We start from the raw sequence: 72,089 nt of genomic DNA on the forward strand, positions 1-72,089 counted from the left end.
TCATTTTTGAACATGGGCTATAGCCCCTACAGTACGGCATACTATAGCACACCGTTTTTCTACATTTTTGAGGATTTGAAAAAAATTCTAAAATTCAAAAAACATGGGTTATAGCCCATCGTTTTTTGAATTTTTGAAAAAAAAATGACCTCGTTTTTCATCATTTCTGAACATGGGCTATAGCCCCTACAGTACGGCATACTATAGCACACCGTTTTTCATCATTTTTGAGGATTTGAAAAAAAATCAAAAATTCAAAAAACATGGGTTATAGCCCATCGTTTTTTTAAATTTTGAAAAAACCTTTAACCTCGTTTTTCATCATTTTTTAACATGGGCTATAGCCCCTACAGTACGGCATACTATAGCACACCGTTTTTCTACATTTTTGAGGATTAAAAAAAAAAAAAAAAAAAAAAAAAACATGGGTTATAACCCATCGTTTGTTGAATTTTTTAAAATCCTTGTTTTTCATAATTTTTGATCATGGGCTATAGCCCCTACCGTACGGCATACTATAGCACGCCGTTTTTCATCCTTTTTGAGGATTTAAAAAAAAATCAAAATTTCAAAAAACATGGGTTATAGCCCATCGTTATTTGGATTTTTGAAAAAAAAATTAACCTCGTTTTTCATCATTTTTGAACATGGGCTATAGCCCCTACAGTATGGCATACTATAGCACACCGTTTTTCTACATTTTTGAGGATTTGAAAAAAAAAATTGAAAAAAAAGAAAACATGGGTTATAGCCCATCGTTTTTAGAATTTTCGATTTTTTTTTATCCTCGTTTTTTATCATTTTTGACCATGGGCTATAGCCCCTACCGTACGGCATACTATAGCACGCCGTTTTTCATAATTTTTGAGGATTTGAAAACATTAAAAAAAAAAAACATGGGTTATAGCCCATCGTTTTTTGAATTATTGAAAAAAAAGAAATTAACCTTGTTTTTCATCATTTTTGAACATGGGCTTTAGCCCCTACCGTACGGCATACTATAGCACACCGTTTTTCTACATTTGTGAGGATTTTAAAACATAAAAAAAAAAAACATGGGTTATAGCCCATCGTTTTTTGAATTTTTGAAAAAAGAATTACCTCGTTTTTCATCATTTTTGAACATGGGCTATAGCCCCTACAGTACGGCATACTATAGCACACCGTTTTTCTACATTTTTGAGGATTTGAAAAAAAAAATAGAAAAAAAAGAAAACATGGGTTATAGCCCATCGTTTTTAGAATTTTCGAAAAAAAATTATCCTCGTTTTTTATCATTTTTGACCATGGGCTATAGCCCCTACCGTACGGCATACTATAACACGCCGTTTTTCATAATTTTTGAGGATTTGAAAACATAAAAAAAAAAAAACATGGGTTATAGCCCATCGTTTTTTGAATTATTGAAAAAAAAGAAATTAACCTTGTTTTTCATCATTTTTGAACATGGGCTTTAGCCCCTACCGTACGGCATACTATAGCACACCGTTTTTCTACATTTGTGAGGATTTGAAAACATAAAAAAAAAAAAACATGGGTTATAGCCCATTGTTTTTTGAATTTTTGAAAAAAAAGAAATTAACCTTGTTTTTCATTATTTTTGACCATGGGCTTTAGCCCCTACAGTACGGCATACTATAGCACACTGTTTTTCATCCTTTTTGAGGATTTAAAAAAAAATCAAAAATTCAAAAAACATGGGTTATAGCCCATCGTTTTTTGGATTTTTGAAAAAAAAGAAATTAACCTTGTTTTTCATTATTTTTGACCATGGGCTTTAGCCCCTACAGTACGGCATACTATAGCACACTGTTTTTCATCCTTTTTGAGGATTTAAAAAAAAATCAAAAATTCAAAAAACATGGGTTATAGCCCATCGTTTTTTGGATTTTTGAAAAAAAAAGTTAACCTCGTTTTTCATCATTTTTGAACATGGGCTATAGCCCCTACAGTATGGCATACTATAGCACACCGTTTTTCTACATTTTTGAGGATTTTAAAAAAAAAATAGAAAAAAAAGAAAACATGGGTTATAGCCCATCGTTTTTAGAATTTTCGATTTTTTTTTATCCTCGTTTTTTATCATTTTTGACCATGGGCTATAGCCCCTACCGTACGGCATACTATAGCACGCCGTTTTTCATAATTTTTGAGGATTTGAAAACATTAAAAAAAAAAAACATGGGTTATAGCCCATCGTTTTTTGAATTATTGAAAAAAAAGAAATTAACCTTGTTTTTCATCATTTTTGAACATGGGCTTTAGCCCCTACCGTACGGCATACTATAGCACACCGTTTTTCTACATTTGTGAGGATTTTAAAACATAAAAAAAAAAAACATGGGTTATAGCCAATCGTTTTTTGAATTTTTGAAAAAAGAATTACCTCGTTTTTCATCATTTTTGAACATGGGCTATAGCCCCTACAGTACGGCATACTATAGCACACCGTTTTTCTACATTTTTGAGGATTTGAAAAAAAAAATAGAAAAAAAAGAAAACATGGGTTATAGCCCATCGTTTTTAGAATTTTCGAATTTTTTTTATCCTCGTTTTTTATCATTTTTGACCATGGGCTATAGCCCCTACCGTACGGCATACTATAACACGCCGTTTTTCATAATTTTTGAGGATTTGAAAACATAAAAAAAAAAAAACATGGGTTATAGCCCATCGTTTTTTGAATTATTGAAAAAAAAGAAATTAACCTTGTTTTTCATCATTTTTGAACATGGGCTTTAGCCCCTACCGTACGGCATACTATAGCACGCCGTTTTTCATAATTTTTGAGGATTTGAAAACATTAAAAAAAAAAAACATGGGTTATAGCCCATCGTTTTTTGAATTATTGAAAAAAAAGAAATTAACCTTGTTTTTCATCATTTTTGAACATGGGCTTTAGCCCCTACCGTACGGCATACTATAGCACACCGTTTTTCTACATTTGTGAGGATTTTAAAACATAAAAAAAAAAAACATGGGTTATAGCCAATCGTTTTTTGAATTTTTGAAAAAAGAATTACCTCGTTTTTCATCATTTTTGAACATGGGCTATAGCCCCTACAGTACGGCATACTATAGCACACCGTTTTTCTACATTTTTGAGGATTTGAAAAAAAAAATAGAAAAAAAAGAAAACATGGGTTATAGCCCATCGTTTTTAGAATTTTCGAATTTTTTTTATCCTCGTTTTTTATCATTTTTGACCATGGGCTATAGCCCCTACCGTACGGCATACTATAACACGCCGTTTTTCATAATTTTTGAGGATTTGAAAACATAAAAAAAAAAAAACATGGGTTATAGCCCATCGTTTTTTGAATTATTGAAAAAAAAGAAATTAACCTTGTTTTTCATCATTTTTGAACATGGGCTTTAGCCCCTACCGTACGGCATACTATAGCACACCGTTTTTCTACATTTGTGAGGATTTGAAAACATAAAAAAAAAAAAACATGGGTTATAGCCCATTGTTTTTTGAATTTTTGAAAAAAAAGAAATTAACCTTGTTTTTCATTATTTTTGACCATGGTCTTTAGCCCCTACAGTGCGGCATACTATAGCACACTGTTTTTCATCCTTTTTGAGGATTTAAAAAAAAATCAAAAATTCAAAAAACATGGGTTATAGCCCATCGTTTTTTGGATTTTTGAAAAAAAAAGTTAACCTCGTTTTTCATCATTTTTGAACATGGGCTATAGCCCCTACAGTACGGCATACTATAGCACACCGTTTTTCTACATTTTTGAGGATTTGAAAAAAAAATAGAAAAAAAAGAAAACATGGGTTATAGCCCATCGTTTTTAGAATTTTCGATTTTTTTTTTATCCTCGTTTTTTATCATTTTTGACCATGGGCTATAGCCCCTACCGTACGGCATACTATAGCACGCCGTTTTTCATCATTTTTCAGGATTAAAAAAAAAATCTAAAATTCAAAAAACATGGGTTATAGCCCATCGTTCTTTTAATTTTTGAAGAAAAAAAAATAACCTCGTTTTTCCATCATTTTTTACCATGGGCTATAGCCCCTAACGTACGGCATAGTAGCACGCCGTTTTTCATCATTTTTGAGGATTTGAAAAAAATTTAAACATTAAAAAAACATGGGTTATAGCCCATCGTTTTTTGAATTTTTGAATTTTTTTTATCCTCGTTTTTTATCATTTTTGACCATGGGCTATAGCCCCTACCGTACGGCATACTATAACACGCCGTTTTTCATAATTTTTGAGGATTTGAAAACATAAAAAAAAAAAAACATGGGTTATAGCCCATCGTTTTTTGAATTATTGAAAAAAAAGAAATTAACCTTGTTTTTCATCATTTTTGAACATGGGCTTTAGCCCCTACCGTACGGCATACTATAGCACACCGTTTTTCTACATTTGTGAGGATTTGAAAACATAAAAAAAAAAAAACATGGGTTATAGCCCATTGTTTTTTGAATTTTTGAAAAAAAAGAAATTAACCTTGTTTTTCATTATTTTTGACCATGGGCTTTAGCCCCTACAGTGCGGCATACTATAGCACACTGTTTTTCATCCTTTTTGAGGATTTAAAAAAAAATCAAAAATTCAAAAAACATGGGTTATAGCCCATCGTTTTTTGGATTTTTGAAAAAAAAAGTTAACCTCGTTTTTCATCATTTTTGAACATGGGCTATAGCCCCTACAGTACGGCATACTATAGCACACCGTTTTTCTACATTTTTGAGGATTTGAAAAAAAAATAGAAAAAAAAGAAAACATGGGTTATAGCCCATCGTTTTTAGAATTTTCGATTTTTTTTTTATCCTCGTTTTTTATCATTTTTGACCATGGGCTATAGCCCCTACCGTACGGCATACTATAGCACGCCGTTTTTCATCATTTTTCAGGATTTAAAAAAAAATCTAAAATTCAAAAAACATGGGTTATAGCCCATCGTTCTTTTAATTTTTGAAGAAAAAAAAATAACCTCGTTTTTCCATCATTTTTGACCATGGGCTATAGCCCCTAACGTACGGCATAGTAGCACGCCGTTTTTCATCATTTTTGAGGATTTGAAAAAAATTTAAACATTAAAAAAACATGGGTTATAGCCCATCGTTTTTTGAATTTTTGAAAAAAAAAATAACCTCGTTTTTCATCATTTTTGAACATGGGCTATAGCCCCTACAGTACGGCATAGTAGCACGCCGTTTTTCATCATTTTTGAGGATTCGAAAAGAAATCTAAAATTCAAAAAACATGGGTTATAGCCCATCGTTTTTTGAATTTTTGAAAAAAACTTTTAACCTCGTTTTTCATCATTTTTTAACATGGGCTATAGCCCCTACAGTATGGCATACTATAGCACACCGTTTTTCTTCATTTTTGAGGATTTGAAAAAAAAAAAAAAAACATGGGCCCATCGTTTTTTGAACTTTTGATTTTTTTTTTTATCCTAGTTTTTCATCATTTTTGACCATGGGCTATAGCCCCTACCGTACGGCATACTATAGCACGCCGTTTTTCATCATTTTTGAGGATTTGAAAAAAAGTTCAAAAATTCTAAAAACATGGGTTATAGCCCATCGTTTTTTGAATTTTAGATTTTTTTTTTAACCTCGTTTCTCATCATTTTTGAACATGGGCTATAGCCCCTACAGTACGGTATACTATAGCACACCGTTTTTCTACATTTTTGAGGATTTAAAAAAACAAACAAAAAACACATGGGTTATAGCCCATCGTTTTTTGAATTTTTGAAAAAAACTTTTAACCTCGTTTTTCATCATTTTTGAACATGGGCTATAACCCCTACAGTACGGTATACTATAGCACACCGTTTTTCTACATTTTTGAGGATTTAAAAAAACAAACAAAAAAAACATGGGTTATAGCCCATCGTTTTTTGAATTTTTGAAAAAAGAAATATCCTCGTTTTTCATCATTTTTGACCATGGGCTATAGCCCCTACCGTACGGCATACTATAGCACGCCTTTTTTCATCATTTTTGAGGATTTGAAAAAAATTAAAGAATAAAAAAAACATGGGTTATATATAGCCCATCGTTTTTTGAATTTTAGAAAAAAAAAATAACCTCGTTTCTCATCATTTTTGAACATGGGCTATAGCCCCTACCGTACGGCATACTATAGCACACCGTTTTTCTACATTTTTGAGGATTTGAAAGAAAAAAAAAACATGGGTTATAGCCCATCGTTTTTTGAACTTTTGATTATTATTTTTATCCTAGTTTTTCATCATTTTTGACCATGGGCTATAGCCCCTACCGTACGGCATACTATAGCACGCCGTTTTTCATCATTTTTGAGGATTTGAAAAAAAGTTCAAAAATTCTAAAAACATGGGTTATAGCCCATCGTTTTTTGAATTTTTGAAAAAAACTTTTAACCTCGTTTTTCATCATTTTTGAACATGGGCTATAACCCCTACAGTACGGTATACTATAGCACACCGTTTTACTACATTTTTGAGGATTTGAAATAATTAAAAAAAAAGAAAAACATGGGTTATAGCCCATCGTTTTTTTAATAAAAAAATAATTATCCTAGTTTTTCATCATTTTTGATCATGGGCTATAGCCCCTACGTACGGCATACTATAGCACGCCGTTTCTCATAATTTTTGAGGATTTGAAAAAAAAAATCTAAAATTCAAAAAACATGGGTTATAGCCCATCGTTTTTTGAATTTTTGAAAAAAAAAATTAACCTCGTTTTCATCATTTTTGAACATGGGCTATAGCCCCTACCGTACGGCATACTATAGCACACTGTTTTTCTACATATTTGAGGATTTGAAAAAAAAAACAAAAAAAACATGGGTTATAGCCCATCGTTTTTTGAATTTTTGAAATTTTTTTTATCCTAGTTTTTCATCATTTTTGACCATGGGCTATAGCCCCTACCGTACGGCATACTATAGCACGCCGTTTTTCATCATTTTTGAGGATTTGAAAAAAAAAATCTAAAATTAAAAAAACATGGGTTATAGCCCATCGTTTTTTGAATTTTTGAAAAAAAAAAATTAACCTCGTTTTCATCATTTTTGAACATGGGCTATAGCCCCTACCGTACGGCATACTATAGCACACTGTTTTTCTACATATTTGAGGATTTAAAAAAAAAAAAAAAAAAAACATGGGTTATAGCCCATCGTTTTTTGAATTTTTGAATTTTTTTTTATCCTAGTTTTTCATCATTTTTGACCATGGGCTATAGCCCCTACCGTACGGCATACTATAGCACGCCGTTTTTCATCATTTTTGAGGATTTGAAAAAAATTAAAAAAACTCGGGTTATAGCCCATCGTTTTTTGAATTTTTGAAAAAAACTTTTAACCTCGTTTTTCATCATTTTTTAACATGGGCTATAACCCCTACAGTACGGTATACTATAGCACACCGTTTTCCTACATTTTTGAGGATTTGAAATAATTAAAAAAAAAGAAAAACATGGGTTATAGCCCATCGTTTTTTTAATTAAAAAATTTATTATCCTAGTTTTTCATCATTTTTGACCATGGGCTATAGCCCCTACGTACGGCATACTATAGCACGCCGTTTCTCATAATTTTTGAGGATTTGAAAAAAAAAAAAAAAAATCAAAAAACATGGGTTATAGCCCAACGTTTTTTGAATTTTTGAAAAAAATAAATTAACCTCGTTTCATCATTTTTGAACATGGGCTATAGCCCCTACCGTACGGCATACTATAGCGCGCATTTTTTCATAATTTTTGAGGATTTGAAAAAAAAATCAAAAATTAAAAATCGATGGGTTATAGCCCATCATTTTTTTTATTTTTGATAAAAAAAATTAACCTCGTTTATCATCATCTTTGACCATGGGCTATAGCTCATATCGTACGGCATACTATAGCACGCCGTTTCTCATCATTTTTGAGGATTTGAAAAAGAAAATCAAAAATTAAAAAAACATGGGTTATAGCCCATCGTTTTTTGAATTTTTCAAAAAAAGAAATTAACCTCGTTTTGATAATTTTTGAACATGGGCTATAGCCCCTACCGTACGGCATACTATAGCACACCGTTTTTCTACATTTTTGAGGATTTTAAAAAAATAAAAAAATGAAAAAAAACGATGGGTTATAGCCCATCGTTTTTTGAATTTTTGATCTTTTTTTTTAACCTCGTTTGTCATCATCTTTGACCATGGGCTATAGCCCATATCGTACGGCATACTATAGCACGCCTTTTTTCATAATTTTTGAGGATTTTTTAAAAAAATCAAAAATTCAAAAAACGATGGGTTATAGCCCATCATTTTTTGAAAATTTGATATTTTTTTTTAACCTCGTTTGTCATCATCTTTGACCATGGGCTATAGTCCATATCGTACGGCATACTATAGCACGCCGTTTTTCATAATTTTTGAGGATTTGAAAAAAAATCTAAAATAAAAAAAACATGGGTTATAGCCCATCGTTTTTTTAATTTTTGAAAAAAAAATTAACCTCATTTTTCATCATCTTTGACCATGGGCTATAGTCCATATCGTACGGCATACTATAGCACGCCGTTTTTCTACATTTTTGAGGATTTGAACAAATTAAAATAAAATAAAACATGGGTTATAGCCCATCGTTTTTTGGATTTTTGGAAAAAGAAAATCCTCATTTTTCATCATTTTTGACCATGGGCTATAAGAGCGATAGAGAGCGATAGAGAGAGAGCGATAGAGAGAGAGAGCGATAGAGAGCGATAGAGAGAGAGCGATAGAGAGAGAGCGATAGAGAGCGATAGAGAGAGAGAGCGATAGAGAGAGACAGCGATAGAGAGAGAGAGCGATAGAGAGAGAGAGCGATAGAGAGAGAGAGCGATAGAGAGCGATAGAGAGAGAGCGATAGAGAGAGAGAGCGATAGAGAGCGATAGAGAGAGAGCGATAGAGAGCGATAGAGAGAGAGCGATAGAGAGAGAGCGATAGAGAGAGAGCGATAGAGAGAGAGCGATAGAGAGAGAGAGCGATAGAGAGAGAGAGCGATAGAGAGAGAGAGCGATAGAGAGCGATAGAGAGAGAGCGATAGAGAGAGAGAGCGATAGAGAGCGATAGAGAGAGAGAGCGATAGAGAGAGAGAGCGATAGAGAGCGATAGAGAGAGAGAGCGATAGAGAGAGAGAGCGATAGAGAGAGAGAGCAATAGAGAGAGAGCGATAGAGAGAGAGAGCGATAGAGAGAGAGAGCGATAGAGAGCGATAGAGAGAGAGAGCGATAGAGAGAGAGAGCGATAGAGAGCGATAGAGAGAGAGCGATAGAGAGCGATAGAGAGAGAGAGCGATAGAGAGAGAGAGCGATAGAGAGAGAGAGCGATAGAGAGAGAGAGCGATAGAGAGAGAGAGCGATAGAGAGCGATAGAGAGAGAGAGCGATAGAGAGAGAGAGCGATAGAGAGAGAGCGATAGAGAGAGAGAGCGATAGAGAGAGAGAGCGATAGAGAGAGAGAGCGATAGAGAGCGATAGAGAGAGAGAGCGATAGAGAGAGAGAGCGATAGAGAGAGAGCGATAGAGAGCGATAGAGAGAGAGAGCGATAGAGAGCGATAGAGAGAGAGCGATAGAGAGCGATAGAGAGAGAGCGATAGAGAGAGAGCGATAGAGAGCGATAGAGAGAGAGCGATAGAGAGCGATAGAGAGAGAGAGCGATAGAGAGAGAGAGCGATAGAGAGCGATAGAGAGAGAGCGATAGAGAGAGAGAGCGATAGAGAGAGAGAGCGATAGAGAGAGAGCGATAGAGAGAGAGAGCGATAGAGAGAGAGAGCGATAGAGAGCGATAGAGAGAGAGCGATAGAGAGAGAGAGCGATAGAGAGAGAGAGCGATAGAGAGCGATAGAGAGAGAGAGCGATATAGAGAGAGAGCGATAGAGAGAGAGCGATAGAGAGAGAGAGCGATAGAGAGAGAGAGCGATAGAGAGAGAGAGCGATAGAGAGAGAGAGCGATAGAGAGCGATAGAGAGAGAGCGATAGAGAGCGATAGAGAGCGATAGAGAGAGAGAGCGATAGAGAGAGAGAGCGATAGAGAGAGAGAGCGATAGAGAGCGATAGAGAGAGAGCGATAGAGAGCGATAGAGAGAGAGCGATAGAGAGAGAGAGCGATAGAGAGCGATAGAGAGAGAGCGATAGAGAGCGATAGAGAGCGATAGAGAGAGAGAGCGATAGAGAGCGATAGAGAGAGAGCGATAGAGAGCGATAGAGAGAGAGAGCGATAGAGAGCGATAGAGAGCGAGCGATAGAGAGCGATAGAGAGCGATAGAGAGAGAGAGCGATAGAGAGCGATAGAGAGAGAGCGATAGAGAGCGATAGAGAGAGAGAGCGATAGAGAGAGAGAGCGATAGAGAGAGAGAGCGATAGAGAGAGAGCGATAGAGAGAGAGAGCGATAGAGAGAGAGAGCGATAGAGAGAGAGAGCGATAGAGAGAGCGATAGAGAGAGAGAGCGATAGAGAGAGCGATAGAGAGCGATAGAGAGAGAGCTCTCTCTCTCTATCGCTCTCTCTCTCTATCGCTCTCTCTCTATCGCTCTCTCTCTCTATCGCTCTCTCTCTCTCTCTCTATCGCTCTCTCTCTCTATCGCTCTCTATCGCTCTCTCTCTCTATCGCTCTCTCTCTCTATCGCTCTCTATCGCTCTCTCTCTCTATCGCTCTCTCTCTCTATCGCTCTCTCTCTCTATCGCTCTCTCTCTCTATCGCTCTCTCTCTCTATCGCTCTCTCTCTATCGCTCTCTATCGCTCTCTCTCTATCGCTCTCTATCGCTCTCTCTCTATCGCTCTCTATCGCTCTCTCTCTCTATCGCTCTCTCTCTCTATCGCTCTCTCTCTATCGCGCTCTCTCTCTATCGCTCTCTCTCTATCGCTCTCTATCGCTCTCTCTCTCTATCGCTCTCTCTCTCTATCGATCTCTCTCTCTATCGCTCTCTCTCTCTATCGCTCTCTATCGCTCTCTCTCTATCGCTCTCTATCGCTCTCTATCGCTCTCTCTCTCTATCGCTCTCTCTCTATCGCTCTCTATCGCTCTCCCTCTCTATCGCTCTCTCTCTCTATCGCTCTCTATCGCTCTCTCTCTATCGCTCTCTCTCTATCGCTCTCTCTCTCTATCGCTCTCTCTCTCTATCGCTCTCTCTCTATCGCTCTCTCTCTATCGCTCTCTCTCTCTATCGCTCTCTATTGCTCTCTCTCTATCGCTCTCTCTCTCTTTATCGCTCTCTCTCTCTATCGCTCTCTCTCTCTATCGCTCTCTCTCTATCGCTCTCTCTCTCTATCGCTCTCTCTCTCTATCGCTCTCTCTCTCTATCGCTCTCTCTCTATCGCTCTCTCTCTATCGCTCTCTCTCTCTATCGCTCTCTCTCTCTCTATCGCTCTCTCTCTCTATCGCTCTCTCTCTCTATCGCTCTCTCTATCGCTCTCTCTCTCTATCGCTCTCTCTCTCTATCGCTCTCTCTCTCTATCGCTCTCTCTCTATCGCTCTCTCTCTCTATCGCTCTCTCTCTCTATCGCTCTCTCTCTCTATCGCTCTCTATCGCTCTCTCTCTCTATCGCTCTCTATCGCTCTCTCTCTCTATCGCTCTCTCTCTCTATCGCTCTCTATCGCTCTCTCTCTCTATCGCTCTCTCTCTATCGCTCTCTCTCTATCGCTCTCTCTCTCTATCGCTCTCTCTCTATCGCTCTCTCTCTCTATCGCTCTCTCTCTATCGCTCTCTCTCTCTATCGCTCTCTCTCTCTATCGCTCTCTCTCTATCGCTCTCTCTCTCTATCGCTCTCTATCGCTCTCTCTATCGCTCTCTCTCTCTATCGCTCTCTCTCTCTAGCCCATATCGTATGGCATACTATAGCACGCCGTTTCTCATCATTTTTGAGGATTTGAAAAAAAAAATCAAAAATTAAAAAAACATGGGTTATAGCCCATCGTTTTTTGAATTTTTGAAAAAAAGAAATTAACCTCGTTTTGATCATTTTTGAACATGGGCTATAGCCCCTACCGTACGGCATACTATAGCACACCGTTTTTCTACATTTTTGAGGATTTGAAAAAAATGAAAAAATGAAAAAAAAAACGATGGGTTATAGCCCATCATTTTTTGAATTTTTGATCTTTTTTTTTAACCTCGTTTTTCATCATTTTGACCATGGTCTATAGCCCATAGCGTACGGCATACTATAGCACGCAGTTTTTCATAATTTGAGGATTTGATTATTATGAAACTATAGCATGACTTTGATTTAATTTCTGTGATTTGAAGTATTTTTTTTAACTTCCGAAACCATGAACACGAAAGTCGTTAATCTATGAAAAGGCAACACAATGAGCAGAATATCAAAATAAACCATGTAAATACAACAAATTCAGCAGGGCACTGCAGGGAGTTGAACCCCATTCTGGTAAACCAGGAAGTACCACAACCAGTGCCTCAGTTTGTTTTGTTCAACAGCAATTACATTCATTACATTTCTTTCAACAGTAAATACGCCATCATATCGCACACACCATTATGTGTAACTTCTATAAGATACTTTAGCTGTTGAAAAATAGCAGATCTACAAGCTCATAGCGCGGCACTGAGTGAAACTTGCGACCAAGAAACAAGGTAGACTGATTGATCGTTTCAGAGTTACCGAGCGTGAACTCAGATCTGAGGGAAGAAGCCAGACATCGCACCTTTGGCATGCCAAAAAAATCGAAAATTCAAAAAACGATGGGCTATAACCCATCGTTTTTTTCATTTTTTCATTTTTTTCAAATCCTCAAAAATTATGAAAAACGGCGTGCTATAGTATGCCGTACGATATGGGCTATAGCCCATGGTCCAAAATGATGAAAAACGAGGATAAAACAAAATCGAAAATTCAAAAAACGATGGGATATAACCCATCGTTTTTTTTAATCTTAATTTTTTTTTCAAATCTTCAAAAATTATGAAAAACGGCGTGCTATAGTATGCCGTACGATATGGGCTATAGCCCATGGTCAAAAATGATGAAAAACGAGGATTTTTTTTTTGTCAAAAATTTAAAAAACGATGGGCTATAACCCATCGTTTTTTTTTTACATTTTTTTATTATTTTCAAATCCTCAAAAATGATGAAAAATGGCTTTCTATAGTATGCCGTCCAAAATGATGAAAAACGAGGATTTTCTTTTCATCAAAAATTCAAAAAACGATGGGCTATAACCCAATCGTTTTTTCATTTTTTTCAAATCCTCAAAAATGATGAAAAACGGCGTGCTATAGTATGCTGTACGATATGGGCTATAGCCCATGGTCCAAAATGATGACGTTCTCTCTACCGCAACATACTTAAAAGTATAGCGGTGTATGAGAATGGGTGTTGCGGAGGATGAGAAACATTAGCACAACAGAGAAGCCTACATACTTACACCTAGCAACCCCATTCTAGCCTACTTAGGTTCATCTTACGGTGGACATGTTTGCCTGAAAAGGAATATTTGAAATGTTTCATAGTTTTAGAAATATAGTGCTTTCAAATCTTGACACGTCAAAAAAATCACTTTCACCTAGAAACTCCATTCACACTTTTTATTATTCAGCTTACTGTGGAGACACATGCTGGAACTTTTTACTTTGAAATGTTTTGTAGTTTATGAGTTATTTAACTTAAACGCCCAATGCATTCTCTATGGCAATAGCACAAACTTTGGCATGCTACTAGTCCTACATACTTAAACCTACCAACCCCATTCTAGCTTACTTAGGTTCATCTTACGGTGGACATGTTTGCCTGAAAAGGAATCTTTGAAAGGTGTCATAGTTTTAGAAATATAGTGCTTTCAAATTTGAGACTTTTATAATGGGGCTCAATGGCAGATTTTGGCACAAAAAAATCACTTTCACCTAGAAAAATAGTGCTTTCAAATTTGAGAGATTTAGAGGTTAAACAGGGAAACTTTGACAGAAAAAGACTCGCTCACCGTATAGAAAATAGAAGTAAAACTTAGACTGAGAATTAAGAAAATATTTGTTCTTTTTTTTTTTTTTTTTTTTTTTTTTCTACGGTGAGCGAGTCTTTTTCTGTCAAAGTTTCCCGTATGTTTTTGAGACCACCGCTATATTTGGAAAGTTTGGGAAAAAAGGTGCTTCAGGTTTAACAGGGATCATAAATAACACAGCAACTTGCAATGGGCCTGGTCTACAAGAGTCGCTATACACCATACCCATGTAGGCTACCCTTAGAGTATATATGTACCTGTCAAAATACTTCCTGAATGTCAACAAAGTCCACAATCACAACACCAGAACAACAGTTAAATGAATTTCGCTCCTATGCCACTAAAATGTGGAACGCCCCTACCAACAGCCTATAGCAGGGGTATTCAACTGGCGGACCGCGGTCCGCGACCGGACCGCGGACCACCTCTTTGCGGACCACCCAAAAAAAAAAAGAAAAAAAAGTTTTTTTTTTTTTTTTTTTTAGTTAATAATATAAATAACATCAGATGGTACATTTCTCATGTGAAATTGCTGCAAAGGCCCCCAAAATGTCCCCCAAGGGCCCCCAAAATTCTGGCGCGCGCTACGCGCGCGCGCAGTGTGATTTGGATTTGGAGTTCCACTCCGGGCCTGCACTCTGCACCCTATTATTGGTTGGTTGGAAGGGGATCTGATTTGTATAAGCTTGACCATACTAAACGGGCATAGAGCCCCGCTCTCCGATGGACGCCGCGCATGGGACCGGACCTCGGTCTTATTCAAAAAAATATTTGTGGACCTTCATCATTTCTAGTTGAGGACCCCTGGCCTATAGACTCCTTCAAAACCGCTCTCAAAGAGCACTTACAGGCGGCTGCAATTCCAAACTGGCCCCTGTTAAAAAGTAACCCCCCTTATTTCTATACTGTACACGTTTTCATTGTGTTTATCTGTATATCTTTAAATGTTCTGATGAATTGAAAATGGAGGACCCGTATGTAAACAAGTTTTTTTGATATGTTTATTGACAATGTTTACATGTACAGAAAAATGCACATAGTTATACCGGTACATCACTATCAAAAGGATAAATGCAAGAAAGCCGATGGCTTATTTCCATTTCCAACAATGACGCACGCACGCACGCACGCACGCACGCACGCACGCACGCACACACGCCCGCACGCACACACACACACACACACACACACACACACAAACACACACACACACACACACACACACACACACACACACACACACACACACACACACACACACACACACACAGTGCCTAGTGTGCCTAGTTTGGTGCGGATCTGAGACAGAGCATCGGTGCACTTAATTGTGGCAGCCAGGGTCCTGTTGTGGCTATTCTAATGGCAGACCCCTGAAAAGTGGTTGTGCCAATTTTGATGTGGATCGGGGCAACAGTGCGCTTTTGGCACCGCGGAATGCCCTGGCCTCATTCGTGTTGTGTCCATATAATCCTCCTCAAGATTTATTATAAAACCAAAGTGAGTTAGGCCTTTTAGTTCCTCAATGCTTTTTTGTGAAAGCAGTCTTCCTGCATGGGGTCCATACGTTTGTAAATTGTACAACTAACCAGTGGACGGGTCCCGGCTTGCACGGCAGGTTAAAACTAACTTGTGGCACGTTAAAACTAACCCGTGGCTTCCTGTGAAGTTATAGGTTTTGGGTTTTGAGTAGGGTGTCGGTCTCATGACGGTAGGACTGTTAGTCGGACCAAACACATGCACCCTTCCTAAATAAAACAAAAACTAAAAGGAAGGCACATGTGCACAACTGGGCTTTGCTGATTGTATTGTTTGGCACAAAGCTCTGTTTGCCTGTACAGTACGACCTTTGTGTATCAGGGAGGAACTTAGGAAGATATGCCTTGCTGCTATACACAATGTACTCAGTGTCATCATCACATGCACCTGATTACTTTTTTGTATTTCTTGGAGAGATGGATGACATGGAGCACTATCCTGGTGTCTTCTTAACCTGTTAAGACCTGAGACCGATTCTACAAATGCCTTCTAAATCGGTAGTTTGCACATAAAAATAAATAAAAAAATAGCTGATGTACAAGCTCACAGCGTGTCACTTCATGCCACACTGTGAGATTTTAGATCTGCTATTTTTGAAACTCCAACACTAAAATAAAAAATGACAAATGCTTTCCTGCTTTCCAATTCTTAATCAACAAGGCTCTCCACACTGTCCTTTTCGATGGTTATGATTTCTTACGCGTCTTCAAAACTGCTGGCCAATCTTGAGATGATCATCCCTTTATATAATAAAATAAAACTCCTTTCAAGTGCGGAAATGGCTCCACGGACCACAGGTTATGTAGGGGACATTAGCTTGTTGAGTTTGCACCTGCAGGAAATGTGCTATACAAATCAAATTGACTTGATGTGAGCTGTCATTTTGCTTTCGACCACTCCTTTACCAAACATCCAAATTACGTTTGTCACAGTCTTTTGTTTTTCCATGAGATGACACGGCTTCCTAGAAGTCATGAGTTTAAGCTATCGTCTGCTCCATATCCAAACTTGGCTCCAATTCACCAATCCAAATCATTCCTCACTTCCCTGATCTGACACTGATATATCAGGAGATTCATGTCAGTTTCACCATTCCTTGGAACCTCCCTCATTCCTTCAGAATGGAACAGCTAGGCGTCCTGTATATAACTGGGGAGTGAGTTGAGGTACATCAACAATGACAAGAAGACTATCTAAACCGAGAGGATAGAAAGTAAGTATGTTCAGCCGTCTTACATTTACAGTTTGTAATGAATATGTTTTAGCTGTTTCTCTCAGTGAGTGAAAACTGAATTATTTTGGCAATAACTACAGGCACAGGCAATACCAAGCCAAGTAATCAGTTTGCTGGCTGGAGTAGACTCTAAGGAGCCTTATTGACAAAGAGATTAAACAAAACGTATTATTAAGAGTATTTCATAGCATACACTTGTTATTGGTTTGACAATAATGTATTGAAATATTTCTTATTTGAATTTAGGATTGTGTAGTGCAGCTATTGTCAAAGTGGGGTAGTACCCCTGGGATTCCAGGAGGTATGCAAAATAAATCTGTGATTTACGTACCCAAACAGTCCTTTTGAAAAGCTGAATGCAAAACAAATCATGCACAAAATTATATTATCACAATGTCTAATATTTAAGGGATAATATTGTAAAATTATTATTAGGGTACAAAATCACTGACAGAATTGCACAGGGCCTTTACTGGAACATAATCCTACCTACACAAGCCATTCAGTTTGTTAAAACAAAGAAAAATCTAAAGTTACAAAATGGACAATGTATCACAGCAAGCGCTTTGCAAACTGTGCACACTGCACTTGAACAATGTAATCAGTTTCAAACACATCAAAAACGTTCGCGTCTCAGACATTATTTTCTTTCGTAAAGGGGTTGTAGTGTTTTTTTGGATGGTTAGGTATTGAAATGTTACTAGTGAAAAATGTATATTTTATACAGTGTTCAGGTGTCATCAAAATATTTCTCATTCTTATAATTTGACTTCAGTTCATCCACACAGCTGATACAATGGATAGATATAACAATGGGATACAACATGAGGACAAAGACCAATCTCTGCAGCGGTATGTTTTTAGGATTACATTTATTTTAATATCACAAAGTAATCCAGAGAAGATATGAAGAATTCAAAAATATAAAATACAGTATCATGATTGTTCCAGGGAGTAAATGAGTACATCTGATTTTCAAAAAGGTCGAAATATATTTAATTGGTAACTGAATTTCCGGATGTCTGTGATCCTTTCAGACAAGCTGAGCCCAGTGACGTGACACAGATTGAACTGAAATATGTCAAGAAGGGTGAGCAAATAAAAGAGATTAAATGAATATGGAATAATATGATTATGGTGCAAGTTATGGATATAGAGATATATTTTGTTTAATGTGTTTCATATTTTTGTTTAATCTACCAGAGAGGAATTTGTAGCAGTTCTGGTGGCCGGCTCCTTACTGAGTTTTTCCATGAATGTGTCACCCATCTTTCTATTTCTATAGATGCTGTCACATGTCAGAGCTAATAGAGCTCATCAGAACTCGTTCCACAGCTTGATAACAATGAGGGAAAAGAGTCTAGGACATTTGCATTAGCGAGAGTGTTGCAGGGAAGGGAGGGACCATTTGATTCTGAGAAAGATGGTGAACTGCTGCCACGGCATACTGCACCTGAAGTGATGTAATCTAATTGTCTTAGAACATATTTTATTCTAAGAATATATTGTAGTGGCCCGGACAGTTAGCTCAACCGTCTGGGCAGTGTGGGCACCTAGGCTGCCCAGACGGTGTGCCGCGGGTTCCATTCCCGAGCCCGACGGCCTTTGCAGCGTGTCACTCCCCATCTCTCCCCCTTTCCTGTCTGTCTACTGTCACTATCAATTAAAGGCATAAAAAAGCCCCAAAACAAATCTTTAAAATACAGTATCATGATTGTTCCAGGGAGTAAATGAGTACATGTGATTTTCAAAAAGGTCAAAATATATTTAATTGGTAACTGAATTTCCGGATGTCTGTGATCCTTTCAGACAAGCTGAGCCCAGTGACGTGACACAGATTGAACTGAAATATGTCAAGAAGGGTGTAAAAAAAAATGAAACTGCCAATACAAGTATTCTATCTATCTTAAAAAAAAAAAAAACTCATATTTTATTTTATCCACACAGCTGATAGAACGGATAGACATGACAACAGGATACAACATGAGGATAAAAAGTCCAAGCAATCTCCGCAAACAAAACAGTCAGTTGTATTTGAGATATATTGTTTAGGATTAAAATGTGCGCAAGTGTAAATTTGACCTAATAGTACAGGTACAGTTTCCACAGTGATTAATTGTCATATTGTAATTTGATGTTACAGAGTGAAACTTCAGGAGACTTTGTGCCAGTATGCCTCCGACACCCTCAGTCACATTGTCACAGTGAGAGCATTCTGTCTGTCACTATTAGAATGGAAGAGTGACAGGGCAGCAGAGAAGGACACGATTAATGACATCAAAGAGAGGGCAGATAGAATTCATCTGACCATTGGCCACGTCATCAAGTCCAACGAGAGAGGCAAGGCCTTGGGAGAATACTTGAAGTACAAGACGACCCTGAAGAAGACCTCGGATAGAAAGCGTGAAGAGCTAGAGAAGGAGCTTGATGTGGTTCTTAAGGACACTGTAGAAGGCTTAGGGAAGCTCAACAAGTTTGTGGATGCTGTGGAAACCCTGGCGGTGACCTCTCTGCATGTGTTTGTGGAGAAGAACCAGGTTTTACAGTTGCCAGAGGGGACAAGCATTAAGAGTGTTCAGGCTGTCATCACTGCTGCAATCCAGATCTGCCCACTCCTCCTGCAGTTTAAGAGAGAAGCTGGTAGCTTCTTCTCTCCCAGCATTCAGAATGTGGAAGTGCATTCGGTGTACCTGGACAAATACACATGTATTACCCAGGACATCTGTGATATAATGGAGAGAAGGTATGATACTGCATTTGCTTTTCAAATTATACGTTTTCTTCTTCATTGCATTGTCAAAATGTATGAATTGTGCACAAGCCAGTACGAAATATACAAAAACTGAGCAGGTCTTTCATTCATAGCTCCATCAGAGAATTCCATAAGATGAGGAACACAAAAGTCAAGGTCCAACTACCTGCAGATTTGTCTGAAGGTGACATACTGGATATGCTCCATCGTATCACATGGCTCGCTGATATCAGGTAAATATTATTCACCCATTCTGCCTCAGTCCTAAATGGGGTTTAAATATGGTCCATCAAAATGCATTGTGAGCTTGTAGATATTTTCAGCTGACATTACTGATGATGAAAAACTCCCTATGACAAATATCCATCTTGGAAAGCTAGGGCAGAGATTAACGACATGAACACTTGCATCCATATTCTGGGAGTGTCATAATAGGCAAACCTTTGCTAAATTACACCCCGCTCATTGAAGTATAATATGGCGTTTAAGTGGTTAAACAGCAAACAGGCGCCACCGTTCACATCTCTGCCTCTCTGGAAATTTGGAAGTGTTTTTAGGAGAGCACCTTGTGACTCCAGCTGGGGACAAATGCTACGGTGAACACACCGCCAATAGTTTCAACTTTCAAGTTCAATCTCATGATTGTCTTTTAAATCTTTTTTCCCCATTCTCCTACAGGATGGACCAGCACTTTAGAGTTGCGTTCTTGTTCCAGGATGATTCCTCCTCTGGCTTTATCAGTGAGTTCAGTGAGCGTCAAACAGGAATGTTGCAGTTTCTAACTGAACTGGAGGAAAGTGCTGTCAAGCTAGATAGGATGAAGAAGGGTGCTCAGATCTCCAGTGTAACAGGTAGCTCAGTGGGGTTACTTGGAGGCGTGCTCTCCCTTGTTGGTCTGGCCTTGTTGCCTGTATCGTTTGGAGTGTCCATGGCTCTAGCGTTGTCTGGGGTGGGGCTAGGATTTAGCAGTGGAGTCGCCAGTGCAGTCACCGGCGGCACAGAGGTCGCAGTAACTATTGCACGAAAAAAGAAAGCCAATAAGATATTTCACAAATTCATGGAAGATGTAGAGAGCCTCCAGCAGTATCTCGAAATGGTGTCCAATAAAGCAACCACGACACTGGGAGAGGATCAGGTGAATGGGGTCTTGTTAGGGAAGATCATTACAGCTACAACAACTGCTACTGCTATTGGAAAAACCATTGATTTTGTAGTTGGTGGCGCCTCTGCTCTGACACCAAGGGTGGCCTCAGAATTTTCAGGAGGGGCATTTCCAGTATTTCTTGACCTCACTTCAAGTACAACTCGAAATGGTTTCATCGGCGTCAATGTCTTTTTCATTTTCCTTGACATCATGTTGCTCTACAAAGACGGCATGAATCTGGCTAAAGGCAGCAAGAGTGAAATCACACAGTTCATCCGAGCCAGAGCTTCACTGTGGCGTTCAGAGCTGGACTCATGGAAGAAGATCCATGACTCTCTGTGTGCTGGCAGGCTGACATCAGCAAAGAATAAAATTATCCTTGAACTGCCGTTTTATTCATAAAGATCCTTAGATAACTGATATAAACAATAGCAAACAGTCAGTTTTTTGGCAAAAAGTACAGCGACAATGATCTGAGTCTGAGCACTTCTTCTTATTCTAAAATCCGATTTAGACTCCTTGCGTAGAATATTTGCACAAATACTGAAAATGATCTGTAACCAAACAACAAAGTACACTGGTGATCAAACTATCATAATAGTATGTTGTCAACTTGTCATGTACTGCCATTTGAAGAAATATATATGAATTAAATTTACATTTTGTGAACATGAATCTCTGTGTATCTTAGGCCATGGGACACAATGTTATTCCTTGTCATACTGTAAATCATAACCTGACTCCACCAGATGGTGACAGTAGCCTACTGTGAAGTTCACCTAACTTTGCTACTACAAGGAAAACATGCACATGCACTCTTATATTCTATCCTTTTGTCTGCTGTGTTTGCTGTTATATTATATATTTGCTGCTGCATTGTCTGAAGGAAGCCAAACAAAAATAAGTTTTACTCTTATGTACCTGTACTGTACACAAGATGTAACAATAAAGCACAACCTTGAACCTTGAACAAAAGCGTGGGAATGCACACGTACCAGAATGTCGATGTAATCTTTCCCTGTAACAATTAACTTGTAGGCAAATAAATAAATTATTTACCACACACCCACCATAAAATGTCATTGCTCAGATTCCACAAAGTATTAACATTATTTCCGAGAATTCTCCTCAAAGGTGAGTACATAATACATAAATTATGAGAAGGCATCTGAGGCAGATGGCTATTGGCTACGTGTTCAAAATAATCCAATCCTGATTGGATGAAATTGGTATCCTGACCTGACAAACACTGTAGTCTGTTAGCAATCATTACTATCACAAAATTCTATCACAAGCTTTGTGCTATATTTAAGATAGTAGAGTAGTTGCTCATTGGATATTTAGTCCCCATATATGGGGATATCCGACTAGGACGTTGGGCTATATGACATATGATATGACATGTCTAGTATGACAATCCCTATAGCCTATTTGGCCCGAGCCGACCTAGTGCTGATATCAGATAGATGTGGTAGAACCATATAATAGATCTAACTGGCAATGGACATTGAAAGGGTTCAAAGGTATGGTTCAAAGCAAATAAATTGTTCAACAGGAGAAGAAAGTTAAATGAAACCTTAGGAAGGACTGATAAGAGATATAGGATAGCACATTACAGGCTTACAGTCAGTATGACTGCTGACACCTGTGAAGGAAGGGGTATTAAAGGACTGACGGTATCCTAATGGTGCTCAAAGAAAGCTTCCAGCATTAACCTGGGTTCTGATCTCTGAGTCTGCAATAGATTTATCATTTAAACTCAAATATTGTTGTTCAAATGTATCCACTCCACTGATGAAATGGGTACATGTGATAAAGGCGAACAACATGGAGACAAGAAAAGCAAGCAATCTCTGCAACGGTAAGTCTTCAGGGCAAGCTAACATTCAGTGTAACATTGAGGTAAAGGTTATCGATACCCAGGCTTTCATTTCGTCAGCGCGAGGCTACTATACTGTATAGTATGACAGGATCCAGTGCAGTGAGTATATAGGCCCAGCAAACTATTCTGTCCCTGTCTTGAAAAGATTTTGATTTGAGGTGGCCTTACACTAGCCGATAATCGGGCATATTTGACGCAATAAGAATAATATAGCTGCAAGCAGCGATAAGACGGGGCCAAGCCATTAAAGCAATAAAGGAAAAAGCTATAGGCAAAATGCACAATAAGCCATAGAAACACTGATGACTGAACCTGCGAGAAAGAAGACCACACAATTAATTATAAAAACTGTTTTTATAAAACAAATGAGCACCTTAAATAGCTAGTTGGAGACCGGAGATGACGTCACAATTTTGTTACACTGATTGGCTGAAGAGGTTGTCTCTTAACACTATACTCCTGCCCCTTTCGGGCTTGACCCCTAATTATTAGAGCACAATATGTATGTTATGTTGCAACATAAGGGCACCATCTTACAGTAAATACAAGATAACGGGGACACCATGGGATCACCCAAATCAGCAGGGTTCCTGAAGCTGCCTATTTTAGATTGCAAGTGCAAGAGCCTGGGTGGTGTCCCCGTTAGCTGTCAGATGACACAGCCTTCTGTTCTGTGGCACCCCACCGCTAGTAAACTGTAACTTCTTCATGTAGGATTTGTTTGTCAACAAAATGATGTGCCATAGCATAGTGTTTAGACATGGTAAAATGACATTTTCCCAATTCCTATGTCCTGTCAAAATGATTTAATAAAGAAAAATGTCATATTGTCATTGGATGTTACAGAGAGGAACTGCAGGAGTCTTTGTGCCAGTACACATCCGACACCCTCGATCACATTGCCACAGTGAGAGAATTCTGTCTGTCACTTTCAAAATGGAAGTGCAAGAGGACAAAAGAGAAAACCATGATGAAGGACATCAAAGAGAGGGCAGATGGAATTGATCTAAGCTTTGACCATGTCACCAAATCCCAGGAGAGAGGCAAGGCGTTGGGAGAATACTTGAAGAGCAAGATGACCCTGATGACCTCAGATAGAAGACGTGAGGAGCTGGAGAAGGAGCTTGATTTGGTTCTTAAGGACACTGTAGAAGGCTTGGAGACGCTGAACAGGTTTGCGGATGCTGTGGAAACCCTGGCGGTGACCTCTCTGCATGTGTTTGTGGAGAAGAACCAGGTTTTACAGTTGCCAGAGGGGACAAGCTTTAAGAGTGTTCAGGCTGTCATCACTGCTGCAATCCAGGTCTGCCCACTCCTCCTGCAGTTTAAAAGAGAAGCTGGTATCTTCTTCTCTCCCAGCCTCCATAATGTGGAAGTGCATTCGGTGTACCTGGAGAAATACATATGTATTACCCAGGACATCTGTGATATAATGGACAAAAGGTAAATTCATCATAATAAAACATATTCATCATTCATTGCAAAACTGTTTGTGCACAAGGAGGACAAATGTTCAGAAATGAATGATCTTCTCATTCATAGCGCTGTCAGAGAATTTGGAAAGATGAACAGTACAAATACTGTGATCCAACTGCCTGCAGATTTGTCTGATGTTGACATACTGGATATGCTTAATCATATCAAACTTCTCACTGACATAAGGTAACTATTTTTGTTCGTGGTTCTTCCATCCTCCATTGGCATAAGCTACTTGATTGGAAGACAGAATCTATAAACTGAGCTTGGAGCTGATCGAGCCTCCATCCTCTGATGTGAAATGTTGGACATGTCCAACACCAATAGTCTTATAGGATGAAAAATGCACATACAATTTCAAGTTGATGAGTTTCTACTTTTAACTGCTTTCTTTTTTTTTTCTTTCAGGATGGACCAGCACTTTAGAGTTGGATTCTTGTTCCAGGATGAGCCCCCCTCTGGCTTCATCGGAAAGTTCAGCCACTGTGAACCCAGAATGTTGCAGTTTCTAACTGAACTGGAGGAATGTGCCGTCTGCATAGATAGGATGAAGACGGGTGCTCAGATCTCCAGTGTAGCAGGCAGCTCAGTGGGGGTAATTGGAGGTGTGCTCTCCATTGTTGGTCTGGCCCTGATCCCTGTAACAGCTGGAGTGTCCCTAGCTCTAATCCTGACTGGGTTAGGGCTATATCTTACCAGTGGAATCAGCAGTGCAGTCACCACAGGCACAGAGATCACCGTAAATAATACACAACAGAAGAGAGTCAATGAGGTATTCCACAATTTCATGGAAAATGTGAAGAGCATCCAGGAATATCTAGAAGAGGTGTCCAAAGCAAACACCACACTGGCAGAGGACAATGTGGCCCTTTGTGTAGGCCAAGGGACACTTGTTAGAAAGGTTGTTGTTGTTGGAAAAGGCATTGATTCTATAGTTGATTGTGCCAAAAGTGGTGTCAAGATGTTGTTCCGGGAAGGTCTCATTGTTGCAAATGCACTTTTCATCGGGTTGGACATCATGTACATCTGCCTAGACAGCATGAATCTGGCTAAAGGTAGCCAGAGCGAAATCTCACAGTTCATCCGAGCCAGAGCTTCACTGTGGCGTTCAGAGCTGTACTCATGGAAGAAGATCCATGACTCTCTGAGTGAAGGCATGCTGACATCAACAGAGAAGAACGGTAACCTTGAGCTGCCATTTTATATTAAAAAAGGGGAGATAAAACTATTTCTGGAACAGATACCCTCTGATCCAGTGGGGAAGAAAGAGCATTGCATTATACAGTAGAAAGCAGTCAGTAATTGAACAAGATTATAAAATTGCCAAAATACCATGTTATTTTGTCATCTGAGCATAAAGTATTTGATATTGTTTCAAAATATTAGCCTATTTGTAAATATTTAAGTATGTACCAATTTAAAATTTAAATTGTATTTTGTCATTCAGAGAACATGACTTGAAAAATGTTTGTGTTTGCAATATTGAAACAGCAAAGCACACACCTTCATAAATAATTGCTAAAGAATTAAGAATTGATACATATTTTTGAAGAATATTGTGCTGACTGAAATAATGAAAAATAAAATGAATATTTTGTATGGGTGTTGATGAATAAAAACCAAGCATTCTGGATGAGCAGATGTTTCCAATACTGTTACATGGCTATGCTATTGTCACAAATAGAGGAAAGTTATTCCAAGTAACAACAAAGCTTGAGAATACACCTGATCTAATCTACATTATCAACCATTCATCTCCCAAGAGAGTAGGCCTATATATCTGAAAGGCAACTGTAAGATAGCTCGTGTTAAAGACATAGCCTACTATATTTTTGAAAGGTGACATGCATGAGTACAGATTACATAGCTGTCAGAACTTAAGATAGCCTGGTTAACCACTCCCCCTTTTGGCATTTCATTCCATTCTATGGAATGTTTTCAAGGGGGAGTGGTTAACCAGGCTAGTCAGAAGACATACAGGACATATTGAAAAGGACAAGCAAAGCAGACAGCATACAGTATAGCCTAGCATGTTTTCTTTTTACAACTTTACATTTTATGCAATAGGACAGTAGCCTATAATCTAACCTAATCAATTGATATGGTAGTAGTGCAGTATAGCCTACAGTAGAGGTACGTATAGTACATGTGCCCTTTTTTATTTTACAGTATTACTTTGTTGGATATATAGCCTAGTATGGCTTATTTAAATCCCATATTATTGGATTCCTTTTTAGACGTCGTGATGTAATAATGCAGAAATGCACGTGACAGCAATTTTCTGTCACCTCAGGAGGTTTCCGAGGACTATAATAAAGCATTTATTACTACAAAGGTCCAAAGTCCAAACTACATGTGGACTAGCCTCGGTACCCATAAGCTTTTATTTTAATTCATGTGGACTGTCGTCACGACGTCACTGTATGTCACATATTTAGCTCTATAATCTTTGTTTTATTCAAACATTCCACATGGAGCAGATCACAGATTATCTCTGTAGGTATAAAAACTACAATTTTGCAGTTGGTTCCACAACTGCTGAATACATCGATTCTCTTCAGTCGTTTGGAATTCGTGATGACGACGTCCTTCTTGTCACTTACCCAAAATCTGGTGAGTGAGACAATTTATTTGGACTGTAGCTGTAACGTAGTACATTTACGTAAGTATTGTACTTAAGTACAAATTTAAGGTATTTGTACTTTTTTACTTCTACTCCATCACATCTCAGAGGCAAATATTGTACTTTTACTCCACTACATTTGAAAACTTCAGTTACTGTTACTTTGATCATTACAAAACATACTTCAGCCTACATACTTCATACTAGTAGTAGGCACATAGACATACTACCCTATATACATTTTGGCCATTTGAAAATAGCAATTATTAGTAGATTTAAATGGGACATTCTGCACAATTAATACTCTTTTGGTACTTTAAGTACATTTGGAAGCAAATACTTTTGTACTTTTACTTAATGATGAATTCCGGCCTTTTGCTTGTAACGGAGTATTTCTATAGTGCCATTTTGATACTTCTACTTAAGAAAAACATTTGAATAGGCTACTTTTTCCACAACTGGTGAGTGCTAAAATACCAAAAATAACCCATCATAGGCTTTTAATAACGTCTCAAAAGCTTTTTGAACATTTTGACTCGCAGGCACTATATGGACTCAGCAAATCATCACTTCCATATACGAGTCAGACGGAGGCGTTTCTGTTTCCTATGCCAACAACTTGGAGCGAATGCCATGGCTGGAATACACGGAAGGTCGTTCAGATTACTCCTCAATAGCCTCTCCTCGGCTATTCGCCTCTCACCTCACCCCGGCTCTCATGCCTCCAGGATTGAAGGAGAAGGGTAAAGTAAGAGGACTGTTGGATTCAATAACTCATAACTCATTAGTGTCGCAGTGAGTGTATATATAATTAATTTTCATTGTCATGGCAGGTTATCTATGTAATGCGGAACCCAAAGGACAACATTGTGTCATATTACCACTTCAGCTGTGTCTGGGCTGACCTGCAAACTCCCAAAAGCTTCGAGGACTTTTTGGAGCAATATGTGTCAGGGAATGGTAGGCCTTTTAATTGTCACAAATCTACTTTGAAGTATGTCGTCTTCTACTCCAGTGGTTTTCAACCAGTGGTTCGGGGACCACCAGAGGGCCTTGAGGGGGTCCCAGGTGGTCCCCAGCTAAATGATGGGGTTGGTAAATAAACAAATGAACCCTTATATAGATCTTTAACTCTTGATAGCGTAAAATGCAACCAAATTATTTGGTTTCATTTTACACTCTCAACAAATGTTGAATAAATAATGGGCCTTCATATGAAAAGGGTTGAAAACCACTGTTCTACTCCAATTAGCCTTGGAAACCCAGACGTTTTAATTTAACTCCATTTAACTGCTTTCAGTGATTTATAATTTCACTAAAATCTATGTCATTATCCAGTTGGCGCAAGCTGCTGGTTTGATCACATCAGAGAGTGGCATGCTAAGAGAGACCAGTACAACATACTGTTCCTGACATATGAGGATATGATTCTGGTAAGATTTGACATTGCACAAGCCGCACAACCCATTGTCTCCATTGGGGATACTCAACATACCTACAAATTACAATACAGTGCTATCTTGGTCAATAGCACGTTGTCTTTACTATGTAGTTCAAACTTTCAATTTATTTTACCCACTGCCCCCCATTTTTCTTGTAGGATCTGAAGACGGCAGTAACAAAGATCTGCCATTTCTTAGGAAAAGATCTCAGTGAAGACACCATCGATCAAATTGTGGAAAAATCTACCTTCAAGAACATGAAGAAAGACCCTAAAGCCAACTATGAGTTTGTGGCAACAGAGCGGCTAAAGGGAGACTTTATGCGCAAAGGTAAATATTTAAGTCATACAATTTTCCACTGAAGGCTATGCCCTTCCACAGACTTACTGTGGAATAGTGATAATAGCAAAACATTTTAAGACACAAGATCAGAACCCATGATTGTGGACATCAGACCTCTTGATTACAGGACTGTCCCAATACGTAAATTTTAGATCTTCATCAGTCATCATCAGTTGTGATACTATTGTAATTGCAGGTAAGGTTGGTGACTGGAAGAACACCTTTACCATGGCCCAGAGTGAGAGGTTTGATCAGATCCTACAGGAGCGGATGGGCGACATGGACCTGAAATTCATCTGGGACACTGAATCACAGCAACTATAAAAGGAGGAAACTAGTACTCTGACATCAATTCTGAAATATATTTACAGTCTGCTCCACATGCCTCATTACAGTTGCTAAGTATGGTTATGTGTTCGCCAACTACTCATGTATACTAGATAAAATGGTTTAATAATTTACTTGCTGACACGATTATTTAATTCCCCACAGGGAACAATAAACTAATGTCATCTAACATGGCTCAGAGTGGAAAAGTTGTATTGAACAATAGTGAATGCACATAAAACAAGATGGCCAATCATATTTTTTATTGAATATCAGAATTAATTATGGTAATGTATTGTCAAGTGTAGGTAGGCCACTTTGGTCACTAAGCAGTCTCCACACCTCAATTCTCTTCGTCTGTGTGAAGGGAGAGGAGGGGAGTGGGGAGAGAGACAACAAAGTAGAAATGTAAAGAACAGTACTGTAGAGTCATTTTTGGCCAATAACAGACATTCAGGAATGCACCCCAGTAAGAAAAAAACATTACAATGGTGTTAATGTCTTGTTAAAGGGGAATGAAAAAGGGGTTTGTATCCCACTTCAGCAGCGTTAAGAACGCTGAATTAAAGACTACAGCAGGGTAAAAACATGGTAGGCTGCATAATCACTTTAGTACACACAGTGACGTAAGCAACACAGCTGCAGCTAATCAAATTAATTATGGTTGCGTTAGATTTGTTTTTGTCAGTACTATCCATGCTTTCACATTGTCATGCCCTCGGTTTCTGGACACAATCTATAAGACTTGTTCATTTATTTCTTTGGTGCAGCTGTGCTGCTTACTAGGCTACCATCTTTATGATCTGCTGTAGTTTTCAATCTGAACCGGAAAACAAACATAACTAGAAAAAGTGCCCTTCTGGGCACAGGTCTCCACCAGGATAGGAATGTAGGTTTTTCCTTGGCCTCTAGGGAGTTGGCATACAAAGTTATCTACAGATCCGTGCAGTTAGAGGTAAAAACACTTTTCGGCCAGTTATAGCGCCACCTTGAGGCTGAGTTGAAATTGTTCATGTGGCATTTCGTCCTCGGCCTAGTGGGAATGTGGGTGCACAATTTCACGGAAATCACGCGATGTGTTCATGATTTGCAGCATTTCGTTTGAAACTGAGCACTCCTGTGAACTTTGGAAGCCAATCTTAACCAATCAGGATGGAGTCTGAGAAATCTGAAAGACCAGTTTCGTTGAATGGCTCTAGAGAGACTGTGTACCAATTTGCGTGATGTTTGGACAAAATCTGTAGGTGTACTGTGCAAAAACTTGTTTTGCACAAAGCGGCCTCCTGGTGGCGCTATAACAGGCCGTTCTGGAAAGTTTGGGGCAGAGGTTCATCGTTGGCATCCAGGGAGTGTGTGTGCAAAATTTGGCATCGACCGGGTTAACGGTGGCCGAGATTAGCTGCTCACGGACACACACACACACACGGACGGACACACGGACGGACGGACGGAGTGCAAAACATACTCTCCCCCCATGCCTTCGGCCTGGTGGAGACAATAATCAGCCTGGGGTGAGGGTGATGCGGTGTGAGCTTGTTGCTGAGCTGCTAGTTTAAATTATTTTTCATATTAACAAATGGAGGTCGCTGGCAAAAGATCTTGTCAGATGGGGCCAAATATCTATCAATGGACCAACAAGTCCTTGATACATAAGTAAATGTTTGAGAACCACTGAATACGTCACTACGACATTGCTCGACTTCCTATTCTCACCTTCCTCCTCGTCATCGTCTTCATCATCCTCCTCTTCCTCATCTTCATCAGAGCTGAAGGTCCCATCAGGCAGGCTGTACACGCGGATCACTTGCTGTTGGAAATGGAACAAATGCAACCGCCATCAAGCCACCTTTCTTGACCAGCATTACAATTTACACAAAATGAAGTCACTGAAATCGCTGACACAAATTGTGACCAAGAAGCCAGTCGTTGCTGTTGTGCAGAAATCTTGTATCTCCGAAAATTAATGCCTTACTTCAGAATGTCACAACTCACAATCTACAAGCTCACAATACGTGCCTGCAACATGTTGTGAGCTTGTAGAGCTCGTAGCTCGAGCTCGAAGGCTATTTTCTGACCATTTTTAAGTGTGTGGATTTCAGCATTAACAGTGACTCGATAACTATACTGGATCCTTTGGAACGCAACGATTTTGGACATTCAATGGTTCTGACCCAACAGCAGCGCTGGATACATGATGCATTTATACACCGCTTTAAATAGATTGTGCATTACATTCACTCATTCGCACACTGATGGTGGAGGAAACCATGCAAGGCATCAACCTGCAGGAGCATTTAGGGGTTCAGAGTCTTGCTCAAGGACACTTCGACACCAACTCTGGGGAGCCCGGGATCGAACTAGGAACCTAGAACTAGAACGGCTGTTCTACCGGGCACTCTACCCCTGATCCACTGCCCCCCCCCGGATGGTACGTGTAGCTCACCTTGTTGGGGTCCTTGAGGATGAGGTACTTGCCCTCGTCCAGCTTGCGGCAGATGTCGATGACACAGCGGAGGATGCCCCAGGCGTTCTCCATGCTCAGGTTGATCTGGCTGGCAAACTCGTTGGGCTTGAACTGCTGGGTGCCCAGGATGACATGGCGGGCAGAGTCCTTCACGTGGTAACGAGACACGTATCTAGAGAGGGAGGGACGATGAGAATGCAATCGAGGTGATCTAAACCCACTGTTTCCCCCAAACACTGGGTCGGGGCACTTTTGTGGGTCGCAGACACATTTTTATGGTTCCCTTTATTTTTTGTTTCCGACATTTTGTTGAATTATTTTAAAACATTTTCAAAAAACATCCCCCAAAAAAAGATTTCAGGAAGAAATAAAAGAAAAATCTAAGAAATTTCATAAATTAGAAAACAGTAGTAGTCGATCTACACTACAGGCTCACAGCGTGGCACGATGCAACGTGTTGAGAGCTTGTAGATCTGCTATTTTCACTAATTTTTGTCACAGGCAAACGATTAATTTCTCTTTTGGGTCACAAGCTACAAAGTTTGGGAACCACTGATCTAAACAAACAAACAGGCAATGTATTACAAAAGCCACTTGGTATGCCAAAAGACACTTCTTACTGACCTCAGCCATGCAGCAAAATGACACTAGAAGCAGACCGATAGATCGCCATTATTTGCCTTTTTTGTAATGTGCAATTATGCAGCTCGTGTACAGAATTTTAACCACTTTCAATCTAATCTGGGAACCCATCAGCAAAAAAAGCATTGAATTTGCCTCTGGGGGTGGCGCAGAACAGAATGTGAATAGCAGCATGATGCCTGTTTTCTCCGCCTTAGGCCCTCCCTCTTCCTTAGGGGCACCTATGTTTTCATTCCCAATAACAGCAATGTATCCGCGTTCTGAATACCCCTGCAGACAGATTCAGTAGCGTAGATCGGAATCTTTTCTTGAGAGAGTACTTTCAATCTAACGTCCCTATTTTGGGCATGTGATTATAGGAAAGCATTTTAAAAAATTGGTCAAAACATCAGTACAGCCCAGGCCGTAGCGTAACGGTCTGGGCACCGGACTGGTAATCCAGTCGCAGTGTGCCGCGGGTTCGACTCCCGGACTCGACACGGCCTTTACTGCATGTCATCCCCCCATCTCTCTCCCGTTTCCTGTCAGCCTACTGTCTGTCCCTTCAAAAATCAATAAAAAAAAAGGCGTAAGCCGCAAAAAAAAAAAAAAAAAAAAAAAGAAAAAAAACATCAGTACAGCAGTCTAGAACTCCCCGAATGTTTGGGCTCTAAAAGACACCTTCCAAAGAGGTGGAGATGTGTGTTCCTCCTCACCCAAGCTTCAGGTACTCCGATCCAGCCAGCATGGCACAGCATGTCCAACGGGCCAGTTTGTAGCTGTTGTTCTTCAGCTCTGTGGCCAGGACAGCTCCTCTCTGGGAGTCCAACTTCTGTCGCCAGTCTATTCCATTACAGTGCTGAAATGGAAGATTAGCATATTAACAGCAGCAGTCCTCATTCTCAAACATTTTCATGTTTTATTTAACTGTGTGCACCACCTCACTTCTTTTACCCTGGAGTCCCACTCGTTCAGGGTCTTGACGTTAATGAAAGAAACCTCCCCATTGGCTCCGGTCATCACACCATCATGCTCACAGCGAACAATCAAGTCGATGTCCTCTCCCAGCTTCCAGCGACGGTACCTTAAACGCATGAAGTAGATTTATTATGAGACTAGCGTTTCCCAAAGTGGCCCCCGGTGTCCTTGAGGGGCAATTATTGTTTACGAAGCAGAAACAGAAATGCGATTTTTATTTATATGTTCAATGCCAACATTTCAATGCCAACATTAAACAATTAAATCGTTAATCACAATCATTTGTTTGACAATTAATAAGTAAAATGTCTTGGCCCGGGCCATCGGAGTGGTGGTCCGGGCAGCATGACAGCATGTTGCGGGTTCGAATCCCGACGACCTTTGCTGCGTGTCACTCTCCACGACTCCACCTCTCTCCCCATTTCCTGTCAGTCTACTGTCCTAATCTCTAAATCTGTAATTTTTTTAATAAAAAGTACGTCTTCATCGTGACAGCCCATGTATGGACTGTCAGACTCGGAGACTCCCGCGCTCTGGCTGATACCAACAATAAGCTTCTCCACCTACTAACTTACTTAATACTGTATATTATTATGAAAGATCAGATGGACCCTCAGATCACAAAAACAAAGAGCACATGACAAATGGGTGAGAAGGTTTAGGTTATTAGATACTCTCTCTTGCTTTAAAATAGTTATATAACTGAATAGAAGGAAACTTTTAGCAGCAAGGCCCAGGCACAATCTTTCTATATACTGTATACACTGACACACATGCATGCAGTGACAGTATTGTTCAGGTAGGAGGTGCTGACGTAAAAATGGGTGACTGGAGTATTAGTTTCTCTCTCTTTACAATGAAATGGTTATATAACTAACTTTTATTTATTTATTTATTAACTTAATCAGTTATTTTCTAAAGTTGTCAGTCATTTTCTATATTCTCTCCCCTTAATTATATAAAAATCCCAGAAATTATTATAACTGAATAAAAGCAAGGTCACTCTTTGTGTGCCTTGCTGCTCATCGAGTTCAGCATCTGGAATTATAATTGGCGTCATAGTTTCAATACACAAGCTAATGCAAAGAGGAACTACAGAGATGTAATTTCATTTAACACTTAGTCACACTATAGTTTGGTAAGCTGTCCATGTCTTTTATACTGTATAAAGAAAAAAAGCTAATAAAAAAGTAGGACTTGGGTGATGTGTTGTATTTATTCATAGGTACTTTGAGGTGTATTAAGGATGTTGTATTTGCTGGTCCAAAATGTAACATTGACGATGTGGTATTGTGTAATTTTATTTCTGCCGCTTGGCCAGTTCCCACTTGTAAAAGAGACGCAGTCTCAATGTGTTTTTACTGGTTAAATAAAGGTTAAAAAAAGAAGAAAAGAAACCTGTAAAACTAAGGATGTTTTAACAGTGTTGCACTTGTTGACGTGTCAGAAGCATTTACCATAATTCTACCAATATTATATAGACCTATTTGGGGAAAGAGAACAAAAACGTACTAGGTATACATTAAATGGACATACTCCATCCATCAGTAATAAGAGCTAAATAGGCTGTGCTGGACGATCATTTGAAAATTCCTAGTCAAATCTGTTCATTCAGCTGGAACTATAACACATTATTTGAGTTCCTTTTACAGTACTCAGTACTGTTGCTCTTTGCAATATATATACGTCTAGTAAGTTGAAATTGTATGAATGCATTTATTATTGATTATATTTTTTCTGTATGTCCCTGCCATACATATACATGCCCTGAACCCTGCCTAGTGAACCGAGCGCTGTGAATAGGCCATCGCAATTGTTGTGGGCCAGCAATGTTTAGGGAATATGAAAAATCGGACAGATCCCCCTTGATCGCACGACTATAGAGATAATGTGTACCGATGTGCGTGCCGTTTGGACAAACTGCCATGAATTTAGATGCCACCAGACGAATCAGTAGGCAGAGATCTCTGATCATAGCTACACAAATTACTGAATCTAACCAGCAGGGGTCAGTACACACCTGTAAGCAACAGAGGCCACCTCGCTCTTATCCATGTCTTCCTCCACAAATGGATTGGGGTTGGGAAACTTGTGACGCTCTCCTCCCTGTAGAAAGACAATAGTTTCATTTCAAGGTCATACCATCACTGTTGTTGGGCAGAAACCTTGCATGTCCAAAACCATTACTTTTCAGGAAATGGTCCCAGTTATTTAATTACAAGCTTTACTTTTGATTACATATTTATTGTTAAAACCACAGACTTTCAACTTGACAGCCCCATTTTGGTTAATTCATTATAGTAGGCAATATTTGTCAAAGATCTACAAGATCATGTACTTGCGGATCTGATATTTCCACTACATTTGCATGATACTGTCACACAAATAAGTATAAGAAAGGGCATTAATTTGGATGAACATAAAAAAAGGACATTTTTAAATATAAGGTTTCTACGCAAGAGCGACGACATCCTTTGGAATGGACGGTCTTTTGTCAGCACAGTGTGGACTTGGCTGGGTGAGGCGTACCATGCGCAGACACTGCTGGCTGAAGTTGTGGTTGATGTAGGTGGCCTCCATGGCCAGGTTACGGGGGGAGTTGAAGGAGTTGCCCTCATCCTGCGGTGGCTCGTTGGCAGTCTCGCTCACGGTCAACAGATCTGAGGCAGAGCGGTTGAAGTTAGGGCCACAGCTAATAAGGCACACATCCAAGGTTCTAAGGTTCCAAGGTTACACGGCAAAAAGGCTTACCAAAGTCAGAGTTGTCTCTTTTGTCAAAGAAGAGCTTGTTGCCCACTCTCTGCACAATGATATCCCAACTGTTCACAGAGCGTGTGCAGCACATCAGCGTGGCCAAGATGGCATCGGTGGCAAACACATTCCCCTGAGTTTTAGCCAGCTGGAGAAAAAAAAAGAAAAACACAGAATTTCAGAGAATAGCCAATACATTTTATGTTATAAAGTTACAAAATAAAAATGTATGTTGTTAATTTATCCTTTTGTAACTCTGAGGGAATACAAATTGATTTGGTTGGACAATTTGTACACTATCAGAAAAATATTGTGTAACTATGGTGATGTCCTTGAGTGGTGATCGTCAGCATCTGAGCGGATATAGAGCCTTATAAGAGCAACTGGTTTGACTGTGATTTACACACATACTGTATAGCACTGACGAAGGTCCCAAGACCGAAACGTTTGCACATTTTGACGTAAATTTGAGCAGAGCACTTGATGAGCATTTAAAAATAAAATAAATTATATTTTCTTAAGTCTGTCTAAGAGCCTTAGTTTATGCGGTGAGCAAGTATTTTTCTGCCAGTTTTCCTACACTATCAGAGTTAAATGAACAGCCAGGATTTTATAATTTAGACATACAGACAAAACTATAATAAAACTTTACCTTTCTAATTTATTTTAATCAACCCGTCATGTCAGGTACAGTTCTTCTAGCAGCGATAATTTGTCATAGAATGTCTCCGTTACTGATTGCAGACAGAACACTTTCTGCGCTAGTTAATAAACCTCATTATTATCCCTCCTTCCTTCACTTGCACGTGTCATATTTGTCTCCTGTTTCCATAGCCTGAGTTAGCTTGAAGTACACACATTGGACATGACGCTGTCACAGTTATTTACCCCAATCCAACCCTTAATCCGGAGTGCCAAACATGGAGGCATTGGGTACCATTTTTATTGTCGTTGGTAAGACCCGGCTGCGGATTGAGTGTCTGAAGACAGACACTCCAACCACAAGGTCACTGCACTGGTCATTAATAATAATTAAAGGTATATTCAGTGATTTCACTCAAAAAACCTTAGGTTTCGTTTTTGGCTGTGGGACCCAGCCTTTCGTCCAATCAGGATAGAGAGTAAAAAACGAAACCTAAGGTTTTTTGACCCCCAGGGGTTAACTGGGGACAGGGAGGAACTCCTTATATGGCCAGCACACTCTATAGTAGGGAGGATTATCACAACAAAACAAAAAAATAAGTAATATTTGAATTAAGTGAAATCACTGAATATACCTTTAATGAATGGTGATTAATCATAATTATTCACAGCTTATAAAACGGTTAGTCCCAATACTTGATTCTGATTGGCTGGTAACCGTCACGTGACCGTTGTAAATTTCACAGATAATCCACAACTTAAAACACTTCATAACATTCCCAGCTGATCCTGCAGCCTTGTAGCTGTAATGGGGAAGGGGAGCACTTGATTGCCTTACAAGCCCATGCCGTGCGGCGTCTAAGCACCGCCCGGCTCATATGACTGTGAGGCTCCAGGCGGCCCCGTAAAGACATCAAGTGCTATTCTCCCGGCACAGCCTACTTGCTGAGAAAAACAAGGAAGTGATGTGGCTCGCTCTGGTGGGCGCAAAGCGTAGCTACTTTTGTGAATTTAATAGTTTTATTAGGTTAATATTGCTATATGTTTGTAACCGTTTTAGAAAAGCAATAAGCCTCTCACCCATTGTAAAATCCATGGTAACCTGAGACCTCTTGTGGCTTATTGCTTTATTAACTGTGATTAATCTGATGAAAATGTGCTATAGTTTCTAACATGACTTGTGGGTATATTTGTGCTTGTACCTTGCGTATGACAGGATCATCTGTGGTGGTGACCGTGTGGAAGATCCTCTTGATGCTCTTGAGTGCCCTCTCATTGCGAGTGGTGACGCGGTCGAAAGCCTTGTCATAATACTCCAATGCGCCACAGCATTCGCTGAAGATGACATAATACAAGACATAAGTCATCATTAATTTGTATTCTAGCCTCTCAACTCTTCCACAATCTTTGAATGCTACTTGTTTCTTAACCAATTGAAACCTTTATACTCAGTACATACTGGACTGGAGTTGGCCCTATTCTTTTGCACTCCTTTAAATAACAAGTGTGGAAGCTCTAGCATTCAGTTGCCTGATGCCATTGCTGCTTAGTTTGCTGACAACCTAATAACTACAGCATGACCATGGCCTGTCTGTTGGGCTATAGGATCATGACTATGGCCACCTTTACACGGCAACGGTCTGTTGAGAAAACAGCAAATTCCCGTTGCGTTTTGACTTTTTATTCTGCATTTGACGGAGGCGCAACACTGATCAGAATATCCAGTAGTGTGCAGGCCAGGTGGCGGTGACACACTCAACTGCCAGATAGACCAGGCACACATGCATAGAACCACTTTCTTTCTACTTCATATCACATGTGTTTTTTTTTAGCTCGCTAAATGTGTATTCCTATGATGACCGGGACATGGGAGTGCTTGCTCATCCTAGGAACTCAAATATCGCCTAGAGGGCTCCAGTGCACCATGTAATAAACATAAGCGACGTGAGCCATGTCGTCACACGTTTTGCGGATTCACAGGAATTAAAGCAAAAAAAAAGATGGAAGATGGAAAATGATTTTCAGACCATGACCCAATATCTGATGCATGAAACATTGAGAGGGAAAACCCCCATAATGTCATTTTTTCCAATTGTTTTTCCATACATTAATGACATTTTTGGGGGGTGGTATTGTAAAATCGTGTTTCCATTAAGTTCTAACCAAATTATGATTACACAATACGATCGGCCATTGATTCACGTGCATCCTCGCTTGTTGTTGATGCACCCGGTAGCACTGTAGTCAGAACATCTGACGTCCAAGGCTGTTCTTTCAATACCAATGCCTCCATGATTATCGCTCGACTGCCTTGAAAATGTCTGGCGTGAATTGCATTAACTCCCATGTGGTAGAGGCCGGTCCAAACGAGCGATAATCATGGAGGCATTGGTAGTGAAATAAGGTTCTTCTGAGGCGACTACCTTTGACAGCACACTGTTCACAATCAAGAAAAGATTAAATGAAACACCACCCAAAGTGTTTGCATTAGCACGCCTGTATGAGTAACTTTTGTGAGAGTAACAAATATATCCTCTCAAATCTCTGATTGGCAAACATAGCAAGTAGGCATTCGATTCACTCAACTCACGATACGATTCATATCACGATACGATTTTTCACGATATTTTAAACAAAATATATTTTCCAGAAATTACCGTTTTTTTATTTTATATAATTGATCTCCCAATGTTTTTATTTAACTACTTGCAAAAGAAGTAGCACTACTTTTGACAGTGCAGAAACACAATTGCCTTCCTTGATGAGCATCAACGACCATCATCACCTGGGTACAGTCACACACAGCTCCCCTCTACAGTGCTCTACTACTGAAAGTGACTAATTTCTCTCCAAAAGCACTTGAATATGATGGAATATGACCAAAGCTCACATTTCACATCACACACCATAATTCACTAGCCCACCTAAAAAAAATCATATATCGATATATATCGATATATCGTTACATGCCTAATAGCAAGTGTTCCGCTGTCTAATTGAATGCAAGAGAACCGAACGTAAGCACAGTTCGATTTAGAACTCCAGTTACTTCCATTATTTCTGTGATTTCTTTTGGACAGTGCCATGATCCATATGGAGAAACTTCCATAACTTCACAGTGGTAAATTAAATCTGCGGTACTTTGTCAGAATGGCAGGGGGAAATCGAGCACAACATGCCTACGGTTGTTGTGCACTGGTAGTTGCATGCAGTAAATGGCAGATATACAAGCTCATAATGCGTAGCTTTCATGACACGCTGTGAGCTTGCAAATCTGCTATTTACTGCGCACGACACCGGCAAGCAACAAAGTAGACCTATAGCTGAGGCCAACACTTCGGTTTCTGGTTACAGCTGATCGATGTAAACATTATTTGACTGGGGATGGATGCTTGGTAGTTTGGAGAGATCACTGGACTAGCAAATGCTGCGTTATGACGACTTCATGGCTTTCACACTGTGGCCATGGCTACATACCGCCCCCACCCCTCATTTATTTATTTGATCTGCGCAGACTGCATTGATCTCATAAATCCTCACGATGGAAAACTGTCCCGGGGACCCAGTTAGGCCAGACGTCGACATTTTAAAAATGTCTTCTAAATCATGACAGTTGTCTTCTAAATCATGACAGTTTTCTGAAATACCCATGTTTCTATATCAGTGGTGCTCAATATTTCATATCAAGGACCCCCAGAATTATATGTATATTTGGCCGCCGACCCCATCTGAAAATATGTTGTTCAAGATTTGAGTTAAAATTGTTCGCTCTGAAAGAATATATTCAAAGATTTGCGCCACATTTTCACAATTTTTCAAAATCGGACTGTCAGGCGAGATAGGTTCATTGAAAATGAAAATAACTGAGGTGGCTGTTTTGATGCGCGGCGTTTGCAGACGGTGTGTGATGGGCTTTACAGAGATCAAATACACACATTAATGTTGAACAGTACATCCCCCTTAAGAAATACAATATTTACAGAATGTTTTGGTCATTCTGCATTCCCAAACTTTTTAGCTCAAGACCCAAAAAAGAAGAGACGCAAACTAGTGAAAATAGCAGATCTACAAGTTCCCAATGCGTCGCTTCACGCCGTGTTGTGAGCTTGTAGCTCGGCTATTTTCACTACTTAAACATTTGCTTTCTAATATATGGAATATTTATTTGATAAAAAACAAGACGCGTAAACGCGGGAAGTGAACAAAGCTGTTGTGGCACACACACACACTTTCAGTTGTATTGGTTTGCTCCCAATCTTTTGCCCTCTGGTGGTGGGCGGGTGGTGTTACAGCGTGACACAGAGTTTTGGCCATCTTCTATAGTTAGTGCTCACTTAGTTCGCAATAAACCCATCAAATCCCGTGTTTTATGAACCACTGCTCTGTAGCACCATTAGCAGCTGAACAACAGTCAAAGAGTTAGCTGGTTGGAGGCTTATTAAGTGCAGGTCTGGCTCAGAAGTTGTGTGTGTGTGTGTGTGTGTGTGTGTGTGTGTGTGTGTGTGTGTGTGTGTGGTCCTGAGCATGACAACTGCTCTGTTGTAACTACCATCATTAATGTAGTGGGTGCAGATTTAAGATGCATTTACAACCTCTGTGGACTGTGTGCTACAACACCATCGCAAGCTTGCATACAACAAGGCACCGCTCACCGATGGAGTATACCAACTGCTACTTGGTGGACCTTCCCATGAGCAGCTACTGGGAAGAGAGGCGTTGGACCTGGCCTTCTAGCAGTGGGTGGATTTTGGGCCCATGGGATTAGCCACACTACCGGGAACGATATGACACCGGGTGTCAATGCAGGAGTAAACCCTGAATAATTTTTCAATAAAGTATATATAAAAAGCAATGCAGGAGTGGACTGGGAAATTGTTTCCTCTGGTGGTCCAGCCTGAGACATACCCGCAAACTTAGGATGCATGCCTACACTACTTGTGCCCATGGAATGGAATGGAATGACGTTCTTGTTTGTTGCTGCACCTGAACTATTCATGTCCTTTGGGTAGCCCTACAAGCAGAACCCAATGCTACTGAAGTTTCTGACATTTTTTAGACCCAGAGCATTGGGTCCTATTCCACCTCCACCCTGCCACCGGGTACGCACACATATATAAACGTAAACAACTTCGGATAAGTCCTTCTGCTCTCTTTCAGGACTTTTTTTCGTGTGAGGGCTTCTGAATGTGTGAACTTTAAGTACCTATAAATACCGCTGCGAATATCTCCTGTGGCGCGGAAGCCGTTAAGTATTTTGTTTGACCGATTTGGTCGCTTTGATTCTTCTCTTCCTTCCTTGTTTATTGACACCTCATTGTACCGCCTATCTGGCTAGCTAGTGGCGCTATAGCTATGACAGAGCAGATCAGAGGCAGGGACGTAGCCGGCACAAGCCAACCGCACACCGGGAGGCGGTACAATAAACGGTAAACAAACAAGAAGAAATAAAGCGACCAAATCGGTCAAAATACTTAACGGCTTCCGCGCCACAGGAGATATTCGCAGCGGAATGTATAGGTACTTATAGTTCACGAATTCAGAAGCCCTCAAAGGAAAACAGGCCGTCAAACGGCGCAGATACGATGTTGCGGAGCATATTTATGTCCGCGTTAAAAAATTCCCATACGAAAATATAATTATGAACAGGGAGGGACCCTACATAAAACTCATCCAAATTTCAGAAAAGCTTTATGGAGGGTTCCGAGAGGGGCTAGTCCTTTGGGGTATGTATGCAATTTCCTCTGTGTGGACATAAATTGTTAAAATGTGTGTGTGTGTGTGTGTGTGTGTGTGTGTGTGTGTGTGTGTGTGTGTGTGTGTGTGTGTGTGTGTGTCAAACTTACATGTCAGTAGGATCAGCTACCTCCATGTATCTCATTTTCATCAGCCTGGGGAAGTCCATCTCTTCCTTCACCTCCCAGTCGCTCCTCACCTCCACAGATGAGTCCCTGGGCTTCAGCTGGGTCTCAACGAACGCGAGATATAGAGACAAAAGGAGGTAAAGAGAGGAAAAAGGAGGGGACAGAAACGCTTCTGTATTAATAAAACAATCATGATAATAAAACTTCAATTATAAAGTGTATTCCATATAAAATCTTATCGATGAGAAAAACAAGTTTAAAGTGGGTGAGGGTATAGCACAATAGGCATAGTATCCATGTTTACGTAATAACTACAATATTGTCTGTAAATATTTTCATGCTATACCTGAGATTTCTGGTCCCACTTCTGACGGACTCCGAATTGCTTCTGGAACTTCTTCTGCAGACGCATGCGATCCCTGGATACAGAAATGTCGTATTAAAAGTCTAATGGAAATGTGGTCACAGCTCGTACTAGTACATACTGACCCAGCTGAAGATGGACTGGACTGGAGTATAAGGTCACATTCTCACCTAATACTTCGGTAGACTCAGATCCGTATGGGCGGGGATTCGGAATTCTTGCATATTTAATTGGCTGCGGTTTGCCTTCACACTGTCATTCGCAGCAATTGGAAACGCAGCAGGGGGGACCTTTATCAATGTGTTCCATTCATAAACTAGCCTACGCAGTGAAATCTATGGTGATAAAATTACACTCATAACGTGCATGTGTCGTGCCGTCTGGGACCCCCCCCCCCCCCTCTCTCTCTCTCTCTCTCTACGCACGCAGCCGCCACACACTGTTCTTTTGGGCATGGAGGCACAGCGCTGCATGAGCGCACTGATATAACTCCCCAGTCCCCACACAGTGACAGCACTCCATAGCACTCCATGTTTACAGCACGCACAGACAGACAGACAGAATATTCTGTAGGCTATAATAGTCTACACTGCAGTGTTTGTATGTGTTTTCTTAAGCAATTGATTAATGTACACGTCCTCATTTCGATCAGGGCTTCAGTCTCCTTATTCGACCACGTCTATCCACAGTAATGGGACATCTTTGCGCTGCGTAAAATATGCCTTCTCCGTCTCCAACTGTGTTCAGCTCCTCACCCGCCACATTATGTTTGCTTCATTTCCTTTATTTACTGCGGATTGCATTCACACCTGCACCGAATCGTAGTCAAGTGCGATTCGAAGCGAAGCGAAACTAGGGATGCACCGATCCGGCATTTTGGCATTCGATACGGATTTCGATACATGGGGGTCCAGTATCTGCCGATACAGAGTACCGATCCGATACCCCCCACAAAGAAACGTAATAACCTATTAAGCTGTATGCCTCACTGTGTGGAGTCTGGAATCATTATTTTGTGTAAGGCAACATCAAGGCTTGACTTAAACATTACTTTCCCAACTTTGTAAAACAAAATGTAACAAACACAGATATAAATGCACTGAATTATTTATTAAATAACTGTGCAACAATTAGACCAGGTTAATGTGTGCGCAGGCTAGCCTGGCTGCATTCCACATGTTATACTGTCAATACTACACTGCTGTGTCACAGAGGAGGTAGAGTTGTTTTCATACTGTAATTACACATAATTATCGGATCGGATCGGATAATGGATCGGCCACCGATCCGATACCCGATCTAGAATTTTAGCCTGGATCGGCGCCGATCTCCGATACGAGTATCGGATCGGTGCATCCCTAAGCGAAACCCACGTTTTTGGGCGGAGTAAAATGCGGTTATTTGCTGCGCATTAGGATTCAAATGAGCCTTCACACCTGCCAAACGAAGCGCACTTTCTGACAATGCGCAGCAGGATTCGTTTTAATCGCAGCAAAGCTCTCTGGTATGAATGCGACCTAAATGGTAAAAACTAAAGGGGACATTTCCTGGAGGCAGTACTTGACAGTTTTGACAGCAACTTACCGCTCCTTCTGCTTGGCACTCTTAGGCAAGGTTTGCATGTTGAACTGGGTCAGGTTCCTACGGTCCTTGTCCCGTCGTAGATTTCTCTGATAATTAGACTTAATTTAATTAGACTGCCAGTTAGGCTACATGACATGGTGGGACACAATTTAAGACAAATTCATATATATTTTTTAATTCATTGGAGACATGTTTTAATCTGTTTTGAGTACCTGAGCAAAGCGCATGCGGTTCCTCTGGTAGGCAGTCTTCTGCGTCTTGGCAGTGTCCACCAACTGGAAGCTGGTCTCATCCTCCTCATGGAAGTAGGCATACTGACTACCACCCCCAAATTGAGAGGAATATTTATCTGAGAGGGAGAGGTCGGAAGATTATTACATGGTAGGTCTGGCATGCATGCATATGGACAATATCACCTATCATCAGTATTGATTGATTACTTTGTTAGTAAAAAAATTAAACGGCATGTGGTACAGTCAAGACTATTAAGGCTAAAAGGATAACAAAACGTCCTGGGGACTTGTTTCCATTGGTCCTATCTTTATGGTGCCCTTACAGGCACAAGGATTATGTTTTATCCATTGGTTTAGGAGTTTAGGAGACAAGTTAGTCTTAATGCCTGCTGTTTGAAATCGATTAAGTAAATTATTGAGACTGCAGGTCGCAATAATCACCCACGCCTCCATATATGGTCATATGGGTATGCCCATATATGGAGAACCCTGATGTCATCAATACTGGCTACAAACTCTAGACGGGCCTGCCCTAAAGTTATTAGTGCAGCAGCACCCGGCGAAAACTAGTGTTCTCAACAGGCCGAAAATTCAGGCGAGATCGCCTCTCGCCCTCAGCGCGTCTTACTGGTACAGTATGTGTATAAGGGTTCAAGACTGTAAGCAAATAACGATACTACCAAATTAAAACCTCACATATGCAACCAATTAACACATGTGACCAATTATTGGTCGCATATGTGTGTTACGTTTGAGTGTAGGGTAAAATCTGACTTTGGTGGCAACTGGCAATACATGTCTGCAGCTAAATGTGAGTAAAGTTAATTATGTGTGGCAACAACTAAACTAAAGTAGAAAATGAGTTTGAATGTGTGTATAATCCACAATACACATACCGACGCTGTATATTATATTATTTTAATAAAACATTCTGATGCTATTTTTTCTAAATGGTTTTACTTACTTGTGTATCTCTTATCTTGATAGGTCGCCCCAGTCCAATCAGCCACCTGCAATTAAACCATGTTTGTTAAGTACATCCTATAAAGATACTAATTGGGAAAAAGCTTATACCACTCAACATTTCAGGTGGGGAAAACTGGAGTAGAGCCACACCGATACATCGGTGGTATAGATTTGATCTATTCAAAATCATTAGTTTAACTTTTTTGTAAAATATTCTCAAATAGAAACTTTTAACCCCTTCTGGACGGGGACCCGTTTTGGTGTTTTAACTAAGCATTATGTTATACTTTAGCTATTGAAAAATAGCAGATCTACAAGCTCATAGCGCGCCACCGAGTGGCACGCTACGAGCTTGTAGGTCTGCTGTGGCACAAATCTTTGAATATAATATTCTTTCAGAAGACTTTTTATTTATCTGGACGTCAGGTCTAAATGGATTAATATATAATATCAGTCAAAAACATTGGTAATGATCTGTGATCCCAGACTTTCCTAAATCAGACCACAAAAATGTGGCATCGGTCAGGCTGTAATCTGAAGGTATATTACGAGCATATTACGAACCTTTCCCAGACGGTCTCCTTTGCTGAAAGGCTGGTATGGCATGTCTTTGAACTTCTCTGGAACTGCACAAGGACCCCATCCCGATGGATTGTCCTGGATCACAGGGGCATGGAACTTTGCCATGATGACCTTATGTCAAGAAGAAAATACCAGACTTGTATCATTTGATTTAAAAGCAGACGCTAACACACAATCACAGAAAACTTTTGTAATTTCAAGGAGTCCCAGACTAGGAACGCATTATTAGGCCATGGACATCCATAACTCTTTCTTGTCCCATTTGAACTATCAATACTTTAAGTGGAACCATTTCAATGACGCCCCATCCTCACTTCACTTTGAGAACTAGTAATAACATAGGACCCTTGCAGTTCAATTTTAAACTCTCCCTGCTGTCACCAATTTTCGTATTATCCCTTTCTGGAAAACAGAAAATTGTAGTTTATGCAAAAACTAATTTCACCAACTTCTTTGCACCTGTACATCCAATGACAATGGAAGTTTTGAACAGTAGTGACTTTAGATCATGACATTCATTCAGAGAGAGGTCTCAGACTATTAGCAGCACTGTTGTCCCTCATCAGCAATGCACTGAACAAACAGGCACTGACTGTTCGGCTTGCGCAGTGGGCTAGTCATCACAGACCTGTCCGGCCCTGAACGTTCACCCGCTTCAACAACAACCCACAGCATGGGACAACTTGCCAGTCAAATTGTAGATTAAATAGAAGACTCAAGTGAAATTACAGTAGTTTATGTGATAGAATGGGAATGATTCGACAACACAATTGCCAGCTGGATCAGCTTTAGCCCTCGTCCAGTGCGTTAGCGAATTCTGCTAGCATTAGCTAAGCTAAGCTTACGCCTCACTCACATATGAGGCTGCCAGGTGGCCGTGTTAGCTAGGCTAAGCTAACGTGGGTGGCAAGCCAAATACTTTTTTACCTAGACTAATTTCGGTCTTATGACATACAACACTTTACAGTATTTCTCGTCATACACGTTCACATATTTCGATCGATTCTCACCTTAGGAGATATGACACCGTACCGAGTGGTTTATTTCAACCACACGTCCGATGTACAGTTTTTCCTTCCAGATGCCGACGAGAAAGGAAGTGCAAATCAAGTGCCGTAAAACGGAATGTTTCTCCTGTTTTGCGACAATGAGATTTCCCTACACAGCAGAGAGCTCTATGTAATAAACTCTGTTTTCAAAGTAGACACAGTCAGTCACACAGACAAAGAGAGGGAGATCGGAAGGGTGGATAGATGATACTGTATAACACCAATTAGGGTTATATGTATTAAATGTATAAATGTATGAAAATAAATGTTATTCCCAAAGGAAATTAGTACAAACAAGGAAACAACACAACAAGAACAACAACAATACATCAGTATAAATAGTACAAAAAGGACAAAAGGCACACAGTCCAGATCAGCTACAGTCCACAGTCACTTCTCTCCTACAACAACTCCATACAAAGACTGTTAACTGTGAGTGGACGGCCCAATAAAGCATTACACTTGTTTACAGGAGGGTCCACCGTGTTCAAATCATCAAAACATTTAGAGACGTACAAATAGACACTTCTATATAGCCAAAGAACAGAACAGGATTTCATCATAAAGGAGGTAAAAAATGGAAAAGAAATACATTGAGGGGAAAAAGGGGTGGGTGGTGGGGGGAGGGGATTCGGATTCTACGGGGGCCAGTTTCGAATTGCAGCCGTCCGTAGGTGCCCTTTGAGAGTGGTTTTGAAGGAGTCAAGGGATTAGCATGTCTTAATGACTGTTGGTAGGGCGTTCCACATTTTTGTGACATAGGAGCGGAAATAATTTAGTCCCTTGTTTGTGCCAAATCTGGGTTGCACATGGTTTGTTGCACTCCCTCTGGTCTCTGGTGTTGTGGGTGTGGACTTCGTTAACATTAAGGAAGTATTTAGACAGGTACATGGGTATCTTGGTGGTCTAGCGAATCTTGTGGACCAGACCCATTGCAAGATGCTGTACTCCGTCATCGACCCTAAGCCATTCCAGCCTGTCAAAGTGGGCAGGGCCGGGTGAGGTGGGTTCGGGGGGTGATGCCAAGTAGGAGCCTAAAGGCTCATACATAGTCTGGATTTTCGGTGGTGGGGTGACCACCGAACTACAACATGACGTCACGAGCCGCGGTGAAGAGCAAACCACCGCCACCGCGCCAGCCCTTCTCTCTGTTTTTACTCACCACCGCTCAACGTTATTTCAGCTCCGGTGGTCAGCTCACCACCGGAGCGGTGGTCACCTCACCACCGAAAATCCAGACTATGAATAGGTCTTGACCAGTTTGTTTTGGGAAGTCTGGAGCCTTGTTTAAGGGCCTTTGAGGTGCTGTGGTACCAAGAGGTGCATGCATAGTCAAAGAAACCTTGTACGAGGGCTCCTGTTAGGGTCTTCAAGGTGTTTTTGTTGACCAGTGAGGAGATCCTGTAAAGGAATCTTGTTCTTTGGTTGACTTTTTTTGTACACTGCCCTTTATCCCTTCTGTTTTTGGGGTTTTTTTATTTAGTATTTTGGTCTTCTTATTTTTTTTTGTGCCCTGGGCTTCTGAACTTTCTGCAGTAGATTTAACTACCAGTGCTATGCAGTCTAGAGCCCACTTACTCCAATACTTAATTTCCACACAAGCATGGACACAGACTGTTTCCATATCTGCGTGGTCATTCCACCTTATGTGTAAATGTACCACATTTGTATATATAGGCCTATATGATTAATGGTGTTCCACCATTGAGTGCACTTAAATATGCAATCCATTTAACATTAAACACAGTTGACCATGTCCTTTCTGATGGATATCCATGTCAATGACATCAGTGGCTGCTCTCCCCATCTTCTCAAGGTGTTCACCTGCATACTCGCGTGCGTGCGTGTTTCTATACCATTGTTTCAGTTTAACCTCACTGAGACACATTCCTCTAAAAAACATACTATAGCAATGAAAATTCTGATTGAGATCTTTTTCGGTGCCAGTACTTATTCAGCTGTATAGGGCAGAATGTCATGGTGTTCCTATTCATTATAGAAAGCAAGGAATGAGGAGTTTAGAAAGGACAAAGAAAAACGTGGAATAATTGTTGTGGTTGGTGGTCATCGTATCATGGATCTCAATATGCTTACGTACTGTGAAATCAGTGATTCACCACTGAGTCAAGCAGATAATGAAATATATTATTCCTTTAGAAGGTAACTTGTTTTCTATGCTCCCTCACAGCTTTACTATTTTATGATGACTGTGAAGTGACTTACAGCATTGATGTAATACAGTAAAAGGTTGTGTTTGCTATGAACCTGCAGAATTCCCTACCTGCATACAGCCAGAACACTGCTACTACAGTACTACTACAGTACTACTGGGGCACGGTGGCACAGTTGGTAGTGCTGTCGCCTCACAGCTAGAAGGTCCTGGGTTCGATTCCCGCTCGGGGCGCTGTGGGTGCTGGCGGCGTGTTTCCTCCTCCGCGTCATCAGTGCCCATACCCGAAGGCGGGGTTGGCGAAAGGGCCTTTCTGTGTGGAGTTTGCATGTTCTCCCCGTGTCCCCTAGGGTAGGTACCCTCACAAAAACATGCAGTAATCCTGGTCTCTAAACTGCCTCCCCCTGGCCAGCCGGGACGTCTGATGGAGGGGAAAGGAACTGGTTGGAATAACGTGCTCCTTCCACGCGCTACGTCCAACCAGGGAAACTCCCCCCTGTCAGGTGTAAAGGAGCAACTTGGACACTCAAGCATGAAGGAAGCATGAGTTCAAGTCCGTTGCTCTCCCTAGGTTGGCGGAGGGTGTGTAGAGCCCAGGATCACATTAGATGATTGACACCGGGGTGAAAAATGGGTTACAAAATCGTGGGACAAAAAATATAAATAAAAAAAAAGAACACTGCTACTATTCATGTTATCACATTTTGTGTGGTTTATGACGTGGAAATAGGGATCGGAAAGAACTGGTATTTAAAGTCCTGTCAGTGGCCTTGGCTCTCTCCGATGAAGAGCAATAAGGAAGGCTAATGAGAACTCGCTGGGGAAAGGTCAGCTGATGACCTGGCTGTGAAGCAATTAAGGACTAAATAAGACCAGAGCCATAAAGGGGAAAAAATGGTGGCAAAGAACAGTGATCACTTAAGTGCTATTAAGTATTGAAAATAGCCACTCTACACGTTCTTGTAGATTGTCTATAATATAGACAATCTACAAGCACTTGTAGATTGGCTATTTTCGTCTGTCTGTCTGTCTGTCTGTCTGTCTGTCTGTCTGTCTGTTTATAAGTTTGTCTGTTTGTTTATAAGTTTGCACTTTATTTTCACCTGTAATGAGATAACCAACATAGGGACACCAGGTTGAAAGTGGCAAATAGATGTAATTATACTGTATAAGAAAACAAGTTTATAACATGTGTCACTGTCAAGCACAGACTCAGATACAGGTACAAAAGGCACTGAAACTGCCCAAAAAGTGTTGTTCAAGCAAACTTAATAAAAAAAAACAGAGGTCAGTAGTCTATGAGGTTAAACACCTGGCTTGATCTATGCTTGAGAGCTTGGGTTTCAAAGGGGTGGAAAAGGTGCTCTTCCATCTTCTCAACTGAGCGTCCCAATCAGAGGATGGATGAAACAAAGTGATCAGGCAGTATAATGCTTTTGTGGTCAGAGAGAACCATCAGGTGCAAACAAATCGAAAAGGTTGAGAATCACTGTACGAACGCCAACAGTGGGTTTTGCAGTGATAGGAACCACATACATACAGTATAGCAGAGGTTGGCAACGACTAAATTGGGAAGAAATTATAACAAAATCTGTAATAATTAATCATTATTAAAGGTATATTCAGTGATTTCACTTAATTCAAATATCACTTTTTTTTTGTTTTGTTGTGATAATCCTCCCTACTATAGAGTGTGCTGGCCATATAAGGAGTTCCTCCCTGTCCCCAGTTAACCCCTGGGGGTCAAAAAACCTTAGGTTTCGTTTTTGACTCTCTATCCTGATTGGACGAAAGGCTGGGTCCCACAGCCAAAAACGAAACCTACGTTTTTTTGAGTGAAATCACTGAATATACCTTTAAATAAATAAACAAATCATTTCGAGAGTAATAGCTACAAACTGACAATGTGTAGGCCTATACTATCTAAACTTCTTCACAACAAATGATTCTCCATTTCTTGTAGAAATCATGAATCATGGCTTGACCATCACCATTCTACTATTCTCCCTTTCCATTCAGTTCCTCCACCTCCTCACTTCACCTTGATATTGTAACATTGTACTTGTGTTATGACATTTTCTTACCACCCCCACACTCCCCACCCCTACCCGCTAACCTTCACTTCTCTCCATCTAACATCAGCACTTTTCAACTTTTCTTCTGATTTATCTTGGTTTCTTAGCAACTCGCGCCTATTAGTTCAAGTTTCAATTTCCACTGCAACTTCCACCATCCAGCAATGTATTCGTCTTGCATACTTGCATATACAGTCATACATGACTATATGTCCACTCCACACAGTTTCACACCATTGACTATTCATTTCTATGAATCAGGATTCTTTGAAACTGGTTATTGTTCTCAACAGACCTCAAGGATGCTTCTTGAGGCTACATTAGTGACATTAATACTATATTTATTTGCATCTGTGACGTTGTACTATGGTTCAAATGTTTGTTATTGTTTTGTCAGTAGCACTTTAAACTAGAAAAAGTGCCCTTCCGGGCACAGGTCTCCACCAGGTTATCCACAGATCCGTGCAGTTAGAGGTAAAAACACTTTTCGGCCAGTTATAGCGCCACCTTGAGGCTGAGTTGAAATTGTTCATGTGGCATTTCGTCCTCGGCCTAGTGGGAATGTGGGTGCACAATTTCACGGAAATCACGCGATGTGTTCATGATTTGCAGCATTTTGTTTGAAACTGAGCACTCCTGTGAACTTTGGAAGCCAATCTTAACCAATCAGGATGGAGTCTGATAAATCTGAAAGACCCGTTTCGTTGAATGGCTCTAGAGAGACTGTGTACCAATTTGCGTGATGTTTGGACAAAATCTGTAGGTGTACTGTGCAAAAACTTGTTTTGCACAAAGCGGCCTCCTGGTGGCGCTATAACAGGCCGTTCTGGAAAGTTTGGGGCAGAGGTTCATGGTTGGCATCCAGGGAGTGTGTGTGCAAAATATGGCATGGAAAAACTTGTTTTGCACAAAGCGGCCTCCTGGTGGCGCTATAACAGGCCGTTCTGGAAAGTTTGGGGCAGAGGTTCATGGTTGGCATCCAGGGAGTGTGTGTGCAAAATATGGCATCGACCGGGTTAACGGTGGCCGAGATTAGCTGTTCACGGACACACGGACACACGGACACACGGACACGCGGACGGACGGAGTGCAAAACATACTCTCCCCACATGCCTTCGGCCTGGTGGAGACAACTATAAGGTCCTATTAATAAACACTTATTAACTAAGACATTAATAAGGCATGAATTAACTGTTAATAAGATAAGACACTTATTAACCTTATTATTTGTTTATATACACTTATAAGGAATTAAATGTATTGTGTTTTATATGCTGTGATCAGGGCAGGAAGCACAGCTGCTGGCGTGTAGGAGCGCATTTTCTAGTTTTACATATTTATTTTACTCTGACTATCTCTGTCTTGACTTGTCTTGCAATTTAGGTATGCAAAACAGACAAAAATAACACACATGGGAGGACATTAATGAATTCAGGAGCCATCCTTGTGGTTGGTGTCCATGACCCCAAGGTGCACACTACAGTACACAGTAAGCCGCTTTCGCTTTGCTCTCCCATCTTCCCCTCGTTTGCTTAATATATGCTCTATACTCTCCAAATCTCTTGATACAGACAGTGCTTGATTTTATTCATTTTTGGTTTTTGGTTAATTAGTCTGCAAGAAGAATTTGTTGCATGGCAAATTATTTAATCCAAATGACTGAATAACAATGGTATGCAGAACATTTTGGTTCATCAACTTCATATATTAAACCAATTTTAATTTAAAGCTTGAATACTATATACCCGAATACTTATGACAGACATCCAATCATCAAAACATTATCATAATCTCAATAATTCTCTAATTTTCTTTAATGATATTCAGCATCTTTCTCGATAATTTCTGCAGTAATGTAGCAGAATTATTGTCTCTGCCAGGCCGAAGCCGTGGCCGAGACTATGTTTTCGCCCCCGTCCATACATGTGTGATTGTGTGTGTCCGTGTGTCTGTGAGCAGCTAATCTCCGCACCATTGGACGATCAGTCCAATGGTGCCAGAGATTAGCTGCCCACAGACACATGAAACTGTACACCATGGTGTGCACACATGGTGTGTCACGTGTCACATACTCCTTGGAGGCCAAGTAAAAACCTCTGCCCCAATTGGTCATGTGAAGAATCTCCACCCAATTCTTTTTCAAACAAACATTTTAGTTTTTTGTGCCCGTTTGTCTGTGCATTTGTGTGTGTTTGTGAAAAGCGAATGTTATCTATACCGTTGGATTCATCATAGCCTGCCCCAGCCTGTGTGACTTCTGGTCTAGAGGGGTGGGTGCTGGCGAAAACAGCTGGTCGATCCTATTGGTTCACCAATCAGAGCGCCCGCCCCGGTCGGCCCTCCCCGGTACAAAACAGCTGGAGAACACATGACGTCACCAAATTTAGACCTCTGCAGTCTGAAATGACTGGTTAGCGAGATACAAGTTGGCTCCCACTTCCTATATACTATGCCAGATTTTCCAATGGGTTTCCCCAGGCTTTTAACGAAAATAAAACCCTGGGTACCTGGTAGCCTGGGTATCTGGTATCATCATAATGAAACTTTCCCCCAGTCTGCCAAGGAAGACATTCTGGCTCTTTGTTAAATTGAGCTCATGGTACAGCCAGTTTCACATAAAACATATAGGACATACTATACAAAAACCAATGCACCCTGGATTCCTCATGGCATGACACAACTCTTCCCAGCATTTTTTGTCTACCTAAGTTCCTGCCTCGATGGTGAAGTTTCTTTAAAACATTTTTTTTGCTACTTTTTTGCTACTCCTAAAACCTTTGTCACCCAAATTGGGAAGCCTTTTCTCTGAAGTCATGTTATCACAATGTCAATCACATTTAGATACATTCTTTTATGATCAGTACTTTATTGTTTTTTACAAACACAGAAAACAGAAAACATAAAATACAAACACAAGCAACAACAACAACATAATTCGTATTCATGGACATTATGTATGAACACAGAAACAATATATAACAAGGATAGACAAACTAATAAAAATAAAAATTAATCAAATTAAAAGTTTAAATTAGTTTACACGACCAATCCAGTCAGCTAGAGGTGCGGAGAGGTGTTTTAATGGATCACCCAGAATAAAGAGAGCAGGTGATAAGGAATATCCTGGTTTGTGATTTGCATTATATTCTCATGAATAGCACACCATAGCGTCTGTACATTTAGATACATCCTGAATACATAGCTACTTGTTACTGCTTTGCCTACATGAGAAAACAAATCTTTCTTCCAGAAAACATACAAACACGCCTTTTGCACATTAGAAAAACCATACCCGACAACATCCACCTTTTCTAAAACAAAAGAAAGACAGAAACAGGCCGTATACACATATTCAGCCAATAACAAAAAATACTCTTCTAAACAATCTCATAATAAATATGACATTAAAGGGATTGTGACATTAAAAACAAGTTTCCTGAGCTCAATTGCGCACAAAAAACTCTTAATATTCAGTAGATTTCCTGTGTTCTGGGGTTTTCTGGCTCAAACAAGTGCTCTGATATTCCTGCTGTTTGTGATGTAAGAGCCAGCAAATCCCATATATGTCAATGGGATTTGCCAGCAGATGTCACTGTTTCCACTGTTTTGCCTATGTTTTCATTGCAGCTCAAAAGGCTTCCAAACCCCAGAGAACTCCAGACCACAGAAAATCCACTAAATGTTCAAAGTTCAGGTTTCTTTTGGGTGTAATTGAGGTCATAAAACCTAAAAGAATAATGAAAAACCATGCACAATAACACAACCCCCAAAACAACATATAATGATTCTTGATTTTTGTATTTGTGTGCACCCAACATGGTGAAAGTCAGCCTGCCAGGATGCTTGTTGTAATGGTCTGGATGAATGTGTTGGCAGGAGCTGGAGCAATGTTGTGTAAACAGCAACCTCGGAAAGATCCTCTGCATGATCCTCAACCACAGAATTCAAAATTTCCTCACAGAAAGAAATGTCCTGAGCAAATCGCAAATTGGCTTTCTACCAAAGACCACATTTACACTCTCAACACCCTAATTGACAACCAAATAAACAAAGCAAAGCAAATTATTCTCCTGCTTTGTCGACTTCAAAAAAGCATTCGATTCAATTTGGCATGAGGGCCTGATGTACAAACTGTTGGAAAGTGGCATTGGGGGGAAAACCTATGACATCATAAAATCAATGTACACCAACAACAAATAGGCGAAAAGCACACAGACCTTTTCCCCCAAAATCGATGAGTTAGACAGTCCAACACTCTTCAACATATATATCAACGAATTAGCAAAAAACGTTAGAACAGTCTACAGCTCCAGGCATCCCCTTGGCAAACACAGAAATCAAATGCTTACTTTACGCAGATGACCTGCTGCTGCTGTCCCCAACCAAGGAAGGACTACAGCAGCAACTTGATCTCATACACAAATTCTCCCAGACATGGGCCCTGACAGTGAACCTAACTAAGACTAAAATCATGATATTTCAAAATACAATCCCACTAAAACAAACAAAAAACTATACCTACCTTGGCCTAAACATCAGCAGCACAGGGAACTACAACCAAGCTGTAAAGGACCTGAGAGACAAGGCAAGAAGGGCATTCTATGCCATCAAAAGAAACATCAAAATAGACATCCCAATTAAAACCTGGCTTAAAATACTGGACTCTGTGATAGAACCCATTTCCCTCTATGGTTGCGAGATCTGGGGACCATTAGCAAACCATGACCTTGAAAAATGGGATAAACACCAAACCGAGACCCTACACACAGAACAATACAACAATACAGCAATACAATCAAAACGAAAATGAAGTGAGAGGCTGTCACAGGCATCTAAACATATGTTTTCACTCCTAAAATGTATAAAACTAATAATACATGTGAAAATTGACCCCTCAGCCATCTGGCCCTGGAACTCCGGGCACAAACACAAACAGAGCCACGAGATAGAAAACCACGTCTGTTTTCTCATGCCAATAAAGCCCTTTGAATTGAATTTCCGGCAAAGCTTGAAATTGAACTTGAGTAGGACAAAAACATGGGTAGGCATGGGAAGAAATGCGCTGGTCATTAAAACAATTACTCAATAAATATGTGTACAGTACATGCTTTTTCCACACCGTCATTCTGTGTAGATTAGAACATACATTTTGCACCTCAATTGTGGTCCTAATAGAGACATTGGACAGAATCCAGTAGTTGGCGATGAAATAATATGTGACAGCTGTTTTTGATTAGCAAGTCTAGCAGGGCCTTTTAAGTGTTTCTCTGCATGCACCATGGCTTGGATTCAACTGAAGTACTCTTCTCTTTATAGTGCCTCTCCTGTATTCCAGGCAGAGTTTAAGTTTTGAAATCAATTTTAGTATTGCAAGATGACTTGCTTTTCACTCCCTTTGCTTAACTAAATTAACAAAATAAATTGGATTTAATGTTGCTGATGAATTGTCTCTCTCTTTCTGTGGCCCTTCTCTTATAACCACTTGAGCACGAGGTCTTCCTTGCCCCTTTCAGAGTACTCATTTATAAAGGAGAGAAGAAGCAAGGAGAATGCACCAAATTAGAATTAAACTCAATAAGGTTTTGTTGTGAAATTGTTCTGATCTGTCTGTGTCAGTCTATCTCTGTTTCTCTGAAATGCAATTAATATGATCCTCAAGTGTTTTGTTTTTGATCAGGACAAAAAAACAAAACATAAATTGCATATTCCATTTCCTCTTGCATGAGAAACCTGATCGAATTTGACGAGTAGATAGTACTGTGGTGTTTTAAAATTTACAGTGGTAATCAGATTGTCTAGAAATGTAGATTATATAATATTAATCATATTATGTCTGTCTGTCTGTCTGTCTGTCTGTCTGTCTGTCTGTGGCGGGGGGGGGGGGGGTTTCCACTGTGACATTTACAAAGGAAAGGAACTTGAAAGTATTGTCCTGAAATGTATTGAACCCTCCCCAAAGTGCACCTTCTCAGTTTGACATAATTTGGGACCCACTCACCACTGTGACACTGTGACATTTACAAAGGAAAGGAACTTGAAAGTATTGTCCTGAAATGTATTGAACCCTCCCCAAAGTGCACCTTCTCAGTTTGACATAATTTGGGACCCACTCACCCACACAGCGCTTCTTCATCTATTATCTGAACAGTTTGTTTATGATTTGGTGGTCTATAATAAATGGGGCATTTTCAGTGCACATGATCTGATCGAGATATTCAATCCAAAGCCAATAGTGTGAAGAAAGTTAGAAAAGGCACCTTTGGTGTAGTGTGAAGGCCTTGTTGTCTTCACAGCTACTGACAGTGTTTGCACAGGGTTTCCATAGTAGCCCCATGCAGCCAAAAAAGAGTGTTTGCCTCTTTGTGTGTCCACTGTACGTGGGCGTGAAGGCTCACACCCACGTACAGTGGGCTGAGAATGCCACAGATGTCTTGCAAACACATACACTGTAAAATTGGGTCCAGTTGGTTCTATTTGTACACCCTATAGTTAAATGAACACTGAGGATTGTAGGCTACTGTGTACACTCTTTAACTGCAGCCATAGCCTATAGGCCTCAAACAATATTAAAATCCTGCAAAAATACCAAAAAACAACATTCACCACACACTTGACCATGCATATGTACATCTCCCGAATTCTATATTCTTTATGTTGTTAACCATGGGTCCACCCTTACCTATATTTGTCTTTGTTGTTGCAAAAAACTAAAAGAGTGAATCGCACCAGACACCCAGAGTAGACCCATTAGATGACTATCACCTCTCTATGTACTGTAGTAGAACACTGGCAGGAAGGAAGGAATCACAGCAGACACTGCAGGAAACCATTTATAGCCGAAACAGCTCAGGCACAAACACCAGTAAACCAGCAGTTACACCTGGAGACAGAGGCAAACACGCCACTGCACACAGCATCCCCCAAAACTCTCAGGGGCAAAGCAGATAAGGTCGTATCAGGGTGGCAAATCCCTTTTTAATGCGTCTTTAATGATGCTTTTATACCTCTTAATGGATTTGTGTGGAAGTGCACGCGTGGGAGTGTGGGCTAGACGCAGAAGCAGGGAGAACACTGAGCATGTTATCGTAGAGTCAGTAGAATCGCTCCAGTGTATTTGGATCCATCTACAATATTTACTGTGATGTGTGTTATTTTTGGTAAAAATGAATAGGCCTTAAATACTGTAGGTATATCTATATTCCAATAGCAAACATTGCTGTTTTTATCAGTAAAAGGAGTCTCTCCAACTCTTAAGTAAACAGAAAATGCCCAGGTCAGGATACCACTTGTATCCAATCAATAAGGAGATTGAATTCATGCAGGAAACAGAATATTTAAATTAGGGATGAAAGTAAAAACTAGCAGACAAAATTGGAACTGGAAGATTGAAGCTGATAAATGATCTTTGTGGAGTTCTTTCTCCGGATTAGATAAGATCGGTACCCACTACCCTGAGCTGACCATTTTGTTTCTGTTTATTAAAGAGCTGCAACATGGTCTCACGCTACTACACTATAGCAGAGGTTTTCAACCCTTTTCATATCAAGGTCCATTCATTTTTGGGAAATTTGAGCCACGGACGGACCACCATTTGATGAGATTTTGCCTCTCACACCCACTTTTGTTGTCGTTGGATAAGATTTCGTCCACAATTCCATGCTGCATTGATGTGATACCATGGGAGAGACAACAGGCAAACGTTGATCAAAAGAACCAATATTCTACATTCTCTAATTGCGTATGCTACATGCCTGCCTGTCATGTACCTGTTGTGTATTGTATATTTTAATGTATTGTACCTTTTAAAGTTTTTGATTCATGTTTTTTTTTATTATTGTTTGGACCCAATGTTTTAAACATTTGTGTCAATAAAGCAACTAACTGTATAGACTTGTGTAAATTAAGTAATGCTTTAACAATAATTTAACTCTTGAGAGCGTACAAATTATAAGCTCTAATAATAAGGCTCCATTTGGTTACCAACTCTCCATCATTTAGCTGGGGACCACCTGGAACCCCCTCAAGGACCACTGGTTGAAAACCACTGCTCTATAGCAATAGTTACTATCAGAATATAGAGCTTTAACTACATTTAACCTTTAAGCTTATTTTATTCTCTGACATATAGGACAAATAGCTGATCGAAAAGCTCATGGCTAATCACATGTTGACGTATTGTGAGCTACTGAGCTTGTATATCAGCTATTCTTGCCACGAGACACCTTCATACTACTAAGTATAAATCAGGCTTCATGAAGGAAGAATGGTGACCATGAAGCTGTTAACCACATTGTAATGCACACATTGGAGTATAGCTATGGAGTGATGCAACAATTTCCATCTGCTTCTTTGTTCCTGTGGAAGTACCTCTGAGTGCACCCTCCGCACTTGTTTCTCTCCGCTGTTTGCAAACAGACACATAGGCCTTGAGACAAAAATGTTATTGGTATTATATTTATAAAAAAAAGCAGAAACAAAAGTTTGGTATTCAACATATTTCTTTATAAACCAAAAATAACACTGTTATTAGGACATTAGGTTTAGGTAACCATTTGGGCACATGATCACTTCAAGGCTGGCGTGGCACTGGTGGTTTTCCGAAAAACACCATTGCTTTTTCGTCTTATAGGCTTCTAATAATTAGAAAAATAAAAGCACAGTAAACGTCCATAATTTAACAATTAAACATAAAGCATGAGTCAATAATTTAATAATAATGGTTGTTTTTGATCAACTTAGTTCCCAAACCTTTCAGGTTGAGACCCAAAAGATGGATTAGATGTTCGCCCAGGACCCAAAACTGCACAGATGTGGGGAAATAGCCCATTAAATTAATACACGATAATCAACACTAAGGCCCTCATTTATCAACCGTGCGTACGCCAAAATATGGGCGCACGCCGAAATTACCGACATTTTCGGCATTTAACATTTCCGGCAAAGCTTGAAATTGAACTTGAGTAGGACAAATAGTCACGTCTGGTCGGGAGCTGCCGTACGCTTTTTTTCTTCTTACACAAGCGGAGCAGCCTTGTCTGAACTGCTGAGAGGCTGTCACAGGCATCTAAACATATATGTATTCACTCCTAAAATGTTTATATAAAATGTATGTATAATGTATATGGGCTACATGTAAAAAATAAATAAATAAAAATGTTAAGGAATACATGTGTCATATGAAATTAGTAGGAGATAAAATCGCGCAATTAAAAACAATGTTGCAAGAGATGCTTAAGCCATTTAAACAGTGTTTTGCATGAGCGCATACATGCGAGGATTTGGGCTGTCTGTGCTGAAATATTTCCATGACGGGACGTTGGAGAGTATAGTGCAGCAGTGCTGCAGCTCAGCTGCGGAGAGTCCCAACGTGCAGGTATAGCCTACTGTAGCCTAATCTACAGCATGAAGGCCGATGTCTTTCTTACGGTATGTGCAATATAATAAACCTGACGCGTCGCTCGAATGCCAAATGTACCGTGCCAGGCTCCCAGCGCAAGTGGGAACTGCATCGGAGATATAGGTATATTACCCAGCCAGCCCACGCTGCCCACCACCAGCCACATGAGGCTATATACTGTTTTGGCTGCACATTCATATAATGACAGTTGACAGCCCGGCCGGCGGCCACTGCAGTGACTAACGACTGCGAGGCAATCTAAATAGACTGTCGAACGTCGGAACGTGCATGGTCAGTTGGTCACGGACGGACCACTGTGATAGAGAGAGACAGACAGACAGACAGACAGGACAGGAGGAGCACCTGCAAAACAGCAGCGTGTGTGTGCCTATTTGTTATTTAATTATGGTTCACAGGTTCAGGTTTTCGTTCACTAATATATCTTGTTGTATATTAAATTAAAAATACTTTAATAATTTAATATACAACTAACAACACACAGTGAAAGTTGCAAATAGCGATATGTGCGTGCGTGCGTGCGGGGGGTGAGGCGGGCAGCAAGGGAAGCGAAGCGAGAGGAGAAACAGACAGCTTTATTTTAATGTGTCATGTACGTAGGTGCGTGCGTGCGTGCATGACAGCAAGGCAAGCGAGGTGAGAGTGAAACAGACAGGGTAGGCCTACAACTTTATTTAATTCATGCTGGTGTTCGTTCTTTATTTGTTTAACAACACACCAGTTAGTTGGGCTTGCAAGTTGCGTGTGCGTGCTGTGCGTGTGTATGAGAGAGGGGGGTGAGGCTGGCAGCAAGGCACAGGAGAAACCTATTTTTTCATGTAACCATGGTTTCAGGAAACGTATTGCCGTTGTTCATGTCGCAAAAACGAGGGCGAGGCTTGATTTCTTAGGGCGTGCCAGATCAAATTCAGCCGTGACATTTATTAACGTGAGAACAAAATTAAGGAAGGATCAGCTGTTTGCGATCACTTTATAAATGCCGTGGCGACGTGGGTGTACTACGAAACCTGCACTCGAATCTGTGGCAGATTTTACACTCGATTGATAAATGAGGGCCTAACACTTTAATTTAGAACACAGCCAAATCAAATCATATACGTGTTCAATCAATTATTCAATCAAAGCAAACGGCACAAACAATATTAGTTTGCCAGTTGCCTCTTCTACAAAAATTAAAGTTACAATACAATTAAGTTACTGTCACGTGTTGTCATTCTCTTGTATTATTTCCCACCACGGAGTACCCTTGCATCTCGGAGGACACGCAAGACGGGCAGTGTCGGTAGGCCAATCAGAGCCAGAGGCAGGCGGGGCGTTACCATGTCTATGCTCGGACGTAGAATACGAATAGATATATGCTTTATGCACCACTGCTTTATCCACATCAATGAACAAACTCCCTCCATCTCCTCCTTCCATAGAAGTATTCAGGTTTTCACTCTGTCAGTATGTCATCCAATGGGTTGAGAGTAAAAGCGGCCATGTCTTTCCGGCACCCCAGAGCTTCCATTTTGCAGGAATCCCGGTGCCGATTGTGTTTTAAGAGTGGTTTAAGTAATAGGCTCTGCTGTTGGGTGGTTTGTGATCATAATGTCTGTGTCATGCTTGCACAGAGAGTTCTGAAGCGTCACAGGAGCAGAACCACATACAATGCAATAACAATGCAACAAGTGTTTTTCATATGTCTGAATGACACACCATCACTTCTTGATTTTCCTATAAATGAAGCCGCAAAAGCTGCCTGCATGTGTACACATAGACTCTCAATTTGTACTACAACATGATAGCTCACTACATAAGCTACCGTTTACAGTATATAAAATATGCAATATGAAAAAGTGAGGCAACCAGTTAAAAAATAAAGCCCTGACGACAGAGTAGACTATACAGTAGTTGCCTTGAATGCTCACGCAATATACATTCCTTTAAAAAGCAATTGATTGTCACATTATGAAGTAAAAGGGTAGAAGTGACATCTTCAAGAAAAGCACAAATGTGTAACAAACATGTAATCTTTAGGCATTAGAAATAAGGTGGCACATAATGCATGATACAGACTATAGCAACTCCATTCAAGCTTTGTTTGAATAAATCTACCACAGTTCACCAGCATGATAGCAAACACAATATTCAATATTGATGTCGCTTAGTCTATTGATCAAAATGAAATAATATTCAGGGAAAGGTAGGATGGTTGACTCAGTGATGAGTTCTATTATGCTGTGTTCACTTCAAGTAACGCAAACTGACACCAAGAGACATACATAGCTCTGGCCAATAGCCCTAATGCCCTTGCATTAAGGCTATGGGACTCATCTTCCTGCACTCGCATAAAATGCAGACCAGCCTCTCGACTGTAGCGGAAATAAAAATATCGTTTAAAACATTTTTTGCCCAGAAAATGATTTATTTTCACCTGTAGGAAAAATCTTGACTATGGGGTTTTCTCTTGCCAATATCGGTAGAGGGCGCAGTGGAGCAACTAAAAGTATTTTTCTTCCAGTGGAAACAAAATTTGTTTTCTGGCCCAAAAGTGCATTTTATACGTGTGATGTATACAGTGTGCGTCCACTGCAGAAAGAAGGCTTTGTAAAGACACATACTGTCTTTGTATTGGTGAGTAGCGACAACGTTCTTTTTAGTTTCGCTACAGTCGAGAGGCTGGTCTGCATTTCATGCGAGTGCAGGAAGACGAGAGTAGCATAGCTCTAATTAGAGCTATGGACCAGAGCTAAGACATATAGTATTATTTTATTTTTTTACACTAGAGGTAACTTATGTCCAATGAGTTTCTCTTTTGCCCTGGCTCCTCCGGAAGGGTTCTGACACTCCCATTTTTCGTTCCATTAACAAGTGAGGGCTGGACCAGTGGGGGCCCATCGCCTGGATCTTTCCCATTGCTCTCCCCAGTTGCGGCCTTCATTTCTGGAGTAGTCATATCCGCAGTTCCAGGAGGTGGTCCCGTGTCCGAGAACAGGGTTGGGGAGTTCTCGGGCTGCACGCTGCCATTGCCATTCTGGCTAATTCTGTAAATCTCTGTTGTCATTTCCGTCATCTCCTCATCATCTTGCTCATCCCGAATTACCCTTCGCAGGCTCTCCCTCGGCATCAGCACCCTCCTCCGCTCCTCCTGCAGCTCTGTGGGCTCTTGGTTCTCCACCTTTCGAGACGAGCGGCAGAGGGCTTTACGGAAACCCCTCTTGAAGTTGTCTGACACAAAGCCATAGATGACTGGGTTGGCGCAGCTGTTGGCATACCCAAGAACAATGATAAGGAGGTAAATGCCCTGGTAATCTGGGCGCACATTCACCAGTAGGTTGATGATATTGACGACATAGAAGGGCATCCAGCAGAAGACAAAAACAGCCACCACGATCACCACCATGCGTGTGACTTTCCGTTCGGACTTCCTGCGCTTGCTGGAGGTGGCGTGGACCTTCTTCCCCGAACTGCGGATCTTCAAGACAATGAGCAGGTAGCAAAGGCAAATGATGAGCAGCGGGCAAATGAATCCCACCGCAGAGGTGTAGATGATGAAGGTGACACTCCAGATGGTGGCCGGCTCCGGCCAGGTGATGTTGCACTCGCCGCATTGGGCGATGTCGGCGAAGATCACCACGGGCAGGATGACCAAGAACGAGAGCAACCAAACCATGCCATTCACCACCTTAGCGACCCGAGGGCGCCGCCACTTGGAGGAGCTCATGGGATGGACCACAGCCAAGTAGCGGTCGATGCTCATCACGGTGAGGCAGAAGATGCTGGTGAATTGGTTGATGGAGTCGACGGTCATGACCAGGCGGCACATGAACAAGCCGAAGGGCCAAGACTGCAGGGTGTTCTGCACAGCCAGGAAGGGCAGGCCCAGCATGAACAACTCGTCCGCTATGGCCAGGTTCAGGATGTAGATATTGGTCACGGACTCCATCTTGGTGTAGTGCAGCACGATGTGGATGACCAATGTGTTGCCTGTGAGGCCGATGATGCAGACGATGATGTATATGACCGTGATCAGCACACCGGGACCCGGGGAGGGCTTGCAGGGTACGCTGGTGCAGTTGGTGCAGTTGTATAACGAGTCATTGAAGAAGCTGTCGTTGATGTTTAGGAGGAGCTCGGAGGAAGGGCTCGGAAATAAACACTCGTTCATCTCCTGGATAGAGTTGAATGAGTCAGCCATGGCTGCTTTTTCTCTTCTCTGTCTCTTGTTGTTATTATAATTTTCTTTTTTATCTGTCTGTCTCACTCTCAGCTCGCTCCCATCTGTCCTGTGAGAACACAGAAATTGTTTGAAATAATAAGCCACAGATTAATTTTGCCATAACAACATTCGGTCAGTCTTTTGGCCCATTGAAACCTCAGACACATTAAACAGTGTGTGTTCCCGTAGACAGGAACTACAGAGGCTAATAATTGACATTTCATTAGCAACCAGGCACTCTCTCTAACCGGACTGTGAACACGTACGGCACACAGTGTGTGTGTGTGTGTGTGTGTGTGTGTGTGTGTGTGTGTGTGTGTGTGTGTGTGTGTGTGTGTGTGTGTGTGTGTGTGCGTGTGTGCGTGCGTGCATGCGTGTGTGTGCGTGTGCACGTATTTGTTTATACATAAAAGTGCATCTGCTTTTCACACCATTGTGTGCACACACGTTTATGCATGAGTGTGTGTGTGTGTGTGTGTGTGTGTGTGTGTGTGCGTGTGTGTGTGTGTGTGCGTGTGTGTGCGCGTGTAAGCTTGAGGAAGCTCAAATGCTTTAGACACGAGTCTCCATATGTGGCTATGGAGTCTCATGCTTGGTAAACATCCATTGGCATTGACGTCCCTTCGGGCCACGTTCTGGAACAAAGTAACAGCTGGCATCCTCCACTTCCCAATCACAGCTGCTTTCATTTGAAAATGAAAAACGAAACAAAGGAATGACCCGTTATTCAGGCTATACGTTCATGTAAACTTCAAAGGCCTGAGGCATTTTTTTTTTCTTTTAATGTTCTGTTTTTTCATTTTTTGTTTTTTACAAATAGAAATAAATTCAGAAATAAAAACAGAGTGACAAATACAAAAATAAACTAAAACACACACAATAACAAAACACAAACTCCAAATCAAGACAACCAAAGAACATTCAAAGCACAACAAAACAATAAAAACAATATATTGTAACAATTAGACCATTCTCCTGACTTTATTACGGCAAGATCAAGTTAATCAACTTTTTGGATTCTTTGGGGTCATTCAGTCATTTGTTGGGTCTCTGGTTAGATTCCCAGTCAATGCATGTCACTCCCAGACTGGCTCTCTCTCCCTGTATCCTGTTTCTCTACACAGTGGCTATCATTTAATAAGGCTTACTTTACATTACAGGAAAGGATGGAGTCATTTCCCAGAACATTACTTGAGATTAATTATAATCTCCGATGCAGAGAAATATCCATCAGTCTATTTCCTCTCCTCAAATAGGTCCCTCATTCATCATGTCGGGAATGTTGCTATCAGGTAGATCAGCTGTGAGAACAGCACAGCTGTAGTGCCGTAAGCTTACCGATAGCTATTTGATTAATCAAACCACTTAATTGTTGAATGGCTATATTGTCATCTCAATGGAAACAGCTGCACAGTCAGAGAAAACGTTGAAGTTGCTGAAGCTAATTATAAAGAAACCCATCTACCCACCTAACTCTGAAACTGCATGTGAAAGGAAACTGAGATTACTACAGCAATTTTTGCATGTGTTGCATGTGTGCATTTTAGCACATTGTCCCATTACCCCCCCCCCCCCCCCCCCATATCGTCCATTGTCCCATTACCCCCCCCCCCCCATATCGTCACATATTACAACATTTCACATAAGCCTACACGTGACAACTCCAACCACCAAAGAAACCAAGGAGAGAGTCTCAGAGAGAATACTCCCATAAATCAAACAGAACTAAATAACGTGCACAAATAGCAGGACGGCCATGCATCGATTTTTCTTGTGAAAAGACAATAAGAAAGCTGTCTCACCGAGCTTATATTATAAGGACTGTGAAATGTAGCAGAACATTCCACAATGAAATCCACACAAACAAGTGATAATGTGGCTGTTTAGCACAATCTATGTTGCTCAGAATTGCAATGTTTCCCCAAAGGGCAATGACTCAACCTTGTGCCTTGTCATTTTATCCCGAACACTCTGAGGACCTTTTGTTATTATTATAATATTTGTCCCTCATTGATGTTCCTCTCCACACTAGACCAGAGCCTTTCAAGCGAGGTGATATTGAAGAGGCTTTGGATGTATAGTGGTTAATTGGAGTAGTCAGCTGTGGGGTGGGGGTAGGGAACTGTGATGGACATTGTGCATTTGTCTGTTTAACTGTATGTGTAATGTGTTTGGTTTTTTTTTTTTCTGTATTTATGGACATTTCCGGATGTTTCTCCGAAGATTTTGTTTTGTATTTGTGCTGCCATGGGGATGTGGGGGGGGGGGGGGGGGGGGGGTTATATGTGAAAAATTGCTTTGAAATTACTATGTTGTAAAGAAAAATCTATAAACATATGTTTAAAAAAATAACTAATCTCCCAGGGCGGAAATATATTTAGTTTGCAAATTGGGGTTCTGAAGATAGACTGTAAAAACATAGGCAATTGTAGGGGAGGGCAAGGGGGGCAATTGGCCCCCTGGTGGTCAGACGATTTTCTTAATATATATCTTTGATATTTTTGGGTTTATATTCTATAACTTAACCATTGAGTTCTCACAGATGTACACACGTTATTGTAGGCTATTATTATACAGACAGTAATCCTAATTGTTATGTCCCCCCACCTCCCCAAAATGTGTTTGGTACCCGGTCTACCCCCCCAAAAAAACGAGGAGACGCCTGGACTAGCCGACACCTCTTGACGCGACTGTCTGGCCATACCCTCGGAGAACTCAGTGCAGTTGCTACTGCCCGACCATTGGTCGGTCTCAGCTCCATGCTTCAATTCTCAGCCAATCACATACTCACTTTATAATAGAGAAACCTATGTAAATGAGGGAAGTTGCATTGCTCATTCCTTGCTTGCCATTTGCTGCTGCCTAGTCTTGCGTTGCCAGACTGTTGCCTCTCGCAATTTCCAAATGGTTCCGTCATACAGCAATAGAAAAGCTATCATGAGTAAAATATAAAGCGGAAGTGGAGCCTCCTCCCCACTTCCGTTTCGTCTTTACAGTAGCACAAATTTATCCTAATATAAATAGAAAAGATCTAAGCATACCCAGGCGAAAAATAAATATATTTAGTATACTTTTTTAAAGTATACTAAATGTACTTATTTGTACTTGAAACTATTTGAATTTAAATTGTGCTATTTTGAAACTATTTAAGTTGTACTTTTTATACTTAAGTTGCACTTAAGATGTGCTAAAACATATCTTAAATATATTTTTTCTATACTTTTTAACCCTTTTGTGACCAAAAAAATAGTGTTAAATTGAAAATATACTTCCAGTATCCCAAGTATACTTTTGAAAAGCATACTTATATTATATTTATAGTGTATTTTCGAATATATCGAGTGTATATCAAGTATTAAATAAATGCATTTAAAATATACTACCAATGTGTTAATATAATGACATTATGAACTAATGTGCTTAAAATATACTTTGTTATCTCGAATACACTATCAGATCTACTTAAACATATCTTAAATATATTTTTTCTATACTTTTTAACCCTTTTGTGACAAAAAATAGTGTTAAATTGAAAATATACTTCCAGTATCCCAAGTATACTTTTTCCGATGAGTGAAAAGCATACTTATATTATATTTATAGTGTATTTTTATAGTGTATTATAAGTGTATATCAAGTATTAAATAAATACATTTAAAATATACTACCAATGTGTTAATATAATAACATTACAAACTAATGCGCTTAAAATATATTTGATAGTATACTTGAAACTAATACAAGTATACTTCAAATTAATGACTTTTTTACTCCAAATAAAATTGAAGCATTATATATAATATATATGCAAATATATGCAAATTTATACTTTTCCAAAGTATATATATATTATATATATACTTCGGAAAAGTATACATTTGCATATATAACTCTTAATTGTAGCAACCATGTTACTATACATATGAATGGGAAAAGGGGAGAGAGACTGACTAAACCAACAGACATTTAGATTCATGGTTTTACTAACAAATCACATAAAACAACATAAATCACCAAATAACTCCACAACAAAACCCTAAACACAATTACCCATAACATAACTCCAGTATACATTCTAATATTCAAATAATAACACAAATAAGAACAATAACACACGGTCCTTGGCGCCCCAGTGTATGCTGGGAAATGGACTTCCTCTAGCCACTCCCATTTCACCTGGCAGTATTTATAGCACATTAGTACTTAATATACTTAAACTTAATATACTGAAAGTTTAGACTTGTATTGTATTTATAATGTATTAAAAATACAATCTACAAATATATTTACTTAAAATATGCTAAGAGTGCATTTAAAAATACAATCTACAAATATATTTTTAATTATTATATTAAAGTACATCTTACAATAAATGCATGTTCAGGAGAACTTGCTATGAATATATTGCTAATGGACTTAAAATATAATAATCACCAATGTATTTTTAATTATTATATTTAAAGTACATCTTACAATAAATGCATGTTCAGGAGAACTTGCTATGAATATATTGCTAATGGACTTAAACTATAATAATCACAAATGTATTTTTAATTATTATATTAAAGTACATCTTACAATAAATGCATGTTCAGGAGAACTTGCTATGAATATATTGCTAATGGACTTAAAATATAATAATCACCAATGTATTTTTAATTATTATATTTAAAGTACATCTTACAATAAATGCATGTTCAGGAGAACTTGCTATGAATATATTGCTAATAGACTTAAAATATAATAATCACAAATGTATTTTTAATTATTATATTAAAGTACATCTTACAATAAATGCATGTTCAGGAGAACTTGCTATGAATATATTGCTAATGGACTTAAACTATAATAATCACAAATGTATTTTTAATTATTATATTAAAGTACATCTTACAATAAATGCATGTTCAGGAGAACTTGCTATGAATATATTGATAAAGTGCTTAAAATATAATAATCACAAATGTATTTTTAATTATTATATTAAAGTACATCTTACAATAAATGCATATTCAGGAGAACTTGCTATGAATATTTTGCTAATGGACTTAAAATATAATAATCACAAATGTATTTTTTATTATTATAATTAAAGTACATCTTACAATAAATGCATGTTCAGTAGAACTTGCTATGAATATATTGATAAAGTGCTTAAAATATAATAATCACAAATGTATTTTTTATTATTATAATTAAAGTACATCTTACAATAAATGCATGTTCAGGAGAACTTGTTGTGAATATATTGATAAAGTACTTAAAATATAATCATCACAAATGTATTTGTGATTATATGTATTTAAGTACTATTTGAAATATATTTCTCATTTAGTAAACTTATCACAAATGTGCTAAATCACAAATTAATTTATGTTCACTTATATTATATTTAACAAAAATGTACTATTAATATGATTAGAGACACTACAAGCATATATTTAACATACTTTCTGTGCTAAAAGTGTACTTAAGTATGGAATAAATATATTTATTTTTCGCCTGGGATATATAGCTGTTGCTTAGCAGAAAAGGAAATAAGATATTTTAAAATATATTATTTTCGTGAACGGAAATAGCAGCTTCCTTACTCGGATTTCGGGAGGCGTAGTTCCAGACTCTATATAGCCTTCGGAGATTGTGGAATAGTTATCTGGCTACGCGAGACTAGTTGCTGCCTAACCTCACAACCTTGAGGCTTTCCACCTCGGAGGAAAGCCTGGTCTGTGTTCCAAAATCAAAATCACTGTGTGAACCGGTCTGGAGCGGATGGTAATTTACATCATGTTGTAGTCACTGATTTGTAGTCATCAGGCAGGAAAACACAACCGGAATAATAAAGAACTACCCAAAATAGTTCCCCGTGACCATCATTTTAGGGCCTAACCAATAAAATGGAATTTCCCCATGGGACAACAAAGGTATACAGACGCTAAATAGTCTCTGGAAACACATATATCTTTTTTTAAATCTGCTAAACTACGCTGCATCAATGATTTTATTGGGTAGGCCCCAAAAATGATGATGGCGGGAATTATTTTGGGCACTTCTGATTCCGGCTTGTGGTTTCCTGCTGATGACTACAAATCACCCGAAAAGGAATGCTGCCCATGCAGGCTAGCTGCTGCTCTAAAACTTGCTACTCACACTCATAGACTGTAAAAAATATGGACAAAGCGTTCCCCGGGTCTAACATGAACGTAAAATGAAGCCTGTAATAATATGCTAATTCCTGATGTAAGTCGCCATCTTTTGGTACCAGCTGGCCATTGGCTGGCTCCGTTTTGTACCAGCTGGTCATTGGCTGCCCAGACAACGAGGCGGGACTTCCCCCCTTCTTCTCTGTTGGTTTTTATTTTGACTCGAGTGGGAGGAGAAGACTCTTGAGTGGGAGGGGAATCCCGATCATAGACTGTAACGGTAGCCACGCCCCTCAGAACATACGCGACTTTATGGTCATTTTTTTAATTAATGGGACCATAATTTTCCAAAAAGAATATTATGACATTAGAAATGAGACTTTAAACTAGTGACTGGAAGAAGAAAGTATTCATGACCATGTTTATTAAGGTAATACAGTCTAGGTGAAGTTGGGCCAAAATACATGGGCCTCTATGGAGCTATGGGGCTTTTTGGGTCCAGTCCAGCGCCACAACAGGCCATTATATGAACTACCGATTTCAAATGAGGCTTCACGAAATATCTGGCTGACTGCCCCCCTGCTCACCCTCCACTAGCCTGGCCTAGCCAGCGTGCTTTCTGGTCTAGAGGGTGTGCTTGGAGCAACCGCTGGAGAATATTGGTTCACCGATCAGAGCCTGCCCCTCCCCTCCCTGGTGGAAATCAGCGGAGGAAAGCGACACCCCCCTGCACTGTAGTTCACTCCCACTCCTACTCTTCTAGACCAGGAAATGTGTCACGTTCCCTCAGGCTTTCATTTTTTTTGCCGAACGCGAACAAAATTAAAAGCCTGGGTACCGAGGCTACCCTCCACCACTCCAGCTACCACCTGTTGTTTTAGATCTACTTTTATGTACCCATTGGTAGGGAGATGTGCTTTCCCAGAGTACCTAAAAACAAGATCTAATTCATCGCCAAACAAAAATAAATGTATTGCTCATTTTATATTGAATAAAAATATTGTATCAAAGAACAAAGGCGAGCCAAGTGCTGTGATGACTCCAGTCCAGGTGGTGATGAGGTGCTCACGAAGTTAAAAAGGGTTTAAAAAGAAGTCCCATTGAGACAGGCTTCACACTCTGAGCAAGGATACATTTAAAAAGCCTTTATTGAGGCATTGAGTGGCATTTTATAGTTAACACATCTACAAGCTCACAACGCGTCACATCGTGACACCGTGTAGATCGGCTATTTCCACTAGTTTGGGTCCCGGGGAGACATCAACGTTATGTTTTGGGTCTCGAGCTGAAAAG

The 72,089-nt window shown here is 40.1% G+C and overlaps 3 protein-coding genes across 4 annotated transcripts; 1 reads left to right on the forward strand and 2 right to left on the reverse strand.

The window, feature by feature from the left end:
- Window positions 1–26,437: 26,437 nt before the first annotated feature.
- sult3st1 (sulfotransferase family 3, cytosolic sulfotransferase 1) lies at window positions 26,438–28,697 on the forward strand (the record flags this gene model as incomplete). Its single annotated transcript, XM_083780609.1, has 6 exons — window positions 26,438–26,579; window positions 27,132–27,337; window positions 27,423–27,549; window positions 27,928–28,022; window positions 28,190–28,361; window positions 28,570–28,697. The coding sequence occupies 6 exons, from the start codon at window positions 26,438–26,440 to the stop codon at window positions 28,695–28,697; spliced, it is 870 nt and encodes a 289-aa protein (XP_083636735.1).
- A 251-nt stretch (window positions 28,698–28,948) lies between these two features.
- On the reverse strand, window positions 28,949–46,861 carry eif3d (eukaryotic translation initiation factor 3, subunit D). 2 transcript variants are annotated; one of them, XM_083779230.1, is made up of 16 exons: window positions 46,757–46,861; window positions 45,729–45,857; window positions 45,163–45,208; window positions 44,178–44,314; window positions 43,966–44,051; window positions 42,364–42,436; window positions 42,000–42,115; window positions 37,359–37,491; window positions 35,515–35,662; window positions 35,293–35,423; window positions 34,784–34,869; window positions 32,731–32,869; window positions 32,502–32,644; window positions 31,144–31,336; window positions 30,414–30,507; window positions 28,949–29,057 (listed from the first exon to the last, which is right to left on the reverse strand). In XM_083779230.1, the coding sequence occupies exons 2-16, from the start codon at window positions 45,849–45,851 to the stop codon at window positions 29,044–29,046; spliced, it is 1,662 nt and encodes a 553-aa protein (XP_083635356.1). In that variant the 5' UTR covers window positions 45,852–45,857; window positions 46,757–46,861; the 3' UTR covers window positions 28,949–29,043. The 2 variants fall into 2 exon arrangements, with proteins under 2 accessions (XP_083635356.1, XP_083635355.1); XM_083779229.1 differs by having other exon boundaries at window positions 43,966–44,063.
- A 16,358-nt stretch (window positions 46,862–63,219) lies between these two features.
- Window positions 63,220–64,635, reverse strand: sstr3 (somatostatin receptor 3; the record flags this gene model as incomplete). Its single annotated transcript, XM_083779002.1, has 1 exon — window positions 63,220–64,635. One exon carries the CDS (start codon window positions 64,633–64,635, stop codon window positions 63,220–63,222), a length of 1,416 nt encoding a protein of 471 aa, XP_083635128.1.
- Between the last annotated feature and the right edge of the window lie 7,454 nt (window positions 64,636–72,089).

This window comes from Protomyctophum parallelum (genome assembly GCF_964188405.1).
Source record: "Protomyctophum parallelum genome assembly, chromosome: 13".
Taxonomy (NCBI): Eukaryota; Metazoa; Chordata; class Actinopteri; order Myctophiformes; family Myctophidae; genus Protomyctophum; species Protomyctophum parallelum.

What these genes read in the sequence shown, in the direction of transcription:
- eif3d (XM_083779229.1), bottom strand. Translation starts at nt 45,851, where the DNA reads ATGGCAAAGTTCCATGCCCCTGTGATCCAGGACAATCCATCGGGATGG. An exon ending in AAGGAGACCGTCTGGGAAAG is followed by an intron (nt 45,209 to 45,728) that starts GTTCGTAATATG and finishes GTTTAATTGCAG; the next exon opens with GTGGCTGATTGGACTGGGGC. An exon ending in GCCAGCAGTGTCTGCGCATG is followed by an intron (nt 34,870 to 35,292) that starts GTACGCCTCACC and finishes GTCTTTCTACAG; the next exon opens with GGAGGAGAGCGTCACAAGTT.